The sequence below is a fragment of the Vitis riparia genome, chromosome 17 (genome assembly GCF_004353265.1).
Source record: "Vitis riparia cultivar Riparia Gloire de Montpellier isolate 1030 chromosome 17, EGFV_Vit.rip_1.0, whole genome shotgun sequence".
Classification (NCBI taxonomy): Eukaryota; Viridiplantae; Streptophyta; class Magnoliopsida; order Vitales; family Vitaceae; genus Vitis; species Vitis riparia.
Window position 1 is genome coordinate 15,844,783 of NC_048447.1, and position 72,089 is coordinate 15,916,871.

Consider the following 72,089-nt stretch of genomic DNA (forward strand, 5'->3'; position numbering starts at 1 on the left):
AGAATCTCGATCTTTTTTGTTAAGTGAAATATTTGAATTTAATGAAATATTGAGAAGTGTAAATAGCTGTTGTATTCATTTTTGGTTTAATTGATCATCGTCTTAAACTACTTTAATATAATGAGACTAAGTGAGTATTTGATAAATTAATTTAATAACTTAATTTAAGTCATTAAGTAAATTAAATATATTTGATAAAATAATTTAATGGTATGATTTAAATTCAGAAACAACTTTAAATAATAAGTAAAACCAATTAAATTATTCTTAAATCCATATTTTCATTTTACATTTTTATCTCATTTAACTTACTTGGAATTTTGTATTTTGATATCATTCATTTATATGATACTTTCCTTCTTTGTATTTGGTTTCATCATTGTAGGTTAATTTAATGATTTAGATTTTATTTTTTAATGTGTAATTTCAATAATAGAGATTGAGTGTTCAAGAGATACAAAATCTTTTTTGATCCACTGACTTTGTATTTTTAGTTTCGTGTCACGATCTTATTCATTTATATCCTACTTTCATTTTTTTTTTTTATTTATATCCTACTTTCATTTTTTTTTATTTGGTCCAATTTATGTAACTTCATCCGATAGCTAGATTTTCTATTTTGTATAATTTTAACGGTAAAGATTGAGAATTTAATAGTTACCGAACAATAATTGTTTTCTAAATCATTTGTTAATAAAAAATAATTTTTTGAAAACATGTTTTAATTATTTTTATTTATTTTTTAGGATTTTTTAAAAACAATTATACAAATGTGAAAAATAAGTGAAAATAAAATATTAAAAATAAAAATATTTAAAAATAAATAAAATAGATTAAAAATATTCCCAGTTCTTAAATAAGTTTTTATTTAAAAAAAATCATAAAATTGTTTTTAAAAATTGTACTAAAAAACTATTTTGAAAAACATACACCGAAATCAGCCTTGACTTTTTCCATAAAAAAAAATTTGTGTTTGGATGTAGCCTAGACAAGACAAAAACGAGGTTGGAATTGGGAAATTGGGAGACTTTTTTTATGCTTTTGTACACATTTGGGTATCTGTGCCCAAATATTGAAAACATACCATGAAAAATGTGACGTTGAAAAATCAAACCATACATTTGACTAAAAACAATTAATAAGATACATTTAACGTGACTCATGAATTAATAATATTCCATGGGCTACAACTCTTGTTTTATGGTCTAAAACCTTATGGCAAATTGTTTTTTCTAATAGTTTTCTGTTTTTAAAAATAAAAACATAAAAAACATATTTAACAACAAAAAAATGTTTTCAATTTTGGTTCTTAAGAATATAAAAAAAAAAAATATTTTTAGATAACATATTTTAATTGTTTTATATTGTTTTTAATTGTTTTGTAAAGATTGTTTTAAGAAAGTAATCATATAAATATGTAGAATGATTAAAAATAAAATATTAGCTATAAAAAATATTTTTGAAACATGTTTTAAAAATTTAAAAATAGGTTAAAAATATTTTATGTATCTAAACAAATTTTTGTTTTATAAAAATTAAAGAACAATTTTTAAAAATTATTCTAAAAAATTATTTTTCAAAATTGTTTTTGAAAACACTTATCAAATAAGCCTTAATTATATTAAGTTGTATAAAAAAGAAAAAAAAAACGATAAGAAAAATAATTTTATCATATTTGAATTAAAATTAGTTAGAATGTGGTATATATATATATATATATATATATATATTATTTAATATTTATATTCATCAGTTAAAATAAATTAAATGAGTTTGAAATAATTTATTAATTTTAAATCTATTTTTTCTTTTTTCTTTTTCTCTTATATTTTTCTTTAAATTTTTTAAAAACCAAACATAACCTTAACATACATCACATATTTTCATATAATTTATTTTTAAAATTAAATATCATTTTCAGGTATTTTATTTAAATTAAAAAAATAAAAAATTTAAACTTTCACTTTCCCAATCAAATTTCCTTTTTTTATTAATGAAGAGGTCAATTTTATAGGGGCCTAGAGAAGCTTTTGGTTATGTTCATTGAACTTGATTTGAGTGTTTACTTCTTCTTTTTTTAATCACATGATCTAGTAATTAAGTATATTTTTAATCAAAATTCTATTTCTTTTAACAGTTGAGAAGGTGACAACTGACATGAAACGAGAAGAACGGACAAAAAAAATTATTAGGATTTAAAACGTTGCCAGTCATGTGGTACTAACTACAAATTAAGTCAACAAAATAATAGTAATAATAATTTATTAATCTCTCTCTCTCTCTCTCTCTCTCTCTCTCTCTCTCTCTCTCTCTCTAAATTATTAGGATTTAAAATGTTAGCACAGTAATGCAGTACTCACTACTAACTAGTCAACAAAAAAATAATAATAATTGCAGACATTCATTATAATATATTAATCTCTCTCTCTCTCTCTCTCTCTCTCTCACACACTCTTTGATGGAAGACCGATTGAAAACACACACACACCCACTCTCTCTCTCTCTCTCTCACTCACACACACTTAGATGGAAGACCGATTGATTAGATGGTTGACTAACATTCCAATACATCTCGACTTGTTCAAAGTTATTATTATTAAAAGATTATTGACTATTTACTAAAGTTGGGTTTTGTATATTCTAAGCTTTTTTCGCATATTTATTTATCCTTTCACCTTTTTAATATATGAAACAAGACTTTCGGATTACGTTAAACTACTTCAATTTAAAAAAAATATATATATGAGTTATAAATATTTACTGTACATATATAAAGTAATAAAGCAGAGAGAAGTCAAAATTTGAGATTTTAACACTGAAACAATAAATCTAGGCTAAAGATGGTAATATAACGGATTTCTTCTGTTGTCCTACTTTACTTCTAATGAGACGAGTTTAAAATTTAAATAAATGGATTTGAAACATGTTTAAGATCTAATCTATATCACTTATAAAAGTACGAGATGTTTTACATCTTTTGTTTCTTAAAACTATCCTTATCAATTTTTTTTTTCAAAAATACCTTTGAACCCATAGTTTATGATAGGTATTTGTAAAAGTGAGTCCAAGCCTTAAATAAAAAAATTAAAAATTAAAAAAAAACCAACTTACCAATTTATCTTGAGCATCCTGTCATTATATCCAACTAATTACCATTTTTTCATCCACAACCCTTATTTTACATTGGTTGTGAATAATTAAAAAAAAAAAATCAATCTTTTCCATAGACAAATAGGGTTCTATTTTTTTTTTAATTTAAATTTGGGAATAGTAATGGGATTTTTAAGGGGAAAATGGGATTTTGGGTATGTTATCTGTTCTTTTTCTTTCTTTCTTTCTTTCTTTTCTTTTTTTTTTTTTTTTTTTTAAGATTTTTCATTTTTTTTAATTCATAAATTTCTTGCTCAAATTAAGTCATTTTTGTTATAATTTTTTTTTATTAAAAGGCTCTCATATAAAAAGAAAATAAGTATTTAAATTATATATAAAATAATTAAATTAAAAAAATTTATAAATTTAGTGTAAAAGAAATAAATGATGGGTTTAAATTAGGATTGATAAATATTATGCCAATGATTAAGGTGGTATTTATTTTTTTAAAATAAGAAAATTGGTTAAAAAATAATTTTATTATCATAAAATTTGGTGCCAAAAAATGTGATCTTATTTATATCTAATTCCATTTATTTTTAAAGTTTGATTTCATGTTTAATTCAATTATTTGATTTTTAATTTCTACTTAATTTCTATAAGAATCTTTAAAATAATAAATTCACATACTAATTTTTTTATCGAACTTTTTTTATATTCCCTTAGGTGTTTTGGCACATGTACACATATTAGTATAAAAAGAAGTCTGAAAATTTTATGGAAGTTAAAAATTTTTTGTATATATTTAATTATTATTGAAAACATTATATTAAAACGGTTGAAAATATTTAAAAATAAAAAATTATTTACACATGATAATAAAATTCTGCTGAACAATAACTTTTTAAAATAATTCTTAAAAAGCAATTTTTTTAGAACATTTTGCATTTGTTCTAACAAAATAACTTATTTTATATTAAGATAATCTAGGCTTGTAAAATATTTAAAATATGAAAATTAAAACAGTTGAAAAAAATTAAAATCATATTTGGTTGGTTTTGCAAAGTATTAAAGAAAGAAAAATAATACGAAAAAAAAAAAAGATTTTCTTATATTTAGTTTTATTGTTAAAAATATATAAAAAAATTTAAATATAATTATACTATTAAAAAATTTATATATTTTAAAATTATTTAATTTTTATATAAAAGAGTTAAATAAATAATTTTTTGTTAAAGTGATATACTTAAAAATAATTTATTAATTTTAAATCTGTTTTTCATTTCCATCATTTTTTTTCTCTAATTTTTCTCAATTGTTTTTTCCCGAAGCAAACATAGCTAAGAAATATGTTCTCCATCTTAAAGAAAAAAGAAAAAGAAATTGTTTTCGGAAAGACCTTGGGTTCTCCTTCCCCTGCTTCTTCCTTGTCCCTTCTTCTTCCTTCTTTCTACACATAATACAAGTACTGAGAGTGACGCGATGCCACCAGAATGAAGAGGCGAGACTCGACTAATGGCGTCATCTTCATCATTCCGGCGAGCATCATCACCAGCACTGTCATAAATGACAAACCCATATATATCATCATCTTCACAGCCACAACTTTAACCCACCAAACTCTCCCTCCCCCATGGCGCCTGATCACTGTCACCCTCAGCCGTCAATTCTCCTCCTCCTCCTCCACGGCTCCATCACTTCAAACCCACCACCAAACCCCAACTCCATTAGTCTCCTTAGTGGCCAACACAATAGCTTCTTTTCACTATCAAAACCCATTAATTTTTACATTTCATGTTCACTTCAATGATCATGAAAATAATTTCTTTCTTATCATCATATTAATCCAAACTTTCGGCTGTTAAAATATTATATAATAATCACATTGGAACCATTGAATGAAGTACAAGAATTAGGTTTAAAAAAAAGTGAGATTTAGGCTTGTTTGGCAACTATTCTTGAGAATAATTTTTGTTTTAGTAGTTTGAATTTTTTTTTTTCTGTTTTTTGTTCTAAATAATAGAAAACAAGGTCTTTTTTAGAAAACGTTTTTAGTTATTTTCTAATAATTATTTTATAAAAAAATTATATAAATATATAGAATAATTAAAAATAAAATATTAAATATAAAATTTATTTTTAAAATATATATAAAAATATTAAAAATAGATTAAAAATATTTTTAATTCTTAAACAGACTTTTGTTTTATAAAATATAAAATAACAGCTGTTTTCAAAGCTATTTTCAAAAAAAGTTATCAAATAAAGTGAACTAAAAATCTCAGACAAATCTTAAGTTATAAAATAATGTAATCTTTTTAGCTATGCGAGTAGTCGTGATTGGACGGCACTTTTGATTATGATATCAAAAATTACCCCTTCTTCTTCAACTTTAAAGGTTTGAAAGATACTATTTTTTAAAGCTGTATTCTTTATATTAATATTTGTTTTTTTTTAATCGAAATAAGGATGAGAACAAAAATACGTAATGAAAATAAAGATAAGATATATAGTGATGATAAGTCTTACAAAGAGTTATGGTTTTTTTATACAAGGAAACCTATCACCTTGCCTATGTGTGTTGGTAATGGAAGCTTTTAGCTCGCTGCAGATATCAAGAAAAAAGACAGGAAGATTTTATTAGAGGCTTTAATGTAGGTGGAAGAGGAGGAGACTCAACCTTTTATTTGTAAACAAACGACAGTCCTCTTCTCCAGGGCAAATGTGGAGGAGCAGCTCATATACTAGAAATGGGCGCTTATCTACTTAGAGCTAGAATCTGAGCTAAAAATTAACTTATACAAAAGTCATGAAATAATCTCCATAGGTGAGGTTGTGGGGTTAGAGAGATTGGCTTCCTGGGTTAGATGTCTACCTTTCACTTACCTTTGGCTTGTCCTTGGGTGCACTTTACAGTATTTCTGTTGTTTGGGATTCAGTGGAGGAAAGATGTACGAAAAGGTTAAGCGTGTGGAAGAAGCAGTATTTGTCAAAGGGGAGATAGCTAGGCTCTTGTGTATCAAGAGTGCTCTTTCGGGAACCTCCCAATTGAGAAAATCTAGAGTACTTTTTGGGAGAAAAATCCATCTGGTGAATTGCGCATGCCAGCTTGTAGGGACAAAAGGTAGGGAGGGTTGGGGATAAGAAGTCTAGATTATTTGAACACAAGTCACTTTTAGCATGCAAGTGACATGAGAAAGTGAGAGGTTGTAGAGGAGCTAGGACCATCCAAGTGGAAGAGGGTTAGTTAATTTCCAAGGGGAGACATATGGGTCAGGGATATATCAACCTTTAAAAGAAGATTTTCCCTTTTCTGTCCCACGTTTCTCTTCCATGGCCTATATGTGGGAGGTGGAAGAGGATAGTGTAGTGGCCGATGGGCCTTGCATTCCATAGGCATAGCCTATATGAACTGAAGACACCATCTACGTTCCCTACTGCTTGAGAGATATATGGGGAACAGGGGCTGCTATATATGAGGACTTGGGGAGAATCTAAATTCTTACCATAAACCTTCTTGTGAAGAGAAAACAGACGATCGATGGCGAAGAGGTGTAGCCTTTGCAAAGCTAGTAAGGAATGTATCTGTAAATCACATTTGATTCACTAGATGGCACTAGACAGCTTGGCTCCTGATTTTTTTTTTTTTTGGCTATAAAGGGTCTTTCCAAAGTTGACCAATAAGTGAAAGATAGTTTGGGGAATGACCCCTTTCCTTGATCGTGGTGCATTTGGAAGGAACCTTCCTTTGCTAAGGCTAAGGCTATTTGGTTCGCAGAAAGTAGTAAAGAAAGAAAAAAAAATTGGCTATATTTGACTCTCGAAATTTTTGAAAGGAAAATGTGAGGAAAAAATAATAAAAGGGAAAAGTGTAAGGAAAAAGAAAGTAAAAAGAAAAAAACAAATTTCAAAGACAGTAAATTATTTTTTATCTTTTTTCAAATTTATTTAACTTATTTTCTTTTATTATATAAAGATTAAATTAATTAAAAATACACAAAATTTTAATTAAATTATATTTTTTTTCATATTTTTTATAATGAAATAAAACATGAAAAAATCATTTAATATTTTTTTTTCTTATTAGTTTCTAAGAACCAAATATAATTTTTAAAAAAATATTTTTTTCATATTTAATTACATTATTAAAAATACCACATAAAATAAAATATAATTAAAATTAATAATAAATTTATATAATTTTAAATTCTTTAATTTTTACACCGATGAGTTAAACAAATGATATGAGTTTGATCATATAAAAATAATTTATTAATTTTAAATTTTTTTTATTTTCTTCCTTTTTATTTTTCCTTCATATTATTTTCTCATCGCAATCCCCTTACACTCCCTCATGAAATTTGAAGGAAAAAACAATAAAATAAAAAATATTTATTTTTTCAAACTCATTTCACTTATTTTATTTTATTTCTATAAAAATTAAATTTTTTATTTTAAAGTAATCTCACTTCGTATCCAAATTGAATAAGCGTAAACATTAAAACGTGTGGATCCAAGAACGTTTTGTGGGTTTTTCAACGAACCCACAATGAAAGGAATCTTGTGTGCCTTTTTAACTTTGTATATTGAAAGGAATCTTGACACAATGAACCCCCATTCAAATTTCAACAATTGGGAGTCCTTTCGTTTTCAACCGTTAAATCCTTCCCTTTCAATAATTCAAAATCCAATATTGCTTCATCATTTCTGACTTGAATCAAATCAATCAATCTTTTTCACGCCAACTCATCTATATCTATTAAATATCGTTAGTCATGGAAGAGATGCAGTCACAAGACTCACAACGGTAACATTTAGACATTTATAATCTTTCATCACGGTACCTTTTACAGTCGTAACTATATGATTTATCCGCTCCCATAACCTACAGTCACGATTCTTTGACCTTACCCGTCGTCTTTGACCGCGACTATAAAGTATAAACACAAACAAGATTTCTTCCATATGAATTTAACCAATGAATTCCCGCAATTCCAACGGTATTTTAAAACTGTAATTTGAAAATACGAGTTCACGTGGAAAATGATGCTACTTCTTATATTAAAATTATTAGTCAAGACAAGATGCTTGGCTGGATTCATATCATGAGAAGACCGAAGGCCGATCTTTCCTTACGTTTATAATATTTTACGTAATGATAAATATTTTATTTTAATCCTTCTATTGAGTGTCGGTCAGTGAAAAGGAGCAGCCAATCTCGACTAGATTAAAGTTTAAGGTTCCAACACATGATTAAATTATGGAAAAAGACTTGGAGATTTGTTTTGAATAAATATAATTAAAAAATTGTTGCATTTATCCATTAAAATATTTTTATTGGAGTTAAGTTCAATTTTGGATCTTTGACGACTATATTTTAAACTAGTTTTTTATTTTTTATTTTTAAAAAAATGAAAATAAGTTTGACAATCAAAAAACTATTTTATAATTTTTGTTTTAAAAAATAAAAAATATGTGTTTTTAGTTTAAATTGTTTTTATTTGTTTTCTTATAATTATTTTTTAAAATATATAAAATGATTAAAATAAAGTATTAAATATAAAAATTAATTTTAAAATATTAAAAATAGGTTAAAAATATTTTAAGTTTTTAAATAGACTTTTTTTTATAAAACATTTGACAATAAATTTTAAAAAACTATTTGTTAGCCTTAAGGTTATCCTAATTGTGTTTTAATAATAACAAATCATGGTTAAGTTGCTAATTAACTTGAATTATAAAAAATTTAAGTGTTAAGTTGGAAATTCATCAAAGGACCTAGATGCAATATCAAGACATTTAGAAGTCCTTTAATTATAAGAAACGTATGTAAGATGAATGCATAAGTATACTTAAGATTTTTATATCTTTTCATGTATCTTTAAAAACTTATTTATGCATTAAAGTTACATTTCCACCAAAACCTGAGTTTTATCGAATGAATTTTAGGTAAATTGGTTCAAAATTGGTATATTGATTTACCTAAAGATCTTGTCTAAGTATTAAAAGAGAAAAGAACATAAAAAAAAAATAAAAAAAAAAGTTTTCAGGCCAAAAAAAGGTGAATTGGTTGAGACAGAGGCCAATTGGCTCAATCGATTAGGGTACCGGTCAATTGGTTACACTTTCTCGGTTGAGATCCGATTGAGAGATGCAAAAAAACTTCTTTATTTTCCAGTAGTCTTTTTTTCTCGGCCAAATAATATGTCTTCCTGGTCAAGGTCCGATTGAGGCCTCATGGTCACCTGCCAGACATTTAATGCCCAATGGCTAGTGAACCGATCAACCCTCAATTCGACTGGTCGAGGTTGCTTTTTGGCATTTTAGCTCCCGAGATTAGAAACCTATAGATTGAGAAATTGAGAGCTCCACTTCATTTATGAGAGAGAAAACACTTGCATTTATTTGTTTACCTACTTGTTCTTGCCTCAAAAGCTCTCATTCTCTCATTGGTGCATTAAACCTCAATTTTCATATATTCCTTAATGCACCTTTGTGATTCTTATGAGCTTTTAAGTTATATTTGAACCCTTGTTGAGCTAGGTTGAGGGATTTAAGCTTATTATTTGAGTGTTAAAAGTTTTAAGTGAATAGAAACTTGAAGGGATTGTATAAGAGCCCTTTGGAATCGAAATCCAAGTATAAAGGTTATTAGAAACTTGGTTGAAACTTCAAATATAGTAGAACCCTTACTCGATTAGGAGATTTAAAGAGAGTGGACATAGGCAAGGAAGTGTCGAACCACTATAAAATATGAGTTTGCTTTCTCAAATTTTATCTTTTTATATTTGTATTCCTTTTGCTTAAATTTACTATGTTTGAAAAAGAATTTTTTAAACCCTAATTCATCTTCTTTTGGGTGTTTTCTCTATTAAGATTAACATTTATTTTCTCATTATTTTTCAAAACTATTTTTAAAAATGATTATCAAACAACCATTAAATTTTTGGTCAAAAAATTATAGAAGTAACCATTAATTTATCTCACAACTAATTTTCTGATATAACATTGTAAAAAAAAATATAAAAATAAGAAAAAAAAAAATAATCGATTAAAAGAGTAACATATTTTTTATATAAATGTCCTTAATTATTTTCATGGTTTTAAAAACCGGACCAGACCGACCGGTCATGGTTTCAGTCCGGTCCAGTCATTTAGGTCGAAAAGTGTTTAAACTGATGATCCAACCAGCAAACCGGATAAATCGGACGGTTTCCCTCGAACCATCCGGTTCAACTTTTTTTTTTTTCCATTTTAGTCATCCCCCGCCGGCAGGACCCCCACCCTCTACCCTGTTGGAATCCCCCTACCTAGCGTAAGAAAAGCCCCTTCCCCTATCGTCCCCCGCCGGCAAAACCCCTACCCCCCTGCAAAACCCCACCCCTCACCTCCTCGCATTGGAAGAAGAAATGAGAATTCAGAGTAATGGTCGAGTGCGGTGACTTACAGAGAAGATCAATGATAAGGCGTCCGTCGAAGAGACAACTAGTTGATATGCAGAAAAATGTATGACCATTGGGGAAGTTGACTAGGAAGCTGAGCCCGACGATGAGTCCGCCAATGTCAGAGTTGGAATTACCGAAAGAGAAGATAATGGGAGTGTGGTGGCATTGAGAAATAACCGGGTTTGGGAGAGAAATGAGAAGCCATGAAAGAAAAAAGAAAAAGAAATGGGGAGGAGGAAGAAGACGAGAGAGCAGGGGAGAGTGAGATTGAGAACTGAGAAGCCCTTGCTGGGAACTCTTGTCCCTTTCAGAGGCTTTGCCCTTTCCTCTTTTATCCTATTAACAGTTTAAATAAAATATGAAGGATTGACAATAAGAATTTATTAAGAATTAAATAAAAATAAAATTATAGTTTATTAGAATAAATTTAAGAATTTCTAAATATTTTTTTTAACAAATAAATAATTTTAAAAAATTTAAAACTCACATTCCATGTTCTTGCCATTTTTTTTTCTTTTTAAAATGGCATGTGAGTTTTTCTTTCATGATTAAAGAAAAATCAAGACAATTATGAGACTAATTTAATGATTTTTAAATAACATTTTAATTTTTAAATAATATATAAATTATTATTTTAATTTTTATAATTATTTTAATTTTTAATAATTTATAAATTATATATTTATAATATAACCGGTTCGACTAATGATCCGTGAACCGATAACTTTTATAGTTCAATGATCAGTCCGATTTTGAAAACATTGAGTATTTTAAATATTTATAATATTTTTAAAAATAATTATTTTTATAAAAAAATAATAAAAATATTTTTATCAGAAATTAAAAAAAAAATTCAACGGTTAAATTTTTAAAATTGGGTTGTAAACAATACTTTTAATCAAATAAAAAAAAATCATCCAAAAGGTACAAGGGACCATTTTAATTGTTTATTTTTCATTTTCCCTAGGAGATAAATACAGTGTCAAAATCATCATCATCATATTGAAGAAGACTTGTCTGTTTCAAGTTTCAGGATGTCTTTATTTCTTCTTTCATGCGCCTAAAGAAGATTGGATGGAGACATAGAAACCACCAAGAAATTTGGCCATTAGCCAGAGATCACCTTTTCCTCTTGGTGATTAGTGGCAATGGTGGGGGTTTATTATTCGTCAACAAATGGGCTTCTGTGTCCTCACATTACTACACCATCATTATACTACATCTATTTATTCTTAATTATGATTTTCAGTTTTAATTTGTTTTTGCATTGTTGCTTTTCTTTTTCTTTTTTTCTTTTTTTATTTTTTATTTTTTGGCTTATAGAAGTATTTTTTTAATTCTAACTTTGAGGCTTATATTTTAATCCATTTCCAAGGTTTTTTTGGAGGAATTTGGGGAGAAGAAAATAAGTTTTTTTTATTGGGAATTATTTTAAAAAATTGTTTTTCACTCTTTTTTTAAAAAAAAAAGCTTCTAAATATGAGTTCAATAATTTTTCACATAAAATCATTTTTTGATTTTGAAAATAAAATATTTTCTAATGTCATATTGTATTATTCTCCATTGAACACATGTATGTATATGGGGATTTACTTTTTAGAGTTCATGTATCGAAGAGGTCGAATGTAAGCTCCCTGAGGTCCAATCTCGGCTTAGTCCATTTTTTTGGTGCTCACATATTTTAATTATTTTGAATTGTTTTCTCTAATATTTTGGAGACTATTGTAAAAAAATAATTATACAAAATATGAAAAATGATTGGAAAATGAAATAACAGAAATAAATTTTATTTTTAAGAACTATTTATACCACAAAAAATAAATTGAAAATATTCTAAGTTCTCAAACTGAATTTTATTTTATAATTTTTAAAATTGTATTTTGAGAATTAATTTTGAAAATATTTTCCAACATACCATAAAAATTTAATTTATATTTTATATTTTAGTTTCCATTATTTTTTTATCATGAGAAAAAATAATTAAAAAGTTATCACATCTTATCTTTTTTTTCAATTTTAGAAGGATTTGGTGTGATAATATTTATTAAAATAAGCCTCTAAAGTTGAAATATTTTTTTTTACATACTTATGATTTAAAAAAAATCAAAGTATGTTGTAAAAAGAAATATTTTATATTAAATAGAAGTTGGAATTATTTTATATCTTTAAAAATAAAAAATAGAATAATCAGTTAAAGAAGCAAACTAATTAAATAAATCAAAAAAATGAAATATTTTCCCAGTTCTGTATCTGTGGCCAACGGAAACTGATTTTCTGCAACCAGTGCAGCTGCCAAGTGGGGCATGGGCCAAGTTGTCAGGCCTAATGAACTAGAATGGGAGACTACAGGCCCACTAAGGTTAGGATTTTTTCGAGTAGGATAAACTGATGATGTTCCTTTTGTTTGTACTGGGAAGAAAAAAACTAAAAAAAAAAAAAAAATCTTATTTATAAATTATTTTCTATTTTTTATATAACAAAAAATAGAATATACGAAAATTTTATTTTATTTTATTTTATAATTTATTTATTACGGATCTGTAAGAATTATATTTTAAGTACGAGTAAAGTGTGAGAGATAAAGAAATGGAAAAAAAAAGAAGAAAAAAAATTAGAGAAAAACAAAAAATATATTTAAGTTTAATAAATTTTTTCTTTCATTATTATGAAAATTTTTAAAAAATATGTGTTTAAATATTGCTTATCATATTTTATTTTTGTTTTAAGTTCCATTGATGCGGAAATGTAGCCCAACCCACTCAATTGAGTTGAGTTTCGGGTTAATTAGTGTTGGCCCGGTGTGAGATTGGGCTGGGTTGGTTTTAGAGAAACATGTTCAGGGCCCAATAATAATTTTGTCTACTAATAATCAAAGTATGATATCTGCTTTTTTATTCACAAATATCGTTATAATATGATTAATTTAATTTGCATATTTTATTATGTGATGTCTCATATTGGATATAGAATAAAGTTTTTGATACTATATAAATATGAGTTTCTCTTAACCGTACAGACGAATTTTAAAATTGTGAGGGCACATTTAAAGTATATAATATCTACATGATTAGGTAAATGGTGTTTGTCAATATCCCATCATATCACACACATTTTCCATCCACCTTCTTCCTTCTTCTTCTTCTCGACTTAATTTCTCCCCTTAACCTAAAAAAGAGTCTTATCTCGGGGAGCTTCACACTTTATCACTTTAATAAATTGGTTCAAGCTATTTGCAATATTGTATTTTAATGGGGACAATTCAAGAGAATTCTATTGCATCAATTTCTCAAGTTGTCACTTGAATCTCCTTAAAGATATGAGATTTCGATGTTTCACCTAATTATTCTCAGTACTATAATCTCCTCTACCGTTTGAAATTTTAGCAATAATAAGTTTCATAATTTATAAATAATATTATAAATGAATTAAGATTATAAATGTCATTTTGAATGATGAACTTCCTTATAATTTGGATAAAGTAATCCTCAATAAATTGATAACTTCAATTTAATAATGTTTTTAGTAATCCTTGGGGCCAACATGCAAAATTAATAATTAAATAAATTTATAAGATAATACATTAAAGTTATGTTTGGTTATAAGAAAGTGTTAGGGAAAGAAAAAAAATTGTAAAAAAAATTATTTTCTCATATTTGGTTTTACTATGAAAAATATGAAAAAAAGTTAAATATAATTAAAATTATTAAGAAATTTGTATATTTTTGAATTATTTAATTTATATATAGAAGAGTTACATTCATAATTTTTTTTTTGAAATAATATATAAAATTAATTTATTGATTTTAAATTTATTTTTTATTTTTCTTTACTTTTTATTTATTTCTATTTTTCTTCTTTATTTTATTTTCCTCGTATTTTCTTTCAAACAAACTTTCTGGCAATCAAACATACCCTAAGAAAAATTGGTGTAATTTCATATAAGACCCACTTACATAAACTAAAAATTTCCTAACATGCAATTAAATTCATATATTTTGTTTAGGAGGTCTTCTTAAAATTAATGTCTGAATTGGATCTCATATTTAACTTCTTGTAATGCAAGAAAAAGTTCAGATGTGACGTTCTCTTATTATAATAAGAAATTATCCAATGTCGTTATCACTAATCACTTTGATTGCTTTTCTTTCACAGATGGACTCTATAATAGAATTACTCAAGAGATTTGACTAATAAGGACTATCTTTTTATTTTTTGAAATTAATTACTTTATTAATTTATCGAGGTTTAAGGGAGGTGTTTTAATATTTTTAGATAGAAAAAGTAGAAAATTAGCCATATATTTTTTTATTTTAAAAATCTAACTAAAAATGTCTTTAACTATGAAGTTAACAATAAAATTAATAAATTAATAAATTAATAAAATAATAAATGGATTTATTTTCTATTACCATTAGTGAGAAGAAGATCATCCTTGTAAAATATGGTATAATTTTTTTTTTTTTTAATAATTAACGGGAATTATTGTTACCCTAAAAGACAATGTTATAGTTTTGAAAATTTTCCATTGGTGTTATATAATCCAACCTACCTTACCAAAATGTTGGTAATTACCTTGTCGGGGAGCTTTGATTTACATATATGACCCTCCAATACATTCTATTTACGGAAAAAACCCAAGGCCTGGCAGCACTCTCATCTCATTCTTACCGCTACAGGTCTCCATTTTCCTCTGATTTTCCTGCATTTCTTGAAGAGACCCATTTATTTTTGGCCAATTGGGTGTCTGTTTTTGTACGATCCGGATTGATCCGTGTAAACGTCGTTTCTGGGTTCTTGAATTCAGGTAACGCACTCAATACCCATTTGTGGATCTTCTTCAGTTTGTTGTTTTGCACTACTTTTGGTTGCTCAGAAACTGGTGGGAGCCCAACAAAAAGAAAAGAAACCCGATGAAATTGTGAATCCGATGTTTTTTGTTGGTTTGGTTTCTACAAATGCGGAAAACTCGCTAAGTAAAATTGGTTTTTCCATTCTTACCTGGGGATGCTTCAGTTTTCCTTTTTCCACCAAATTAAGATATAAGATTTTTATTGTATTTTATTGTTTTTTTTTAATAATTTATTTCATTTTTTTTAGTAACCGAATGGAGAGTGACAGCGATCGATCCTACGAAATCCTCTTAAGTGAAGTGTTGTTATCTGAAAATGATTTGTATTTTCCTGGGTTTTCTTTGTGAAGCATTGAACTTTTCACTACAAGAATTGAAAGGAGAAATCTGGGAAAATATTTAGTGGAAATAGTTGATGGAGATGATGGGATTCAATGGATGAAAGACGGGTTGAATTTAGCAGAGATGAGCCGCTCTCCTTCGTTTTCTTTGAAAACGGAATCCAACCCGAAGCTAGACCTGAAATCTTTGAGGCAGTGGGTTGTTGCATTTTGCATTATCAAGTTTGATCTTGAGCAGGGTCAGCTAATTGAAGAATGTTACCCACCTGGCTGTCTTACACAAGATGAGGAGCTTGAAGTTGCGTTTAGTTCATTCCCAGACTCTGTTTCCCAGCACCAGAATCGCTCAAGCATCCATGATTGTATCTTCTTTTTCCGGTTTCAAAGAAGGGAAAATTCTCAACGGGGGAAAGTGTCTTCATCTGAAATAACTGAGATTGAGGACAAGGAACAATCTCCAAAGTTGGTGGATCAAGTAAAGAGAATGAAAAATACCGGTGACTGTAAAGGTGCGAAATATTTGTATGGTTATGTGTTTAATAGACAGAGACATGATGAGAGACTAAAGCGAGGTGGGGATCAAAGATCCGTAGTGATATTGTCTCACAATCCTTACTCCAGTGTGTTTAGACCTTTGTTACAAATCATGGGTCCTCTGTATTTTGACATTGGAAAGAAAGCTCTAGAGCACATAGCTTCTTATGTTTCAATATGGCCTGCTCCAATACCTGGTAAGTTAATGGAACTTCCTATTGGTAATGCAATGCTTAAGGTGAACTTGCCGCCTGCTCATAGCTTGTCCTCAGACAGTGGAGTGCTGTTTGAAGAGTCTATCTCTTCAATGGCTCCTCTTCTTCCTACAAATCAATCAGTTCCACAGGGTCTTTTCCATGATTCAGATCTTTTTGGTATATTCAGGGGCCTACTCTTGCAACTTTGGGTGTTGTGGGAGTTGTTACTTATTGGTGAACCTATTCTTATTATAGCACCAACACCGCCCCAGTGTTGTGAGGCTGTTGCTGGTCTTGTTAGCCTGGTTGCACCACTGCTTTGTAGTGTTGACTTCAGGCCTTATTTCACCATTCATGACCCAGAATTTGCCCATTTAAACTCTCTTCAAGAGGGAGATATCTTTCCTCCAATGGTTTTGGGTGTGACAAACCTCTTTTTCCTCAAAGCTCTTCGTACTGTCCCCCATGTAGTTTCAGTTGGAAGCCCTTCTCCTAATTCAAACCGGCCTGTCCTTGCTGCTAGATCTTCTTCTGGGAGATTTTCAGCTAGGCCAGAAGGCTTTGGTCTTCAACAGCTTTCGCTAAGGAAGTTTTCCCCCTCTAATTTGTTGAGTGCTGTTAAGTTGAGGAGAGAGGGTCCCCTTTGTCTCATGACAGAACATAAGGAAGCCATTTGGACTACTTATGCTGCAACAACCAAGCCAGACACTTCTATTTTGAATAGGCTTATTGATGCAGGGATGTCACCAAGGGTTGAGGAGTCAATGTCGGTTGTTAATAACGAGATATTACGTCGCCATTTTTTGGAGCTTACTACAAACTTTTTGGCCCCTTTTGGACCATATTTTAGAGTTATCACTCCTTCTGAAGGATCTTCTCCATTTGTTGATCCTCCTCCTCTTACTCCTTTCAATGCCGATGAATTTCTTGGAAGCTTATCCGCAAGAGGCCCAGGGAAGTTTTTATCAAAGCGGATGAGATCTAACTGGCTGGACCTGTATAGGTAATAAATATTTACTGCCAATTACTTTAACTTACCACTACTTCCACCCTCTTTTTTCTGTCTTTTAACTTGTTTTCCTTGCATACACTATTCTTCATTCTGATTTTGCCTTCCATCATTATTCTGTTGCCTTCTAAAAATTGTTACGAGCTTTGGATGCTTTTCATTTCTATATAGGCGATTTTTGAGGGGCCACAACTTCATGCCATGGTTTCAAAGAAGGCGTGCTGTTGCCGAACAAGAACAACATAGACTATGGAGGCAGGCGAGAATGAATACTGACATACAACATTTTATATCTAAGATGTCTGAACTGGAAATTGTCGATTCTTTCAATGCCATTGAGAGACATCTTCTTGGAGAAATAAAGGTAATTGTTTTTGTTTTTGATATTGTGATATTTTCTATTTGTGTGTGTCATGCTAATGTTTTGAGTGTCTAAACAAATCCTTTCATACCTATATTACTTTAGGGTGTTTTTGAGTTCAAAGAGCAGTTCCAAGGAAGAAGGATAACATCTGCGATTAAAATGATACTTCTTATAAGTTTTTGGATCATGTTAAGAAAGCACTGACCTCTTTGTAGGAGATGTCAAAAAAGTGACTTTGTCTATGGGTCGAATGTTAATTTTATTTCAAGATTAGAAAAATTAGAATAAAAAGGAGAATAAATGATATAGCAAGAACGGGCAACTGGGGTTGAAAGCAGTGTTATCACTAAATATTTGGTCTGGTAGGAACTAGAAAAAAATTTGTGGCTAATGAGGAGTGTATATTTTTGTACTGCATATTATAGCAGCAGCAGCAACATGTGCTAATTTGCTAATATCTGGTTTGTTGCAAGCTCTCCTCCAATAGTTCCCCTTATGAGCCCAACAAACATTGTGCTTCCTAATATGTGGGAAGCTGTTTAGAAGTTGATTCTGCTTTTGAGATTGGGGTAAGGCTGGAGGAAGTGCATGACTCTGACTCTTCACATTGGATTTGTGGTTTTATAGGTTTTTGCTTTGTTTTTATTTTATTTTCTTTTATGTTTTAAAACTTTTGCTTCTTGAAGGAATTAGAACTTGCAGCGATAGTCCAACATTAGTCATTCTCAATCAGTATGTGGGGGTTCAGGTTCATGCTTTAGTTTCAGAGAATTTACACTCTCATATGGGATGCCGTTGTTGTTCTATTTTGAAGATCAAGTTAAGCCCTGCTTATATCTTGTTTAGTTCATTACTTTCTTGAGCCTGAATCCAAATTATTCGTGACTTGACGTCATCATGGTTACATTGATGATAATAAATAGAAAAAGGAAATTGGATTTTGTAATTACAATGTGGTTTGATACTTTTGAGAGTGCATTTATAGAGGATGCTTGCATATGGATTGAGATTGTTGGCGTGTACACTAGAGTTAGAGTATCAAAATTATTTTGTTGAGTATAGGCAAATATTGTTGATTCCAAAGCCCAGAGTTAGTGTGTCTCATTGCTAATGAAGCCATTGACTCCAAAATTCAGAGCTTGAGAGAAGGGTTCCTTTGCAAGTTGGATATTTGAAGGACCTATGATTATACGAATTGGTATTTCCTGGTGTTATTGATGGAGAGAGGATGGGTTTTAATCAAAGATGAGTACTTGGATTGAGTTTTGTGCTTCTATGGTCTTATATTTGGTATTAGTGAATGGAACACTTAAAAGTTCTTTCCATAAGTTTAGGGGCCTCATGTAAAGGGATTTGCTCCCATGTCATCTTTTTGCTTTGGTTATAATAGAGGTTTTAAGCTTCTTTATTTCTACAAAGGTGGAGAAGGTCTTCACCGAAGGTGTAAAGGTTGGGAGAAGGGGTGGTCAGAAGTTAAAGATCTCTCCTTTGTTTGCTGCTAATGACACTTTTTTATTATATAATGTTGATGGGGATGAGTCCTCCAAAATCTGCTCTAGAAAGGAAGAAAAGAACATTGTGCTGATTTAGGATCTTTAGAATCAAGTTTAGTAGTTGGTTATTTAAGTCTTGTTTAGAAATTATAAGTTTTCTTTAACAATTCCCTATTTTAGCAAGTTTTTATACTTTAAACTTTCCATTTTCCAAAGCTATTATATTTAGAAAACTTCTATTTGTAAAAGTTTATATTTTGTAAAATCTTCTATTCTCTAAAAACTTTTTATGTTCTAAATCTTTTAGCTTCTAAAGAACTTTTATTTTGTGAAAAGTTTCTATTTTTTCTTAAGTGCAAGGTTTAGTAGTTTTAGTAAAGAATTAGAAATTCTATTTAATAACCATATAGATTAGGTTTCTTTTTCCATAGTTTGTCAAGTGTTTAGGTTTTCTAAAACCGATAAATAAGGCTATTTAATGTAACTAAGAGATTTGTAGTCACAACCTATATAGATTTAGTGTTGGTTTGCAATGGACTCAAAGACATTTGATCTTTTTGTAAAGGTGGTGGGGGGAGAGGACGTTGAGAGGCATCATTGAGGAGAAAGGAAGACGCCTTTCGGCCTAGATTAGATTTAGGGATTTGAGTTTACACTGCTTGTTGGAAGGGGTGGAAACTTGTTGTAGAGATGAAGACTTAGTGAGGTGGAGTAAAGCTTAGGAGGAAGGTGGAAAGAAGTTCATGTTGGAGCGTTGTTTGAATGGGGCAAGAGATTTTTTATTTTGTTTAGTTGTGACTGAGGAGGTGAAAAGGTTTTCCCCGATCTTCCTTGAAGAAAGGGGTTTCCATGGGGGATATTTTGGCTTAGTGGAGAAGCTTTGTTTGTTAGGAGTTGCCCTTCTATAGAGTTCAAGGGAGTGGTCTCCCCTGTCGAGGCAAGGTGTAGTCCTAAAGGGGACTGTTATCAGGACTTCTGCAGATATGGTTAAGAAAGATCTGGGCATAGGGGGAGAAGTCGTTTGGCTTCAATTGGGGGAGACTGAGATGAAGTGTAGGGAGGATCAATTGAGGAGGTGTCTGGTAGGGTGGTCCAGAGAGGGCTTAGACTTGCTGCTGGATTTTTTTCTTGCTAAAAAGTGTGATGACAAATCTGTGGTCTTTGAAAGGAGGGTTGAAGATATCAGTCTTTGGGGGGGCCTTGATTTTGCTCTATTTTGAAGATAGCATCGAGGCAGAGAGGGTGCTTGCAAGAGGCTATAGAAGGCTCAGGGAGAAAGTTTTGCATTTGGCAAGGTGGACTCCCAAGGTTGGGTGTTTGCTGTTTGCTAAGGAAGTCTAGGTGAGGGTGTTAGGTCTCCCTTTGCATCTGTGGAGTCAGGAGGTGTTTAAGAAGCTAAGGGATTGTTGTGGGGGTTTTGTCGCTATGGATGAAGAAACTTCGCTTTTGTCTCATCTACAGTGGGGGAAGATCTTGGTTAAGTATGATGGGAGAACCATGGTTGACAAGGTGCAAGTGGTAGTAGGGTATTCCAATTTTTCCTTTCAGCTGTGGTGGGAAGCTCCACCTGATTTTTCGATGGTGGTTCTGAGATGTGGTAGCAATGGTCTTTGCAAGATGGAGGAATGGGGAGATGAGGAGGATAGTCCACATGTCGGCGTAGGAGTGGGGAAGGAAGGGCAACCCTGCTAGTTTGCAGGCATTGAAGTGTTGCAGCCTAGTGGCAAGAGTGTTCAGGAAAGAGAGACTGCAACTTCCTGTTTGTTTGATCAGGGAAGGGTGGTGGTGGGAGAACGTAGGAGGTGGTGAGATGGGTACAACTGGAGGAGGAAGGGTCCAATTTGGTTGACCCTGTATTAACGGAGCCTCTAGTGGGGCTGAGTCAGGGACTCAATGATTGGGCTGCTAGAGGTTGGGAAGGGGTTTGGAACCTAGACGCCTGGTTTGCTCTCAAGCCAAAGGCTTTAGTGGGTCTGTTCTTTAAAGGGCCATTTGGCTACAAGTTATGAAGAGGGGGGAGCTTTAAGAGTGGGCCTGGCCTAGGAAAACTTAAATTTAGCTGGGGTTGTGGTCTTAAAGGAGGGTTGTGGTTTTTTCTTTGGACTTGGCTGAGGGAGAGAAGGACTCACTAGGGCTTCTCAAAGAGGGTGGTTTTTCTACAAAGGATCAAGTGACTGAGCAAAGGTGTAGTGACAAAGTTGTGGTTGAGAGGCAAATATTGTTACCACAGAGTCAGTGCTGACCTGTTCCCACATGGCGATCACCGACGAAGCCCTTGTGGCAAAGGCGAATAGGTACCCTACCCTTTCTACTCTCTCTTTCATAGGGATTTTGGATGATGGGAGTTGGACGCTAAGGATGTTGCCAAGATGGTAGTTCTTTGGAGCTTTCAGGAAGTGTCACGAAAGGATCCTTCAAATAAGGACTGGGTGGTTAGGACCGAGCAGCTAGAGGCCTCTCACACCATGGAGCTTGCTTGCATTTTTGAGGGGGCGGATCTTGATAGTCTTGCCAATAAGCTTGTCAACTTTAGTAACCATGTAGGGATGCTAGTGACGGGGTTTGAAAAGGAGATCAACTCCTTTCTAAAGATTTTGGAGTTGAGAAAAGGAAGGAAAGGGCGTGGGGCTAAGGTCTCAAGTGAAAAGAGTAATTTTCCCTTGGCTTCCCATTTTGAGAGGGAAATTCATAAACTAGAGTGCTCCGTTAATTATAATAGCTCTCCGCACCCAATCAGGGGAAGGGAGAGGAGCACTGGGGATTCAACACTAGTATTGTGAGATTATTGTCTTGTTTTAGTGGTGGTTGAGAGTTTTGGGTTTGGCTGGTTTTTGTGGTGGAGGTCCTCCTCCCTATTCTTGGATTCTCCTTCAAACCAACTCTCTTGGGGTTGGGCTTTGTTTAGGTGGTTGGTGTGCTTTCTTTTTGGCCTTATTGTATACTCTATGTTTACTCTTTGTGCCTTTTTGCAAGTGCTTTTAGTATATTCTTCTAATTTACCTTTCAAAAAATAAATTTTTTTTGCAAACCTTGCACATTTCAATGGTGAAACTCCATTATTTTTCTTCTAGGTAAGACTCAAACCCACTTCTATGAATGCACCACATTGAACTGAAACCCAATCCCAATTAAATGGACCACATTAAAGTCTCCATGAATGCACCATAAGTCCTCCCACAACTATCCAACCACTAACAAATCCCTCCCAAAAATTCACTTTCCATGCTCTAATATAATGGAGTCTATTTAATAGAGAAAGCAAGCTCATTCTAGTGGTCAAGGTGGAGGATATGAACTTGTTGGCTTCTATTCTTGGTTATGGAGTAAGAACTTTGCTTTCCACCTATTTGGGTACTATATTTAAATTAGGATTAGTTTGGGATTTAGTGAAGGAAAGGTTTAGAAGATTGACTTGTTGGAAAAAGGCAATACTCCTATTGCGATTAGTAGAGAGGCAGGCTTATGTATATTAAGAGAATCATCTCCAATTTGCCAAATGTACGTCATGTCCTCTATTGTGATCCCTCGCACAGTGAGAATTAGAGTTTAATTTTTTATTAATCAAAAACAAATAGTTGGAAGGATTAGCTGTCCTTCAAGAATGTAGCAGTGATACAACAAGACAAAAGGTAGAAAGATAAAAATAACAAAACAAAAGAGTATTTCTTAAGGTGCCCCTCCAGCAAAAGTTGGACCCTGTTAGTTGGTAGAGCATATATTTTGATAAGAGGAAGGATGGGTTGCATTTATTTTTTAAGTTTTTGTTAGAAACAAAATGTGTTTAGATGTGGTTAAAAAGTATGTGAGAAGGATGAAGAATCCTTCCTAAATTTATACGAAAAAATTGATCAAAAGAAATAGGTGATTCAACCTTCTCCTATGCTAAAAAGGCCTACACATTGATATAGTACCATATGAGATTATACATTATATAGCAACTCAACATTCCTTGAGGGTTAACCCATCTACTTAAAAAATAAACTAAATCAATGCTCCTCTCCTTGCTATCCAAATTCTTTTGATCTAGACATTGAATACCAATCGAGTTGAACAATATCGAGAGAAGCACCCTTAAATATTGTGGTATAAGAGGCCTAGAAAGAGGAACATAAATCATTTAGATCCCATAGCGTCTCTGAAGTTCTCCAATTGTCCTAAAAATTCCTTGTTTCTCTTTTCCACCACCCAATCCAAATCAATGTAAGACAAGCAATTTTCCATAGAACTTTGCCTTTGATGGGACTCCCCATGCACATAATGCAACAATCAGGATTAAGGGCTTTGTAAGGTCTTCTCATTTGTAGCATATCGTTGATGTTGACCTTCTTGTTGGCTTCTAGTTAAGCAAAAGTTTTGACCATAAGTATAGGCTGAGTATTGAAAGTTTTTCTTTTTCTATATATTGGTTGGTTCTGGATGTTTTGTAGTTAGGAAGACTAACTTGTGGAGAGTCATTTTATGTAAATTTTAGTAAGAAGAGAGGGAATGGATTCTCCAGGGAAGGCAGAGGTACACTGTTGGCCTATGGAAAGCTATTCGAAGAGGCTAAGAAGCATTCTGTTCTAGAATGAGCTTCTCTGTGGGCAATGGTCTAAGAACAAAGTTTTGGTACAAGTTTGGTTTGGGTACAAACTCCCTTTCCACTGTGGTTTTTACCTTTTTGCAGAAATGTGTTGGTTGCTGAGTTGGCATGGATGGTCAAGGGCATTGGAATCCTGTAGTCTGGGGGGTTCTTGTGATTGTGAGTTTGGGTTAGTGGGGGCATATCTACAGTCTATCAAATCTGTGGTTATTTGTGATAACATTGTCAATAGGTGGTGTGGTGGTAGCCAAGAATGTTGGTTGAGGAGGTTTTGTAGTTAGGAAGAATAACTTGTGGAGTCATTTTAGGTAAATTTGAGTAAGAAGTGAGTGTATGGATGCCTAAGGAGGAAAGGAAGACGCACAGGGTTGGCCTGTGGAAAGCTATCAGAAGAGGTTATGAAGCATTCTGTTCTGGACTGAGCTTCTCTGTGGTCAATGGTCTAAGGACAAAGTTTTGGTAAGATGTTTGGTGAGGGAACAGAGTCCCTTTCCCAGTGTGGTTTTTTGCTTTTCCCAGAAATGTCTTGGTGTCTGACATTTGAGTTGGAATGGATGCTCAAGGACATTGGAGTCCTGTACTCTGAGGGGTTTGTGTGATTGTGAGTTGAGGTTGGTGGAGGCATTTCTACAGTCTATCCAGTCTCTGTGGTCATTTGTGACAGCAGTGTCCATTGGTGGTGAGATGGGTAGCCAAGAATGGTATTTTCTCTGTTAAATCCTTCTGCAGTTCTTAGGAGTTCTTGTGCCTTGATCATTTCCAGCTAAGGTGGTGTGGGTCTCAAGGCCTCCGTGGGAACCAATTTGGGAGGAAATCCTCATGGTGACTCAGTTTATAAGGTATGGTTGGACTTTCATCAATCAGTGCTGTACATGCAAATCTAGTGAAGAGTCAGCCAACCATATCCTTATCATCCTGAGCTGTCTCATAGTTGTGGTCCTTTTTGTTTTACTTGTTTGGGGTCTCTTGGGAACTTTGTCATAGTAGTATAAAGGAGATACTAATGAGTTGGTATGCCAGTTTCATGTGCAAAAGTCGTAAGGTGATTTGGAAATTAGCCCCTTTTTGCTATCTTAGTGCTTTTGGAAAGAGTGGAATGGTAGGATTTTTGCAGGCTTGGACTGCTTCCGATTGGAGGCACAGAACTTCCTTTAAATATTTGTCCACTTGATCTATGGATGCTTTGGAGGTTAATGATATTTCTTTCCTCAATTTATTGATTGCTTGGGAGGGCCTAGGGGTGATGTAGTGCCTATTATTTTGCTTTGTTGTATTTTTCCCTTTGGCACACTTTTTATACTTCATGTGTACTTGGGTTGTGGACCCTTTTCGCTAGGTTCTATTTTATAAATATCCCTGCATGATATATATATTACATATGGTAGATTACATGGGGATGAGTGTTGTTGGTCTTGGAAAAGGAGTATCAATCAGATTTGTTGATGTAATCAAGGATACGTATAATGGAGCAGTGGCTAGTATGGGAACAATTGTAGAGGAGATGAAGTGAATTTGCAAGCCAATAGAAGGCACAACTACAGAAATTAATAAACTTGCATCAAAGATCAACATTGGCTCTTATATTTTTGTATTTGCTGTATGAACCTATCAGCATGTTCAAAATGTACTATGGTGCATGTTGTTAACTGATGATATTTGTCTTGATTAACAAAACCAGACTGGTGGTCGGTTCCAAGTAAAAACTGTGGAAAGATATTTTAGAATCTGAAGCAGCTACTAGAAAACCTACAACTTTACCAAAGGTTTGAAATAAGGTAGTTTGATGATAGATGTAGAACCAACCTCAGGGGTGTGAAAAATGGGGGGAAAAACCCAAATAACAGACAAAACACCAAAAACTCAGTGAAAATAGGTTAAGCTATGGACCAGCAGACTCATAAATATTCGAGAACTCATTCCACACAAATGGAACAAGGGTGGAGCACTTGTTGCTGAAGATCTATTGGACAACTATGGTTAATCTTGTGGCTAGAGATGGCTGTGCAAGAGAGAACAAGAAAACAAGCTTTTGGGTCTGCTTACAGTAGCTAGATACAATCCTTTCAGATTTCCGGATGTCAGGTCCCTCTGGATGATGGAAGAGCAAATCTGAAATCTATTTGAGAAGACTCAAACCCATAAAAGCATGAGTTTTGGCAGCTGACAGATTGATGACATGGCTTTTTCAGTAGCTGGTGTCACCAAACTGAAAATTCTGACCTGGTGAGGTCCAAGATTGGAAGTTGAAAAGAGACCTCAGAAGCCAGAACTCCAATGACAAAGTTTGCAAGATGTGCTAACAATTTTTTAGGTCTATAATACTATGTTACACTGAGGAGAGTAGAAAAAATAAATCGTGTATGACCCTTTAATGAGGTTACATACGGTGAATGTACAGGATATATAGTAAGAATTTTTAGGCATACCTGCATATTATAGCACTCCCCAGTATTTGGTAGGCTTGAAATTTATCATGTTATATTTGCTTTATAAGCTCATTTCCAATTTATGTTTGATTTAACTGGGGAAACCATGACAATGTTTTTACTTTTTGTTTAAATGCAATCTTCAGCTGCTGCAATCAGAAAGGGGTAATCCAGACTCTGCAGCAACTTTCCAGAAACTGAAGGGTGATCTACAGGCAGTATTTAATTTGCTTCCCAAGGACATGCAGCAGCTTCTGCTTCTCAACCCACAAAAGGCAGCTCTTCTACAAGGAAGTCTTGAAGTGACGGAACTTCCCCCCGGGCACCAAACCACAGAAGTTGGGGTTGTTGCTTCCGCTTCTCCCAGATAACATTCAAGGCATAGTTAAGAATCAGACAGCATTTGGCAAAGTGGGTCTTCTAATGTTGTAAAGCCACGACATATTGCAATCATTTCACAGCATCATTCTGTCACTGGATTGGGAGAACTCTGTTCAGGGCATATTTGTTCACCTAGGTCAGACTCACTTCCTCTCATAATTCTCTTTTCTTTCTCAATCCTGTTCTTTTAACTTAATTAGATTTTCTTTATTTTACTTTTGTCATCTTTCTCTTCATAAACAGGGACAATAATCACAAGCATGCCCGCTTAACTCTCAACAAGAAGCCTTTAAAGTTTTTGTCTCCATGGGTCAAAGACAGATTGAGCGAGGTCATCCAGAACCAGTGGGGAGAGTTGGTGCTGTCTTTCTAGTTGAAGTAGAGGACTCATGTTTCAGTTCTGAAGGAGCTGTAAGCTGCTAGTCTGTAGAATAACTGGGCAGGAGCCCTGGAATTGTTATAATTCAATGTTGTTTCTGTTTTTGCAATGGGTTCCATCTTTCTTCACTGATGAGTGAGTTTCATCAGTAGCAAGCCTTTTATCCCCCACCCCACCCCACCTCAACCCAACAAAATACGAAAGAACAAATTAAAAATTATGGTGTCTTTGATGCATATGTTACCTATGGAGAGGGCCCAAAGCCAAAACCTAAGGAAAAAAAAAACGTTGGTAACATTGGGAGTTGTGTTATGTCTGTAAGATGTGTGTAGAAAAAGAGTAAATAGTTGTGTTGTAATGAACCACTTTTTCCTTTCAGTACAAATATTGTTGGATTTAGATCCAATAATGCTCATGGTTTTAAAATACAGAGCTCAAGAGCTTATGATTTTTTTCTTTTCTTGTGTGTGTGTGTGTATGACACAAGAAAAATCCAAGTGGTAAAAGCAGAGAAAAGGGACCACCATATGGTGACCTGATCCCCCACCGTATGAATGTCAAAATGATGGGGCTCAACCCTTGAAGCCTTGATGGCGACCCCCACGAATTTTTCTCATCTTTCAATCTCGGACTCATCTGTACTTTAAAATCAAATAAACTTGAAAATAAAGGTGGGTCATGAACTCTTATGACTCTGTCTCATCACATTATCGAGGGGACATCACATTTTAAAAGCAAATGATGATTGGTTTAAAGCAATTGCATATTTGTATGTATTATTAGTAGTTCATCTGTCACTCAAATCCCCCCTTTCTTTCAATGGCGGGTGTTATGACAGTTGACAGTTACTCACACTTTGTCATTTCTCATCCTCATTTCAAGAGATGACCCCCCTTTTCAACAAATTAATCTTCTCTATTGACCCCATAAAAGGTGTGTTTATTTGGGCTTATTTGAATTCTTTTCTAACGTCCAACTCATACCTACATTAGGGATGGAACTTGAAAGCCTTAAACAGAATTAACCTGACCAAATCAAGTTAATCTAACTTAATTCAACTTAATTCAATATATTCATTAGATCGGGACTGATTTGATTTTTAATTTCAACCGACAATCTCACAATACATTTGAAATTCCAAAATTCATAGTCTAATGAATGTATTTAAAAGTTCGCGTTTGTCAAACGGGTGATAATGAGTGTTTAATATATAATTATAATCGATCACATTAAAAAATATGATTTTTTTTATTTATTGATTTTTCAATTTTTCACCTGCACCCACAAAATAAACTTCTCTATCATACCTTAAAATTTCATAGTTGATATTTATATTCTATTTTTGTCTTTATATAAGCTTGAATTTTGGGAATATATAACTGAATTGATTAAAAAATAATATATGGAGTTGAAATATAGAAATGGGAGTTACTAGAAAAGGAAAGGCTAAGAAGCGCCGAAATTATAGGAGGCGTATTTTAGCAGGAAGGAGGAGAAATGGAGAAAGGGCCACGTCTTGGAGAGAGAATGAGCGTTTCACCCATTGGGAGACTGGACCCCACCCTGTCCTAGTAAAAATGTTTCTTCCACTCGCTCCTATAGGGCGTGATCAACACTCTCCACCTCTAAATGAAATGTGACGACACAATTTTAAAATACCATCCCAACAAGAAATAATTCAATTCAATTAACTTAAAAAAATTAATACCAAGTTGATAATTTTTGGAAAACAAAAAATATGTATTAGCTTACATAATGCGGTTCCTTTTATCATTTGCTTCAAAATAGGATTACAAGAATTGATTTTCATAATTGATTACTATCGAATTCTAAAAGCCCGAATTGTCCGCATTACTTCATTCTCATTTCATTGTTTTATGCATAAGAATATGTTGTTGGAAACAATGAGTTTAGTCTCATAATTAAAGGGTGGATGAGTTCATTATGTTCACAGAGGATGAATTAGAAAATCTACTTTTCAATTTTGAAACAAGTTTTACAAATTAATGTATTTATAAGAGGTTATGGTGGCTAACAAGATAATAGGAATTATATGGTTGTGGTCGAGATAGAAGGAGGCATTACAACTCTACTAATATATACGGAAATGGTGACAAAAATTCTTCTAAAGGAAGAGACAATACTTTAAGATCTGAAGATAAGTTTTTTATACAATGTTTTAAATATAAGAGGTATAGATATTACTGAGTCTTAATATTGAATAAAATTGTAAAGTGAACAAGTAAAACAAATAAACAATGTTAAGACAAATCAGAATTTGATATGACTTGGAATGCATGTACACTGAGCACAAATCATAAGGATGTTTGGTACCATGGTACAAGGTGCAATAATCATGTGTAGGTAAGAAAGAATTATTTTTCGAACTAAATGAATCAATCAAAAGAAAAGGTAATTTTGGAAATAAATCTAAAATTTCAATCATAGATATAATATTCGTTTTAAAGATGATATTGATAATATTATAGTAGATGTATTTTTGTCCAAGATCTTTTTTGAAATTTATTAATCATGAAACAATTAACAAAGAAGGTATATTATTAGTTGTTGTAATGGAGTTTGCATGCTCAATGACGAAAATAAAAAGATAATTGTAAAGGTATGGATGAAAGAATATAATGTTTCCTGTATTTCTCTAAATAGAAACTTTGTTGAGTTTAAAGACAATAGTATGATAGCAACTAGTTTTGGTCATATTAATTTTCATGGCTTAAAGTTATTGATGTAGAGAATATGATAATCGAATTACAAATGTTTGAAAGATGTCTTTTTAGAAAGCAATATAGAAATTCTTTTTCAACGAGAAAATCCAGAAGAGTGAGACAACCTTTGAAGTTGGTCATACAAGTATTACGGTCCTAATAAGGTAAAAACCTCTTAATCACGACAAATATATTTTAATATTTGTAGATGATTTGACAGGAAAAACTTAAAATTAATAATTACAAGAAAAATAGAAGGGTTTTGGCAAGTTTAAAGAATTCAAAGCTACTTGTGCAATGTTCTTGTCGAGCATGTTCTACCAAAGTCGTTCTTGGAAGAGCACCAAAGAAAGCATGGACCTAACATAGTCAAATGTTTCTTTCCTATGAGGTTTTAGGTATATTGTATTGTCCTAAATGCCAAAACAATGTAGAAAAAAGTTTGATAATAAAAACTAAAAGTGTATTTTTATTGACTATAATGATGTAACTAAATGTTACAAATTATATAATTTATAAACGAGGAAGTTGATTGTGAGTAAGAATGTTCGATTCTTAGAAAATGAAAATTGGGCATGGACTTAAAGAGAAGGTAAGGAAAAAACCAAGTGTGGAAGACAGTAGTAAGTATTAGAAATATGTCATAGTAAATATATTCATATATAATACACATTCTCCTAATAGAAGTTCTCCTTTACAAATAGAGATAGGATAAGAGTCTAAGAGTGCGTTTAGTGGTGTTTTCACTCGAAACATTTTTAATGGAAGTGTTTTCTTAAGAAGTATTTGTAAGAGAATCACATATCAAATGTTTCTCCAAAAAACACTATAAGTAATTTTTCAACATTAAAAGTGATTCTTCAAAATTTTATCAAATGTCTGATTTTTCTTCTAAAACACTTTTTAAATTAAAAATGTTTTTTAAAAATATTATCAAATGAACTCTAAATCATAAGGACACTCGAAGCGTTCTCATATTATGCTTATACATAAAAAAGATTACAAGGTAATAAAGGATAGTAAAATTATTTATGAGCGTGAAGTTAACTTTTCGTTTATTTGTTGATTTTAACCTAATTTCATATGAATGAGTAGCAAGTAATGAAAGGTGGATTCAATTAGAAGCCAAGTATGGATTGTTTTTAAGTTTTCACACCTATTGCCAGAGATTAGAAACTATATGCGTAATAGTTGTATTAGACCAAACATTATTTATGAAGTGAAAAATTATTAGTAGATTATGAAAAATTTATGTCAATTTCACTTGTAAGTAGCAAAGTGAATTTGAGATATATCATTATTGGTACTTGTGAGTTGTGATCAAGGATTAAAATATTAGAAATTGTAAAAATATTTATGGTTGAATTTTATGTAAATATCAAATAAAAATTTTAGACAAAAAATATATTAATTTGATAAAAATTGATCAAAACTCATAGAAATATAAAGAAAAATTCAATAAAAAAATGATAAAATAAGTAATAAAGCACCTATTAAAATAATTTTGTTGAAGAAAATATTATATAAATTACATTGATAAGAAATATATATTATCAAAGTATGACTCAATATTAATCTAGAGTAAATATTTGATTTTATTAAATGTTGATAGTTTTTACAATTATATTGTAATGGTTTCCATTGATACCAAAATAAAGACCGATATGATTTCATAACATTGGATGACAAAGGATTCATAAAATTGTAGAAGTGAATAATCAAAATCCTAGTAAAAGACTAAGGTGGTGTTTGTTTTTTTGGCTTTTTGCTGAAAGCAATTTAGTTTTAGAATTTAGGTTGTTTGTTTTTCTACTTTTTCATGACTTATTATAAACTTTTTACTAAATAGAAAAAGTCAAAATATGTGACTTTTTCTAAATAGAAAAAATAACATATTGGTTTTTTTTACTTTTTAATACTTAATAGAAATAAAATACTACAAAAACAAACAACTTAATATTTAACACTATTAATCATTAAGGTTCTATTTAGAATTAAATAAAAAAACAAACACCACCTAAGACTTTGATTTTCATAACAATGATTTTTTATTCCTATTTTGATTCTAAAAAACAATCCAAATACATGAATGAATAAGACATGGAATTGGTTTACCATTTTCATTCACTATTCCAACATTACTTAAGACAAGACACTAGGAGAGACAAGTAGCCATACAAATCAATAATGATCAACCAATCCAAGACCAAGACATTAGGAGTAACAAACAAGCAAACAAACTAAATTGTGATAATCACATTGATCCAAGATGACACTGAGAGCTACATGAAACCTAAAACCAATCATGATGATCACCTTGATCCAAGATGACACTAAGACTTACATGAAACCTAAAATCAATACACTTGGAGAGATAGGCATGGGAGAGGCAAAAGACATTGTAAAACTAAGATACTAGGAGAGATTGAAGACCTTATAAGACCATGACACTAAGAGAAATGGGTATAGAAAAATCAAACAATCGGAAAACCAAGACTATGGGAGCTACAAGACACCCAAAACCAAGATACTGAGAGATAAAGTTGCAAGATATTGGAAGAGACGGGCAGACAAGTAAACGGATTTGTAATATAGATGGAGGAGGGTTTGAACTTCAAATGTTTGGTTAATCAAAGCTTTGATGTTGAGTTATCAATTTTCTTTGAAAGTTTAAATTATTCAAATTTAGATGCTCTATTACAAAGAAATTATAAAACATCTACAATAACCTCCTTGTGATATCCTTCATTTGTGGCATAATGACATCCTCTGCTACAATCAAGCAACTATAGTCCCTCAAACTTATACGTGCCCTTGAATTAGGGCTTATCACGAACCAAAGTTGAATGAAAAAACTACCCGAAAGCTTTATCCTTTGTGAAGACATGATATTCATTGTCCTTGAAGTAGCTTCGTAAAAGTAAGAACACAATTTCAACTATATTTACTACACGAAAAGAATAATCCAAAGATCCATCTTGGACCCACTAAATTGAAACTCTTGCGGTTATCTAACAGCACTTGGATGGCGCGTGAGGCCGAATACAAAATTTTGAGAAAGGGGAATAAGAAAGCAAGGGATGAATGGTAGTTTAGAAAGATTCTCAGGGGCCACCTTGTCTTTTTGACCTTATTTCCACACTCTATGATTGCAGAGGGTGTCTCTCCGTTCAAACCAAATACCACAAAAAAAAAAAAAAAAAAAACCTCACTCCTCCATTTTCACAGCCAATATTTTTGTTGAACATGACAAATCACCCATCCCTTACGACACCGAGTGGTCCTATACGAAATTGATAGCTCTAATGCACCCTATCCTACACCCCACCCACATCTCTTATCCTACGCACACCCCCTCCCTCCCCCTTCCCTCTCCACACCCCACCATCCACAATTGTAAACCCATTTCAAAATCTGTTATTTTTTCCCTTTCAAGGCCAATTATATTCATCGGCTCTACTGCACACCATGTCAAGTGCAGTTCCAGTATGGAGCAGAGAGGAAGAGAAGGCTTTCGAGAATGCTATTGCCATGCACTGGACCGAAGACTGCAAGGAGGTGTGGGACAAGATTGCTTCCATGGTTCCTGGCAAGAGCGTTGATGAGCTGAAGCAACACTACCAATTTCTCGTTGAGGATGTGAATGCAATTGAGGCTGGTCACATCCCACTTCCCAACTATGCTGCCGATGAAGCCTCGTCTTCTTCTGTCAAGGACCATCATGCTCTTCCCTCTGCCACTTCTGATAAGCGATCCAATTGCGGTTTCGGAGGTGGGTTTTCAGGATTGGGTCATGACTCAGCTGTACAAGGAGGGAAAGGAGGATCTAGGTCGGAGCAGGAGCGGCGGAAAGGCATTCCATGGACAGAAGAGGAGCATAGGTATATCTGAAAAAGAAAAAATCTTGTGTTTGGCCCATCCCTTTTTACCTGAAAAATATAGATTCAAGTACACTGACTTTGAAATTAACTGTAAATTGGAATCGAAGCTTACTTTTTTGTTGGCTTTTCAGGCTGTTTCTACTGGGTCTGGACAAGTTTGGAAAAGGGGATTGGAGAAGCATTTCCAGGAACTTTGTAATCTCCAGGACTCCCACTCAAGTGGCGAGCCACGCACAGAAGTACTTTATTCGCCTGAATTCCATGAACAGAGATAGGAGGAGATCCAGCATCCATGACATTACAAGTGTGAACAATGGCGATGTCTCAACCCCTCAAGCTCCAATTACTGGCCAGCAGGGCAACGGCAACCCAGCAAGCTCAGCTGCAGCTGGTGTGGGACCACCCCTGAAGCACCATAGGGCTCAGCCAAGCATGCCAGCAGGTGCTCTGGGAATGTATGGAACACCTATGGGACATCCAGTGGCCGCTCCTCCAGGGCATATGGCATCAGCAGTTGGGACTCCTGTTATGCTTCCTCCTGGACCCCATGCACCTCCCTATGTTGTCCCAGTTGCCTACCCCATGGCACCGCCTCCAATGCACCAATAGGAGATGCCATTAATTCCCTGAAATTTCGGCCAATGGTTGCCAAAGGGAAAGCCTATATCCCTCAGGACAGCAACACAGGCTTCCTCCCTCTTGTACCAACTTTCATTCAAATCAACATCCATGTATATATATAAGAGTAGGGGTAAGGGTAGAGTTCTTTCTTGAACGCACCCTCCAATTCTTTGGCTACATGTTCACTACCAGAGGGTGTTGTATTTTTGATTTATAAGGTGAACTGGGCAATCCTTCTACAGTCTCCATGGGGAAAATAACATTAAAGGTGTAAGCACTTAGATTCTTCTGTTTGTTGTGAGAAACTTAACATTTGATTTTGCTTCCCTAGAATGGCAAAAGTACGCAACAAATTGCATAATATTTTCAGAGGCTTCTCCTACTATGTTTCTGTTGTTTATGGTGAAGGTCTGTCCATAGTCTGTAATCATTTCCAGAGATCTCACACAAACTACTAATTCAGTGACAGTAAGGATCTGCAGATATCGATCAATGACCATCTTAATGATAAAATGAGAATGCAACAATATCTCAACCAAAGAAATAAAAAGTTCTAAGAAAGTATGAACGATTTTTCTTCTTTTTATACATCTGGAGAATTTTTTTAAGCATAAAGTTTTTATTGAAGTAAATATTAAACTAAATATACTTAAAACTCCCAAGCCTCAACCTTCCAACACCCTTTTTTCCCTTTGTTATTGGTGGATTCAGCCAAGCCCAACCAAATTCAAGATGTTTTTTGGGTAAGCTACCTATGAGTGGGGACCGGATACCAACAAACCATCAACATGTATTAGAAATTCAGCCTTCCCTTTTTCTTCCCCCCTTCTGGTAGAAGGAAAAGGGGAGGGAATGTAAAACCATGATTACAATTAGACTTCATGAGAAAAAAGAAGTTATCCTGAAGCACTTGAATATAATTAAGCCATCATTTCATACAAAAAGGATATTACCCTGAAACTAGCTGGTATAAAAGGGTGCATAAAGGGAAAATTACAAGTAAAAGAAGCATATGCGTAAAAATCAGATCTATGAAGTCACCTAAATCCGCTTTGATTTGTAACGAAGATGGCCAGACAGAAGATGATATAACAAAGTTTTTCGCCCCCATTTCCATGGTTTTGGTGCCACAGCCCGCCGTCTCTTTTTAGTATGCTTTTCTGCAGTTACAGGTTAAAAAATAAAAATAAAAAAGATTTAATGAGAGGTCTGGATTATATTCATTCCCCAAGAATCATATGACAACATTGTAATTCTATGGAGTGTGATGTCTCCCAAATTCCAACAAGGATAATTTCTGCTTACAACAGTAAAATTTGTCTCATTTTAACATTCATTCACATAGCATAGCATAGATCGTCTAAAAATGGAAGATTGAGTTTCCGTGGTATAACCATGAGCTCAACAGGCTAAATTGAGCAAAACAATGTTCTAAGAGCATGTTTATTTCATTCCCTGGGAATGAAATCAACTCATTACACTTTTGGCATGTTTACTAAATTACAAGGAAATGGAATCGAAAAGAAATGGAATCAAAATGAGAAAGAAACGGAATCGGAATCAGGAATTCTATTAAAACATTTACATAACTATTTGGAAACGGAATGAGAATGAAAATGATTGATTTTGAGTTGTTTACCAACAATAAGGAATCAAAATGAAATGTACTTATAATGACTTTACACAAAAAAAAGATCTATTTTAATTATTATCTTAAATAATTCCTATTTTAATATTATATTAAGACTTTGTTTTTATTTTTTAAAATAACAATTCAAGGTTATTTTTCTAATAATTCATCTATCTTTATTAAATAATTTTAGTGACTTTAAAAATATTTAAATTTAACTTTAAATAATTAAATGTGCAAATATTTATGTTTTAAATCTAATTATAATTATTCTTTTTTAAATATTTTAATATATAAAAATGTGGCCCCATATGATACTTTTAGGAATCAAAATGACATTCCTCACAGTAAGCTAAGAAAACCTATTCCTAAAAAAAATGGAATGAGATTCTTAGTATTTTGTGGGCCCACTTCATATTTTGATTTTTGGAAGCAAGTAAATAAATGAAATGAAAGGAATGGTTATCACTCCCATTGAGATTCCATTCCCTTGGAATGAAATTAACATTCCCTTATTTACTTGGCTTCAAGAATAAAAAAAGAGTGCATCCCACACAAAGCAAACAAACCCATTCCCCGAAAAAGGAAGAATGGGATTCCTCAAGTAAAACTTAAGGAATGTCATTGTAATTCCTCAAAATATAGTGGGATTATACATTTAAATATCTAAAAATAAATAATTATCATTAGATTTAAACATAAATGTTTGAACATTTAGATATTTAAAGTCATCAAGTCATTTAATAATTAATATATTTAGATATTTTAAAGATCATTAAAGTTATCTAATAATTTAATATATTTAAATATTTTAACATCATTAAAATTATCTAATAAAGAGAAACGATTTATTAAAAAATAACCCTGATATGTTATATATATATATAAACAAAAAAAACAAAGTCATATTAACATAGCATCAAAATAAGAGTTATTTGAAAATAAATAAATATAGACCCTTTTTTTTTTGTTGTGTGTACAAGGTCATTATCCATACATTTTATTTTAATTCCATATTATTAGAAAATAGCTCAAAATCAATCATTTTCATTCTCATTTTGTTTCCCGACAATTACATAAAGACTCAATCAGATTCTTAATTCTGATTTAGTTTCCATATAACTTAATAAACAACCATAAATCCAAACCCTTCCTGGAAAACCCTAATCCAGATCATCTAGTTCTACAACATAAAATAAATTGAAAATTTTAAGAACTAACCAAAAAAAAAAAATCAACTAAAATGGTTATAGAAGAAGATACTACTTTATCGCAAAATTTGACTAATCTACTATAATTAGTACAACAAAAACTTATAAATTGTTTACAGTTGACACATGCCACCAGACTACTTCCATAAATATGGATCTCAAGACCCAAAGCCCTGACAGGTTGATGGTTTTTTCATTTTTTTTTTATCATCAGAATAATACACCGTATATTATGCACCACCACCCCCCCCCCCCCCCCCCCCCCCACATTAAAAAATAAACCCCCTTTGTTTCTTCTCATCATTTTCTTAGGTAAAATACATTCCCTATCGATCAAGGTTCAAGCACAACATAAAATGACTTATGATGCCAAACCATTGAGCCATATAATAACAAAATGAAATCTTGAACAATCATCCAACCTCCTTTATAAAGATGAGTTCTGACAGCTTTCTTCTCAAGATTGTAAACAATAACCCAGTGCTAATACTGTCTAAAAGATCTAAGTTGAATGGTAGAAAATCAAGTTTTTGCATAGAATTAAATGAACAAATTAGAGTTAATGAAACTTAGCCCATGTTACTAAGTAGGCTGGGAATCTTAACACTGATCCTTGGTAGTATAATCACCTTTCAAGAGATATTTCAGAACTCAGTCCTAGGGATTCTTCCATTGCACCAGCATCATCTACCTAGGTTCAAATATATGTTTTGGGCTCTAGCCAAGCCAGTCCTACCACATAAATTTTTTAGATGCTTAAATAATTATTTTGATGTTTCTTTTCCTTTTTCCTTCATCCTTGTAGGAAACACTCCATCCTCGTACGATTTTTGTCTAATAAATATTTTCTTTTTTACTATACTAACTGATAACAAGAGTAAAAGACAAACGCATGAGGGGAAAAAAATAGTAGAAACAAACGGACGCTCACTTCGGTTTTCAACTAAACATGATCCCCATTCTGACTCCAATTTTGTAAGGGTCGATGCCAGAGTAGGCCAGAAGTTCATCTGAATTTTCAGGACTTCCACAACAGTTCGCAAGCCAGACTTGGAAGGCAAGCAGTTATCCAATTCGCATTCAGGAGTTTCACCAAGCAGTACCTTTATGGAAAAGCCAAGTAACAAAAACAGCATATCAAATATAGGAAAACTTGCATAATTACGTAAAAGCGACACAAAAATGGTATATTATAATGGGACATTGGATGAACTCAATTTCCTTGAATGCATGTTGCAAGTTTATAGCAACATGCCAAACAACCAGCTGAGGTAATTAATTGATCAGAGTAAAACCAAAACACCAGTTTCCAGTTAACATGGACAAAGTTGCATCCCTCCAAAAACTTTTATCGAGTTGTAAACAATTAAGACTATAAACTTGAACCTAGCACTTATATGACACCCTCTATTCTTTCTTTTAGGAACACAGACAGGCAGATACTCACCAGCCCCACTTGTTAGAATTGGTAATAAAATAGTGATAAGAAATAAAATCGAAAATTTCCAAAAATTAAACTTAAGTGTGTGTAAACATATTATTATTATATATATATATATATATAAGTAAAATATCAATTGTTTTAATGGTGCCAAAAAAAGGTGCACAAAAATATACATTATGTGTACAAGGATGCCAAAAAGTCAAAATACAAGATGAGTACACAAAAAACAAACCACACCTCACTTAGAGCCTAACCACTTCACAAAATCCATCATGGACAAGGAACAATAACCTAAAGACAACAAAATATACATAAAGGATTGTTTAATTGTTTGGTCAACTTTTTCAATATTATCAAAAGTTTTCCTATTTCTCCCTCCAAATGGCCTAGAATAAGCACAAAGGGAACAGCTTTTCAAACTTTCTTTCTCTGTTTTCTAATGGACTGATGCTAGCTCAAAAAAGGCAAGTCTCACTAAAGAATGCATAGCTAACAAAACTTCAAAAAGGGCATAAATCAGCAACCACAAAATGACTGCTTTCGAACAATAAAGGATGATGCGGTCAACCATTTCTTCTTCTTCGCACATGCAACATTTGTTTAGGATTCTCCAACCCTTCCTTCTGAGTTGATCCAAAGTTGTATCTTACCACATATAGCTTCTCATGCAAAGAAACTAACCCTCGGTGGTACCCAAGAATTCCAAACTATACCAAAGAAAAACACCTCCACCCTCTCATATGATAGAGGGGAATAGAAAGACTTAATTGAGAAATTGTCACTCTTCATGTTTGACCAAATCAAATTATCTTCAATGTTCCTACTAATAGTCTACTCTTGCAAAAATCCCATTCCACCTCCTCTAATTCTGAATCATGAATCTGCCTTATAAACCTAGGGTTCCAACTATCCCTGCCCACACTTTAGGTACCCATTTGTCTTTTGCAAAGGCTATGAAGAGCTCCAGGGAGTGTCCCACAAGACCTATCCTTCCAAAATTTCAACCTACTCCCACTTCCCACCCTGAAGCCAGTTCTATCCTTGAAAGCCTCCCACTCATCCTTGATTGCCTTCCACACTACACTTCATACCCTTCCCTCACTCCTCTAGAGCAGCAACTTCCCTCTTCCTCCTCCTACTTCCTTAAAATCACAAGTTTTTAAGGAGGATCCCTTTCAATCAAGAATCTCCAACACCATTTTTTAATACAAGCCTTGTTAATAGTGGACAAGTGTCTAATACCCAAACCCTTACTCCTCTTATCCGTACAAACCATAGATCAATTCACTAGATGTGGCTTTGTCTCCAAGCACCCCCACCCCCACCCCCAGCCTAAAAAATAAAAAATAAATCCCTTTCACCTTTTTCAAAATGACAAAAGAGATATGAAGAAAATTGACAAGTTGGACAAAGCACTTTTTATGAGGGTTAACCTTCTTCCTTTTGATGGGTACTATCTTTTCCATGTAGTAAGCCTTTTCTGAAATCTTTCCTCCACCCCATCCCAAACCCAAGAAGACTTGAAGGGGCTCCTAACAGAAGGTCCAAATAATAAGTGGTGGACTCCGTGGGGAGATGAACATGTTAACCATTTGACAACTTGGCAATTCAATTGGTGATCCAGAGATCTGGCCCCTTGAGAATGTTGGTGTCCTGAATGTCATAACTATACTTAATTATTTTTTAATATTAATTTTTGCATGATTAGTTTAAACAACCAACTGCATTAGAACCACAACTCAAAATCTTGAGGCATGATTTGATCCATCACGCATATTCAAAAAATTCATGTCCTAATCATGCATAAAAAACAGATATTATGGTCTTCATCGCAACATTGCGTTAGTTCAATATGTGTAATCTATCATGCATCTAATCCTTAAGGCAATGAAGAAATCCAATATCTCTCCCAACCATACAACAAATTTAGTTTAATGGTACGATCCTTCATACTTGATTCACGTGAAAAAGATGAAATGTAGAGCTACTGCTTGCCATCTATGTTGAAAAAAAAAAATCATGCTTTTTAATTGGAAACAAACAATAAATACAAGGATAAGCAATTGAACAAGCCAGAAAAGAGAAAAGTTAAAGCAATGTATTTTCCAGGTAAAATTTCCCTACTGACAATAAGTTTCATGTTTGATGTATTCTGGACAAATACAAACCTTGATCACTGCAGTGGCAGATGATGATATTGAACGAAGATTATAGCTGCACTCAAGATACATTTTTGTCAAAAGCAAAGATTAAAATTAGTTGTGAAACCAATGGCCAAAATGTAAACTACGAACCCGCCCTCAAGAATAACAAGCAACTTTCCACCAGAGAGAACATTCAACATATCTGTCATCTTTGCAAAGCCAGCAGGTGTTACCTACAACAATTAGGTTCCTACATGTAAGCAACAATTTCACGTGGAACAAAACTCATAAAACTTGGAAGACCGACATCCAAAGGACAAGAATTCCATTGTTCAGTTGATTCAAGGTTAGTCAAGTCTACTTTTCCATGATAAATAAGGAGGTTGGTTCATTATTGGCTTGATATGTATTGTTTGTGGTTAAAGTTGTCCTATTTTGGTTAAGAGTTTAGGCGAGGGCATTGTCAAACCATGTTGGTAGTTGACAAGCAGTGGAATGATCAGGATTAGCATTGTGGAGGTCTTCTCACCCATTGCCAATTTTCAATGCCTAGGACCATGGTTACCCAAGAAAGCTGTAGCCTGAGGGATTTCATTTGAAGGAGAGTTGAAGCAGGGGATCAACTATCATATGATTAGGAAAAAAGGGCAGAGCTTAAGCCTTTTGTTCAAAGATGTAATAAAAAAAAAAGCTGAATACTATCGCCAACCATTTTAGATGCTTCACACCCATTTAACAAAATTCATTTGGCAGTTTAATTAGAAATACCAAGGAACCAAATGGTTTTCACAAAATTGCTTCCCTTGTTTCAATTGAAAAGATGATGAAGATAAAGATTTGTATAGCTAAGAAAGGATATCCTTACATCACAGCAACCAAGGGGATCACCCCTTGCAGCATCAAATCCTGCTGATATTATGGTGAAATCAGGAGCAAACTCAGAAGCTGCAACCAGATGTGATTTAAACACCATTAAAAGGAATTAAGACAACAATAAAAAGCAAACAACCATACCCACTATGAAATACATGATGTTAAATGAGATGAGAGTACGATAATTTCTGGTCCAAAATAAAAGCTTAGAAGTTCTGGGAAACAAAAGATTTAATGTGCATAACTTGCAAGAAATACAAGAAAGCCCAAATTATTAGTTCTTAAAAAGATAAGGAAAAGAACAAACAACAATTTGTTCATAACTTCAAGCATGAAGGAGTTCCTCAATAATTGACCAGTCTGCATCTTATCTCAGGCACAGGAAACCAATACATGGAACACAAATGCTTTGATGACAAACATCATTGACACAACCAATTTAAAAAACATATAAATAAATAATTAGATAAGAACAAGAAAAACAACAATTCAACACCAAGATAGCCTATTGCACATCTGAATTTGCAAAATCATTGACCTGTCAAGAGAAATAAAGTGTCACCTGTTTATAAAAGGGTTTCCTTGTTTGAGGAGCTCATTAGGGAACTTGCTTCCCCCTTGAGTTATTGATACTCTTTTCCATTTTCTTCTGTTTTAGATTGAAAAACAGTTCCGCCTTCAAGATATTTTCTTCTTTTCCCCTTTCTTTTTTTTCCTTGAATAACACTTATATTTTCCCTCCAAAAGGTATTGAAAAAAACATATCCAAAAAGTAATTTAAACCTCTGGCATATTTTTTTCACTTAAAAGAGTGTCATTTTCAACACAGAGGAACAGATTTCTACACCATGATCATGATATTAGCACTAACACTTATATGTTGAGTGAACAAAGGCCTAAGCAAAAAATAAAACTAAAAGATCCCTTCATGTAAAGGCAGCAAGAAAGTGATGTCAATTAAAATTCTAGCCTGTAAATCTCAAAGACAGATATATATATATATATATATATCAACAAAGGCACATCCTCAAGAAACTATTTAAAATAAAAACATCAATGATTACAGCAGCAATCATCATGCTTGCCTACCACAACTCACTCACCCACTATTTATATTAGTATTTTGTTACTTTATAAGACAAAAATAAGACCATAACAATATTCATTTTCTCTTGCCTATCACAACTCACCCACCCACCATTTATATCAGTATTTTGTTAATTTATAAGACAAAAATAAGACCATGATAATATTCATTTTCTCAATAAGATCATCTCCCTATCAAAGTGATAACTTCAATAACACTAAAATAAGTGAAAATTTGAAAATATAAAAATAAGAGATAGTAACCTATAGGAAGCACAACATGCTGGAATGCAAAAATATAATCATTGTCCCCAACTCCTCCACGACTCCATGGAATATTCACACAGTATCCTTCTGCACCCATACTGCCCACCTACAGAAATGAAATTATCAGTTGTTACCATCAGCAAAGCCTTCCTTTCAAACTGCTTGAAATTGGCACAAGAGGCCCAACTACAAATTTAAAAATAGTAAGGGAAACTGTGTAACTGCACCATAACATATATTTGGAATTGGTATTATATGCCCAAAATTATCTTAAAATAGTATAAACAAACCTGTTATTGCATATAGGACCATAGGCACTCAGCTAAAAGGGATATATATTTTTTTTATCACAAACAAAACATGGAACAAAATATGCATGAAGTATAGTGAAAGAGGAATATGAGAAGGCAGAGAAATAATCCCTACATACAAAAAACTGTTTAAAAAAAAAACGTATAATTGAACTCCTCCAGTATACTAAGGTGACCTATGCATTAGTATAGTACCACATAAGGATATACAATATAGAGCATCTCATCTCTCTAAGGGTTAACACATTTCCTTCTAATAGAAACCTAAACAATGCTCCTCTCCTTGCCATCCAAGCCTTCTTTATCTACACACCGACCACCAATCGAGCTGAACAACATTGAGAGGAGTGCCCTTAAAAGCTATGGTTCAAGAGGCTCATAAAGAGGAATAGAAATGAATTAGATGTTCTCAAAAATCCTAATGTTTCTTTTTCGCCACACAACCCAAATCAATGTGAGACAAGTGGTTTTTCAAAGAACCTTACCCTTACTGGTGCTCCTCAAACCTCTATATGAGATGGTTATCATGTCATGTATATTCTTAGAAGGAACCCAATCCAAGCTGACTAGTTTGTATAGTCCATGTTTAAAAGCAAAGCCCAAAAGTTAAAAGGACAATGTAAAAAAAGATGATCATCCGTTTCTCTACTCTCCATGCATGGATACATGAAAGCATAAATAGGAGCATAAATAAAGATTAGTGTGTGTGTGTGTGTTGAATTTTATTTTGATATGCAAATTATAAACAATCATAAAATATATATTGACCTCGTTATTCTAAAATTGGAAAAATTATGTTGATCTACATTTCAAATTGACCTGAATTTCAAGATGACCATCTAATCTACTGATTTTTCTTTTTTAGGTACATAGATAAGTTTAACCTCCCATATATTAATTAAAATTTTAAAATCCTTAGATCAAGCTCATATTAACCAAAAAAACATAACTACAATTACATATATCATAGCTGGTGCTGTAAGAAGAGGTCCCTCCCCTTTCAGATTCGAAAACATGTGGCTTAAAGTTGAAGGGTTTCAAGAGCTAATCCATAGCTGGTGGCAGGGAATAGAGGTGAGAGGCAGTGCTAGCTATAGGTTGGCTACAAAAATGAAAGAAGTCAAACAAAAGCTTAAAGTGTGGAATAGGGAAGTGTTTGGGAGATTGGAAGACAATAAAGCCGCTGCCCTTCAACTAGTGGACCACTGGACTTGGTGGAAAGTGAGAGAAGATTATCAAAGGAGGAAACAATTTCAAAAAAGGAAGCTAAGGAAAGTTATGCTAAGTGGGCTTCTTTGGAGGAAACTCACTGGAGGCAGCATTCAAGGGAATTATGGTTAAGGGAAGGGGACAGAAATACAGGCTATTTCCATCGCATGGCGGCTGCCCATCGTAGAATCAATCATATGGACAGAATTAAGATAAACGGGGTGTGGCTGACTGAGGAAAAGGATGTGAGAGAAGGGGTAGTTAATGCTTTTCAACACTTACTCACAGAAAATTCAGATTGGAAGGTGGATATAGAAATGTTGCAGTTAGAGCAAATTAGTCAGCAAGAGGCAGAGAATTTGGAGCACCCTTTCTCTGAGGATGAAATCCATAGTGCCCTGATGGAGATGAATGGGGACAAAGCCCCAGGACCGGACGGTTTTACTATGGCATTTTGGCAAAGTTGTTGGGCTCTAGTTAAAGAGGAGGTCTTGGATTTGTTTAAAGAGTTCTATGAGCAAAGTGCCTTCATCAAGAGCATCAACAATACATTTCTGGTATTGTTACCCAAGAAGGGGGGGGGCAGAGGATCTTGGGGATTTTAGGTCAATCAGTCTTTTGGGGGGGTTGTACAAATTATTGGCCAAGGTGTTGGCTAATAGACTCAAGAAAGTGATAGGGAAAGTGGTCTCCATTGAGCAGAATGCATTTGTAATGGGCAGGCAGATCCTTGATGCCTCTTTAATTGCAAATGAGGTAATTGATGCATGGCAAAAAAGGGAATAGAAAGGTCTCATCTGTAAGCTGGATATAGAGAAAGCCTACGACAGTTTAAATTGGCAGTTTTTTATGAAAGTCATGAGAAAAATGGGGTTCGGATCAAAGTGGTTGGGTTAGATGTGGAGTTGCATATCCACAACCAAATTTTCGGTGTTGGTGAAGGGAGTGTCAGCCGGTTTCTTCCCAAGTTCTAAGGGGTTGAGGCAAGGAGATCCCCTTCCTCCTTACCTCTTTGTAATGGGAATGGAAGTGTTGAGCAATCTCATTAGGAGGGCTATTGAAGGGGGATTTTTGTCAGGGTGTAGGATCCGAGGAGGAGGAAGACAGCCGGTGCATATATCCCATCTGTTATTTGCTGATGATACACTAGTTTTTTGTGAGGCTAGGGAAGAGCATCTAACTCATCTGAGTTGGATTTTGTTTTGGTTTGAAGCTGCTTCAGGGTTAAGGATCAATTTGGATAAAAGTGAAATAATCTCAGTTGGCGAGGTGGAAGAGATGGCAGCAGAATTGGGCTGCAAGGTGGGTTCTATGCCTTCTGTGTATTTGGGGCTGCCCTTGGGGGCTCCTAATAAGAATACCTCCATGTGGGATGGGGTGGAAGAGAAGATGAGGAGAAGACTTGCGCGTTGGAAACGCCAATATATTTCCAAAGGCGGGAGACTCATTCTCATAAAGAGCACGATGGCTAGTATGCCATTGTATCAAATGTCTCTTTTCCGTATGCCCAAGTCTGTTGCGCGGAGGTTAGAAAAATTGCAAAGGGATTTTCTTTGGGGAGGAGGAAATTTGGAAAGGAAAGTGTACCTAGTTAATTGGGAGGTTGTTTGTACTGAGAAGGAAAATGGGGAGCTTGGCTTAAGGAACCTAGTTCCGTTGAACAAAGCCTTGTTGGGTAAATGGATATGGAGGTTTGCTTGTGAAAAGGAAAATCTGTGGAAGCAAGTGCTTTTGGCGAAATATGGGCAAGAGGGTTTTGGTTGGATGACCAAAAAGGCTAATGGGACGTTTGGAGTAGGGGTTTGGAAGAAGATTTTAAAGGAAAAAGATTGGTGTTGGGAAAATATGGCTTTTACTATGGGGAATGGTACCAAAATCAGATTTTGGACTGATCTTTGGTGCGGTTGTACAGTGCTGTCTCAAAGGTTTCCTCACCTTTATGGATGGCTGCTCATAGAAATGGCACAATAGAAGAAATGTGGGATCAGAATGTCGGCCAAGGAGGTTGGGATTTAAGGTTTGTGAAGGGTTTCAATGATTGGGAGTTGGATATGGTAGGTAATTTGCTTCATATTTTGAGGGGCTACAAACCTACCTTAGAAGAAGATGCAGTTTTTTGGAAAGGGGGAAGAAACGGGCAGTTTAAAGTTAACATTTGGGTGGATAAAGTTCCAACAAAAATTTTGTTTTTTGCTTGGGAGACTACTTGGGGTAAGGTGCTTACGCTAGATGGGCTTCAGAAAAGAGGGTGGCAACTCCCTAACCGTTGCTTCTTGTGTGGCTGCGACAAGGAAACTGTAAATCACATCCTCATACACTGTATAGTGGCAAAAGTCCTGTGGGATATGATTTGTGCTTTGTTTGGTGTTCAGTGGGTCTTTCCAGAAACTGTAAAAGAGGTCTTATTGAGCTGGAGGGGCCCTTTTGTAGGGGAAAAAAGGAAAAAGATAAGGAAGTCTATACCGTTGTACATCTTTTGGACTCTTTGGAAGGAAAGAAATAGGCTAACTTTTAAGGAGGGCCGGGGGGGGGGGGGGGTGGGGGGGGGGGGGATAGCTATTCAGGAATTAAAAAATTCTTTTGTCTGTAATTTATGGTGTTGGGCGAGACTGTATAATGGAGAGAGTTCGCTGTCTCTTATAGGCTTCTTGGAATGGATAGCCTCCAGATAAGGGCTGGTGGGGTTTTTTTGCTTTCCTTTTGGTTTTGAGGCTTAGCTAGTTTGTATACTCCCTGTATACGTTGTGGCTTTCTGGCCTCTTTTCAATATATTCAGTGCTTATCTAAAAAAATATATCATTTATTAGAATTTATTCTATTTTTTTCATTTATTTATTTAGCTAAAAAATTCACACAAAACAAAGAAGAAAAGTACTCAACTAAACTATAATTTTTTTCCATAACAATTCCCTACTCTCAAATCCCAAATCCCAATGCCTTGTCTAAAGCAAGAGATTCATATCCAATACAGATCCCATATTTAGTGGCAAAGCTTGGAATTTACTTCATGTGGGGGACAATGTTTGACTATAGTAGAAAAGAAGAAATTGTTTGAATTAGGATTAAATTTAATTAATAATACTTCTATTTCATTGATACCTAGGCTCCAAAAAAATTGAACCATTATCAATACTAGCACTTCTAAATAGTCAGGAAAAGTAACAAGATATTTCAAAATACAAGCACTTATATGGTATTAAACAATTTCTTCAAAATATTGTTAAATTTTAAAAAAAAAAAAAAAAAATCAAATTGCCAAAATATACACAGCCACATGCCAAGGGAAAACAGCCATATACTAAAAAAATTAAGTTAAAAATTGATTAAAAAAAAGTTTTAAAAATTAGTAAGAAATTTTTGTAAAAATATTTCAATAAGCAATTATTTTTTGTAACTAAAAGGCCCTATTTAAGTATCATAATCTCATTCATTTGTAAATGCAAATTCCAAGCAAATCATTAAATTATAAGAATTATCAGATGATCAATATTAATACTGCAAATATCCTAAAACATTGTAAGGATTTTAGTCCAATAAGCTTGATAATCATCATTAGTCCACCATTATCTTAACATGGTACCAGGGTTTGGGTTTGTGGGAGGTCATGAGTTCAAGCTTCACCAAAGTTTATTTACCTATTTGTGAGCCAACATGCAAGCTTGTGAAATAAGATCCTAAGGCTTTATTCCAATTGACTTCATATACATTGGTGCCCAGCATTACCTCATACTTAAGGTTTTAGGTCAAATTAGTATAGGTAAACAAACATTAAGAATATAAACCCTTGAAGCCACCCATCCAAAAACCTACAGGCACCCTTGCAGTCAATAATACAAAGGTTGTTTGATTTTAAATATTCTTTCTTGTGCACATTGCGGCATCCTTATCATATAGACAATCATACAAAAACCATCTGGCTGGCTTGAGCCACAAGCAGTTGCTTTAATTATTAAAAAGGTGGTAAAGGAATCAAGTACCTCGTGTGATGCCCCAGTACCAGGATAGAAGTTTCCCCCTTCATGTCTATGCAAGGATATATACAAAACCTAAAAAATAGATCCAACCCATCAACACCTGAAAAATCTTTTGATAGGGAATAAACAATTCATTTGATAGAGAATCAATAAAAAACAAGGATGAGTTATCAGAGTGGAGAACAATATATATGTAGATATATAAAGAGTAGAATAAAACAAAGAGACAATGAGGGGAAAAAATCCAATAAGCAGACAGGTCAGATATTACATTACAAAAAACCACACCAGAAGTATCATAGAGAAATACAAAAAAAGAGTTACGCCAGGAGAATCAGAAAGAATGCAACAAAAGAGGTCAGTATTGTCTAATACAACAAATGCTTATATTATTTTTATCATATCACCCCACAACCAGAATTTTGAAAGAAATTTGATTAAAGAAACAGAAATTTATCATATCACAGCCCAACTACTTAACTGGCACCATCCCTACCTTCAGCAAATCATTTCACCAGAACAAGTAGCGCTTAGAAAAGGGTTTGCATGGGAGATTTAGACTTTTATCATTAAGAGACTCACCGATTTGTTCTGCTCAAATATCTCTTGTGTGCCATTTCCGTGATGTACATCCTGCAATCATTAAAAAATGAAACTAAAAAAAGAACTTCTATAATTCAAAAGCATTGTAAACATCCACTACTAACTCAATCAACATCAATCAAAGCAATCAGTGCACCGTCATGATGAAAATAACATATGTAGCATGTGTGGTGTGTATTTAAGTTAAAGGAGTCATTGACATTACCCAATCAACAATTAGCACCCTCTTAGCCCCTGAAACCTGTGAAGCTAGTGCAGCAACCGCCGCATTATTGTGGAGGCAGAACCCCATGGCCTGACTAACACCAGCATGATGACCAGGAGGGCGAACCTGAGTCAATTAGGAAAGAAAAATTCGAAAAACTATATATCACTAAATTTCCCCATGTACTATTGACAACATCTGGGAATGACTTAAAAGAAAGTGCAAAATTTCTCATACCAAAGCAAAACCATTTTTGGCACGTCCAGAAAAAATTGCAGAAGCAAGATCAGCACATAAACCAGCTGCAAGCCGAGCAGCAAGTGCTGAATGCTCATTAGCATACGTATCAGGAGTGAAATAACTGCCAGTCAATGGAATTAACCATTTAGAAAACCTAGCTCATCTCAGAAACAACACTAATGCAACAGCTGATATAACAAATCTCATGGTACCGCATAATTTGTTCAAAGGAAAAAGGAAAGATTAGAAGTGTAATCCAACTAGTTTGTTTTGAACAGCTGAAAATAATCCCAACTATATAGCATGGTAGAAGAAAACTCAAGAATGGAGATAGGAATAAGATAGTAAAAAACAAGACCATTCTGGAAGGAGAAAAAAACATATATAGACAAAAATTACTGAGACAAATAAGAAAAACAGTAAAGAAATCTTGGCACAATTAGTAAAAAAAATCATTATTTAGAAAGGAAAATTTTGACATAAAGAGTTCTATCCCCAACCATTTTCCCATAAAATCATATTTTTCATTTGAAGTTCAAATGCAGAAGAAGAAAAATAAATAAACCTGTTACGAATGTGTGTGTGTGTGTGTGAGAGAGAGAGAGAGAGAGATCAACTTAAGAGAGGCAATGGAAAACAAATAATGAGAAAAGGCCAACTTAACACACCTCGAAAGAATACGGCTTGTAAGTTCTACAGTTTCAACATGCTCCAAAGAATGGACCTAAAGACTCCAAAATGAAAATGGCAACAATTATGGAAAGAAAACCAAAGGAAAAAAATATATTTAATAGGTAAAACAAAGAGTAAATAAAAAGAAACACCAAAAAAGCGATCCCAAGTATATAGGAAGTATACAAAAGCCGCCAATAGGCTCAACCAAGAGGAGGGAGAGAACAAAAAACATCATTGTGCCCTCACTTGGAACCTAGCCAATCAATAAAGCTAAAAAGAGACATAGAGCTCACATCTATAATCACCCTAGACCAAGACCACAAATAACAACCAAAAGAGTTTCTCATCCTTCGGACCAAAGGCTCCGCATTATCAAAAGCTAGCAAGTTTCTTTCCTTCCAAATAATCCAAAAGATATATAAGGGGACAGCTTTCCAAGACTTTTTGTGGTCTTCACCCAAGAAGGATTCATGTCACCCAAGAATTGTCTTTTTAACCAAAGAGGGAAGAACCCATAACACTCCAAAGAGTAAAAAGTAACTGCCATAGAATCCTTGTCTTGTACAGTGAACAAGAATGTGATCAATAGTTACTTCTTCAGAACGGCAAAGAAAACATTTGTTTGCTATATAAACCTCATTTGTTTGCATATGTTGCTTACCATCTGCAGTTCTTCTCGAGTAATCTCTCTTGCCAAAATTGGGTAGCATTTTCCAGGAAATATACCTGCAAAGGTTGAAATTTTCCAAACCAGTCAAACATGTCTTGGGAGGGATTGGCAGCAAATGCCAAAAAGGTACTTCACCACTAGTTCATTGTGCGGTAAAAGTTGATTGCCATATAACAATTACTGGAAAGAGATCATAATACAAGACAAGACCCAAGCATTTATGAAAAGAGATAGCAACAAAGGTTAAACAGCACCTGCAGTAGCAAGGCTAGCAGCAATAGCTCGAAGACGGTCTGGCCTTTCTGGGTGTGGGTGTGACTTCATTTCAACCTACGCTAACATTGGAACCACCAAAAATATGGATGTTAAGTTTTCTATGGCAGAAAAGGTAGCAGCAAAAAGCAACCTCCTGCACTAGCATCACAAGACAGTATGCAAGATGCAGCCAGAGTAAAAAATTTACAAGAGGATCTAAACAAATATTCAGCTCCTAATAATGATAAATTGAGCCATTTTTCAAAACTTGTAATAGTTTCACCATTTAAAGTTTATGCACTATAACAAGACATGGCAACAGAACCAAACTCATAATGCCCCCAGTAATGGTGGCATTGGAATTTGCAATTAAGAAGAAGTTTGAAAGTTAAGTCTGCCAAGGAATTCCTTTTCCCTAGGTTTTTTTTTTTTTTTTTTTTGTTCCTGAAGATAGCCAAATGAGAGGTGTGTATGTGCGCGTGTGCATGAGCTATATAAAGATAAATAAAGATAATAAGGAAAAAAACACCTAGCAAAAGAAGGGAAGAAATCCTAGCACACGAAGTATACAAGGAGTAACACAAGCCATTGGAGACAGAAAGTATAACACAACAGGCTGTCAGGCAGTAATGTACTTAAACCCTAACGATGCCATGAAGAAAATCTACAAGCCAAATTATCAAACCCCAAATGACCCTTTGACAATGCAAACAGAGAGTTGAAAATAACATCTTTTAACTCCAAAATGCAACACTTCAAACCTTCAAAAATCCTACAAATCTGCTTTTTCCACATGCTAAAACACACACGGTGGGACCAACCCCACACCATTCACCTGCCAATACCAACAAAACTGTCACAGTAAGACAAAGTATTGGTTGAACACAAGACACTCAGAACAAAATAGAAACCAAACAAAACAAACTAAATGAAAATGCAATAGAAGTTAACATAGTTAATCCCCCTCTGGCTTATGTAAACACCAACTATCAACTAAAAACCAGTCCCTTCTCATGAGCTGATTGATTGTGAGAATTGTCTCAACATCACTGCCCAAACAAAGAGATTAATCTTAGAAGTGCCACAACCCCACACCTCAATACAGGAATGTCCCAAAATCATCCAAGAACAAAAGTTACCAGAAAAAATTCACAATAAGTAACCTTCTTAGAAATCCTCCACATCACACCCACTAGGAGCAGATACTGAATAGATCAATTACAAAAACAATTCCACCAACTCCTACTCCAAATTTAGGATTCAGATGACCTTGACCAACATCCTCATGCAATACATCTATCACACTACAAATTTTATTCCTACGCGCACAAAAAAATATGATGAGCAGTGCCCAAGAAAGAAGAGATGCACCAAAGCAAATATGTAGCATACAAAGGGCATCAAAACATGGGGGAAAAAAAGGAGTAAGAAACCAAAAAAAACACCTGAACCCAACCAATCAATCAGATCTAACATAGACATAAAGGTCCCATCCTAGCCCAAAGCGAAAGAGTACATCTGACTGTTTGCAACTCCCATTTTTGTCAGAACCCACAACTTCCAAACTACTTCGAATGGAATTCCCTGCTAATAGACTTCAAATAAGAATAGAAAGCTTTGACCAAAAATTTCATGTCCCTAAATTGCTACCACATCAACCTATCTTCTACATTCCTTATTGTTGACTTCTCTAAGAAAAAAACCCCCAACCCTTTCCAACTCCTAGTCATGGACCTGTCTTTAGAAACCAGGTTTCTAATGCCCTTCCCCACCTAATTCTTCCCACATATTCATGGCCCAAGCATCCTTTAAATTGGCCATCGCAAACCAAGAGGGGAAGGAGACACAAGGATGATTTATCATACCAAATATCCTTCCAAAACTTCACACTTCTATAGTTATACCGTCTTCTACTTTTAAAGTCTTCCCAACCTTTCCATATTCCTTTCAAATACCCATCCCTCATTCACGAAAAGAACCACAAGAGCCTTTCTAAAGAAAATCTCTGACCGCATTTGTCAAGTAAAGCCCCTGCAAGCAATAAACCATCTCACAAACCATATTCCTGCTTCACTGCGTTAGGACTAGCAAAAATGAGCTTCTTCCCAGCTCCCGTGGGAAAAAAGATCAGAAAAGCAGATTAAAAAACAAATAGGCATCATAGCATAACTTAATTTTAAGGGCATTGCTTATTGAAATACAAGTATGACAATATAAGTCCTAACCTTTCCTAAGAGCTTTGAAAGGCTCATCTCATAAGCCTCTTTCCAGCCTTAGAACAACAAACCCGCCATTTTTGCAAACTTGCCAAAAAATTGTATCATTTTTGGAAAACCAAACCCAAAAAGGGAAAACACACACATAAAAAAAAGCGGAAAAAAAAAATCATATTGTATCGTTTTGAGCCTAATCCATTACACCCAAGGGTATAAAATAAATTGGCAAATTAGAACAGATACTTCACATGAAAAAAAAAAAAACTCCTATTTCAACACAAGTAACAAATCATTTTTATTTGATAGGTAATGACAAAAGTAACAAATGATATGCCAAGTATTCGAATTATTTCAATCCCTTCATCACTCTCAATATTATATTTGATAAATTAAGAAAAAAAGAATTCACCTACTTTCCCTAAGCTCCTTGACAGTTGTATGGACCTCCCCTATGATTGCAAAAATCATACCTAACTTTTCTAAGGTTCACACGACATCAATGGCACCCCTTTCATTAGATGGTTGTTTAAAAAGTAAAGTCAAAGTTATCAAGGCTTTAAGGAGCCTAAGATAGGATGATCGGCTTTCTCCATTTATTTTACCATTATGGCAAACATGTTGAGCATATTGATATTGAGAACAGAGGATTGCGGTATTTTTTTTAGGGCTTTGTAGTGGGCAGAAATAGAATGAGGATGACTCATTTACTGTTTGTTGATTGCACCATATGTTCAAATGAGTTACAAAAGTCATATGCTAATTTTGTTGCATTCGACCACATTTCATGAATGAAGATAGATTTAAATAAGAGTACTCTATTGGGTATCAACATGAGTTAGATGCATTCCTTGACTTGGGTACCACAACAGAATGTAAGGTTTATTGGTCCTTGTCTTATCTAGTTCTTCCATTGGTGTTTGGTGGTGGCAGAAGATACCCTGGAGTTGTTTCTTTTTGGGACCCATTTATGGATAGAATTTCCTGACAGTTGAAGCACTGGGAAAGGGCTCACTTTTCCTAGTTGGTAGAATAACTCTAATCTAATCATGCTTAACCGCCATCCCCTCTTATTGTCTGTCTATTATTTAAGACTCTAGCCAATTTGGATAATAAGATTAAAAGATTAAAGTGAGAGTTTTTGAGCTTAGATGTTGGGAAAAGGAGGAGAGAACATCTCACAGGTTGGGATCAAGTGTGCAAGCTAAAGAGTGATGGGGTTTGGGTATAGGAAAGATAGCCTTGAAGAATAGAGCCGTCTTGGAAAGTGGCTATGAAAGTAAGGGAGAACAATGTTTAATGGCATAAGATCATATTCAATAACTATGAACACAGTCTAAAGGATGGGATGTCAATATTGTTGTTAGCTGGTCTCATTATTGTCCTTGGAAGGATACTTTGACAATTTTGGATCCAGGAGATGGGTGAGAGAGAGAGAGCGAGAGAAGGCGAGAGAGAGGTAGTAGGTGAGTGCAATGGTGAGGAGGGGGAGGAGGGGCCGACGCCGCGAAGCAGAAGGAAGGAGTGCAGCTTCATAGTGGAATCCAAGGCGTTCGAGATTATCGGCGAAGATAGAAAAGGAAAAATCCAGGTTATCATTGTTGAGAAGAAGGGAGGGGTTTCGTCATGGGTGCGATTGGGAGCGTACAGTCTAGGGTTTTTCCTGGAAGGCCTGAATCTCTGCATAAAGGATGAGAAAGAAGCAAGATGGGGAAGGGAATGGAAGGAGCAGGGCCGAATGTATTCCATGTCGCGAGGAAAAAACGAAACGGGGGGATTTATTCGGCTAGGGGTCTCTGATCTAGAGAAGAAATGGTTCTGCATCTTCATCCTGAGAGGCAGAAGGGATAAAAGGGGATGGATGATCATGGCGGAGAAGCTTAACCAAATGGTAGGCTCTTTTGGTAGCAGACCAGAAACCCAGGAAGGAAAGGACATGGGTAAGACTGTTAGGGGGAGATAGTATGCATCAATAGCAAAACGAGCACTGTCGGGTAACCCAAACGCAATCGCAGTGAAGGTGAAAAGGGAGGAATCAATAGAACTGCTAAAGAAATTGGAACATTGTGTTGTGGTGAGTAGAAAGACAACTCAGGGGGAGATGATGACCTTGAGAAGGTGGGACAGCGTTGGGCAAAATCGTGGGAGCTTAAGGGTAGCTTAGGGCTGGCTAGGTTGGATAAGGGAAGGATTTTGCTGGACTTTGAAGACTTGGAAGAGGCCCGTCGTGTTGTATCCTCAGAAAATCGCAGGATGGATGGGATTCAGTTAGGGCTGGATTTTTGGAGTCCTAGGAGCGGATGTTGGACAGAGGAGGAAGAAGACAGAGGAAATTTGGGTGAGATTATTTGGGCTCCCTGTTTCGCTTTGGAGCCTAGAGGTCTTGAAGAAGGTGGGGGACGAATGTGGCGGCTTTATCACAGTCGACGACCAAACGAGAACGATGGGCGAGCTCCAGTGGGCTAAAATATTGGTGAAAGGGAGAGGCGAAGCTAGACCGAGTGTCCTGGAAGTTGAAGTGGAGGAGGAGGTCTATGTTGTATCTTTATGGTGGGAATGTCGTCCGGTGATAAGGAGGAGTTGCAGACAAAGTGAAGGTCGTCACAGCAGTGAGGATAGGGGTAAGGAGATCTCACGCGCGGAGAAGCGAGTGAGGAAGGGGTGGGTGAGTGTGGGTCTCGAGACCCTGCACCCGTCAGATGATGGACGGGTGAGCAGGGGATTGGATCGGGTCGGGTTGTATCTCAAAGCCCGACATCCAGGTCTTGGGCTCCAACTAGTGCATCGCACCTCTTAAGCCCATCTGTGAACCCAAAGCAGCCAAGAGGGGGTGGTGGGCCTGGTCTGAAGAGCGGAGTTATGGGCTTGAAGATGAAAGGTGTGGCTACTAGCCCAGAAGCAGGCCCGTCGCATAGGCGTGATGAAGTGGGCTGCTCTTCTGTAGGCCCAGAGTCACCAAAAGCCCAGTTGTCAAACAAAGATTCTGATTTAGTTATAAAGCAAAGGGAAGGCCCAACCTCCTCAGCAGCCCAAGATCAAAATAACCCTCAGAAGAAGGATTCTCTGTCGACGGGACCAGTTCCAGGTAATCCTCATGTGCCAGAGCCTTTTGTTGCACGGGAGACTGAGGATTTGAGGAAATTATATGGAGTGGCTGGGATATCAGAGACGGATAAGGCGCTTAAAGAGGAGGCAATGAGGTATGGAATGGGATTGTGCTCTTGGGGGAAAAGGGTTTTGGGGACTTCTCATCTCAATTCTTTTACTTTTGATCGGACTCCCAGGGGGGAGTTTTTCGATCATTCTGGGGACTGGAATGAGGATGATCGGGATGATAATACAATGTGGTTAACGGTGTATGAGGGCTGTAATGAAGGAAGAAATGGAGGTAAGGAACTGGGAGCAAATATAAGTAACAGTGATAAGGGCAGGGGGATTTTTGGGATAGGAGATATTTGTGATGCCCAAACAGAGAGAGGTGAGCAGGAGGGCAAATGGGAGGAGAGTGGTTTGGCGAAATTCAGCCAATTCCTGGGTTTCTCCACGGAGGGGTTGGAGAAGGAAATCCTGAATTTCCTGACCAAAATCAGAAAAAGAAGGGAGAAAATCCATAATAAAGAGTTACTGGAAAAATCTAAGTTTGAAAGGGAGTTAAAAAGACTGGAATGCTCCATTAATTATGAGGGAGGAATTAAACAGAAAGGCTCGGTACAGGGCAAAGGGCGCCAGATTGTGATCGCCCAATGAAGATGAAAATTCTGAGCTGGAATGTGAGGGGAGCAAATGATAGCTCTAAAAGAAAAGTTATTAAGACGTTCATAAGGAACCAGAGGGTGGACGTAATCTGTATTCAGGAGACAAAAATTCAAGCTATGTCGGACAACATTGCGAGAAGTTTAGGATCCGGAAGATTCCTAGCTTGGAAAGCTGTGAATGCGGAAGGGGCTTCGGGAGGAATTCTGATATGCTGGGATACAAGGACTTTGGATATTCTAGATTGGGAAGAGGGTCAGTTTACGCTATCTTGCAGATTTCGGAACGTAGAGAATGGGGCTATATGGATTTTTACGGGAGTGTATGGATTGTTTTCCAAAGTGGAAAGGGATGCATTATGGGATGAGCTTGGGGCGATCAGAGGGCTGTGGGAAGACCCTTGGTGTATAGGGGGGGATTTTAATATTACTCTGTTTCCGCGGGAAAGGAGTAGCCAGAGGGGAATAAATTCAGCAATGAGGAAATTTGCTGAAATTGTAGATGAGCTGGGGCTGGTGGATCTTCCCCTTCAGGGGGGTGAATTCACTTGGAATGGGGGACAAAACAATCAGGAATGGGTAAGATTGGACAGGTTCCTAGTATCCTCTAGTTGGATAGACCAATTCAATGGGATTAATCAGTGTAGGCTGCCCCGTCCGGTATCCGATCATTTTCCAATTACGTTAGTGGGGGGGGGGATAAGACGGGGCCCGACTGTGGACCCTGCATTTCGTGCTCATGCGTTTTCACTCGATGGCGAGCCCGATTTTTATTTGAAAATTTGATTTTTATTTGATTAAGAAAACTGACTTGGAGTCGCCACTTATTTTTGTTTTATTTTTAAAAGGGTAAACAAAATAAGAAAGAAAAACCCTAAGTGTGACTCCTTATTTTGGAAAAAGTGGTCTGTGAAAAACCGGATCGGGTTCGGGGGTCAGGTTACTTGTCGGGAAGGTACGGTAAAGATCGTAGCACCCCTCTAAGTCCCTAAAGTCGGGTCTCTACTAATAAAACGAAGCAATCATGGCAAATGATGAGTAAATCAGTGGATACTCAAAGTGATCATGCACATGTGAGAATCAAAGCATGCATATAGAAAGACCAGAATGGGAAGAGATGCGTACCTGGGCGATGAGCCACAATGCGCTATCAAGAAGTGAGGTTAGTGCACAATTAAGGAATAATTTCTAGCATGTCATAGAGCAGAATAAAATCAATCATGCATGGCAATTTAATCGATCAAGCAATCAATCAATCAATCAGAAATCACATATGTGGGGCCCCCACCAAAGCCCGTTTATTTTTGCATGAATTAATTCCATAAATTCCATTATTCGGAATTACGGAATTTAAATTCATGTTTATTTTTAAGACATTTTAAAAGATCATGAAAGATTTGAAAATTGCTTGCCGAATAGAAAGTGGAAGCAAATTTTATTAAAATTGATATTTTGAGGCATAATAAAACTAAAACTAAGGATGAAGATTTGAAAAAGTTAAAATTATTTGAAAATCGAGAAATTGGAAACTATTTGAAAACGGGAAATTTGGAAATTATTTTAAAATTGAAGATAAAGAAATAAATAGATAAATAAATAAAGAAATAAAGGACACGCGGCCCAAAAGGTGGTCATGTATAGTTGCTTATAAATTGGGCAGCCAATGTTTCTCATACTCTCAGCGTCGAGATGTTCCTTGATGTGGTTGCCCCATGTGTCATCCTTGGCCGTGATAATGCATGTGTTTTCATCCCAATTAAAGTCACTTTGATCAAGAAGTGCCTTCATAGTGACATATTGCATCCTCAAGACATCATACCGGTTCTTCAGTTGCTCCTTATCCCATTTCAATACTGGTCAACCATCTAGTCTGTAAGTATCTCAATGAAAGATGCTGTCCACTTAGCCCTCAGCTGTTGCTTTAAAAGTTTCATGTAATTCTCTAATTGATATATTGTCCGAGCATATTTCCCCTTTCAGCTTAGTAAAATCAGGCTTCAGACTAGTACAAACGGCCGAAGCTGATGATCCACTATCCATTGGTCCACCTGGAGGGTTTGAGCATTCCCCGACACTACCAGATTGATCAACGTGAGTGTCATTTGAACTCGGCGCTGAAGAAGAACAACTTCTTGCAACGGAATTTTAGAGTGGAGCTTCTTTTCAATAGCAGGCAATTTATCATGCTCATCAGAAAACTGGCTGTCTACATTCATATACGCAGAAGAATGATCAGGAGATCCACAGGCTAAGCGGAGGCTCTCTTTCTGATTAACCTTTTGCAACATCTCCCTGCTTGGAATTGCCGTCTTTCATGACTGTGCTTTGCCAAAGGCACAGCCTGGGTACTAGCATCTTCATAGACAACAAGATTATCCTCCTCAAAATCACCATTAAGTGATAATTCTCCCTTTTCTTTTTCAATTTTGGATGGTCCAACAGATTCTCTGATGAAGCATCAAAACCAGGTTTGTGTTCAGGACCTCCCTCAATAGCAACATTGCCAGGCCTTGAAGGGGTTGAGACATGCCATCTCTATCGGTTGGCTTAGAGCTTTCTGGACGAGGGATGGCCAGGGTGCCAATCAGCTTCTTTGTGGCAGTGTCTCAAAGTTTGATCGATGCACTACTCCCACCTGCAACTGCTGAAATAGAACCCCTGAGATCAAACTGCATTTGCCACACTTCCGATGGAGGAGCTTCCAGAGTGGCGATTGTAACATTGGTATCGACATCCAAACGCGAAGGAATCTGTCTAACGAAACTGAAGCGGCAACGGTGCCAGATGGGTGAGCAGCAACGGCGACAATACCGGGCAGTGGCCTGTGTTGTTTGGAATTAGTACAGGTAATGGAGCAAAAGCAAAGATGCTTGATGCATTTCTTGCGAGATCTTTTGAAGCTCAAATGACACGTTCTTTCTCAAAAGCAGACAGCTCCAGAGGCTACCACTGGGACACTTCAAACTTTAATGACATAGTTGATAGCTGCTTCTTGGATTCCTCAGCATCTTGTTGAGCACTTCCTCATCATCTCGATCTTCAGGCTTCTTTGCATCAGGATCTGGTATCTCCTTCGAGAAAATGTCCCAAACAGAGCACAGACTACTAGTCTATTTCTCAACGTTGTCAATGAGGCTGCTGTAGGTAGCTTCCAGAATGCTTGTTTCCCTTGTATAACCTTCACGAATTGCATTTATCCCAGCCTCAGCAACAACAGTAGGGGTATCAAAATCAGGTTCTCCTGCTGCTAACTGTATAACTGGAACTCCAGTTGGATATCCAGACGGCCGAAGTCCGCCTGAGACATGCCCTCGACCTTGTACGCCCGGTCAGAACTGGTCTTCTCAACAAACAAAGCCATGGCTGCTGCTGATACCAAACAAGTTTCAAACAAACTCGCTCCCTCTGGATCTCACACAAGTAAGAGAGAGATGTGGGCTATGGAGTAGCTTCCCTGAATAGGGCAATCACCCTTTCTGAGCAAAATGTTCAAGCGATTCTATGAGCAATGCAACGACATCTTCACAGGTTCACAAAATGTGCCCATATAAAAAAACCAAGAGCAGTACTAGCCAAGACTCTTCTTCTTGGGAATAGAGAGTAAACAACAATGAAGCAATGACCAAAACAGAGTATAAAATGAATCCCAAAAAAAAAAAACAATGACCCGAGTCCCGTCTTATGTTGAAGGCATAGGGCTTATGTATAGGTGGAAAAAGCAGCCAGATAGAAACGAGATTCAAACCATATGGGAACGAGATTCAAGGATATCGCTCAAACACACAAAGAAGAGCAAAAGAAGTATTCTCATTCTAAATCAAACTTCACATGAAGAACAGGGAGCAGATACATCACAATATAGTCACAACAATAAAAAGAAACATCAATGGCAATCAAAATGAGGTCTAGCAAACGTACCTGAGAACGTTCCCTTTATTTCCTCTGTTTCAGCTCTGGATATCCTAGCCAAAACTCCTCCTAGTTTTCCCTCTGAACTCTCCTCAAGCTCTTAGAAAAACTCCCCCTCCTTCAGCAAAAGCAGCTTCACCCTTCCCAAAGGTCTCCCCCTCTGAATATCTCCAGCCTCCGCCTCTCTCCGCTCTCTCAACCTCCTCTAAAAATCTCCAGGTAGCCTCTCCCTCAATCCCCTGCCTCCCTCTCTAACAGAAAAGCTGCCATATCCCTCCACAAACACGTCCAAAAAGCAACCCTTTCACTGCAGCTGCCAGACGCTCCTCCATAACGGCCTGAGGATCTTCGAATATCCTATTGACAAGTGTCCTATTCTGATTGCTTCTACCAGCTCCCTCTCAATGGTCAGGTGTGTTACCTGGTGACCAGTCTTCAAGCTCCACGTGGCTCCCTGAAATTCGGACATTTGGCAAAACAGGTTGTATGAAATGCACCCCATCATGGGGGTCTACACCGACTCCATTCAGATTTGAAAATATGTGGCTGAAGGTAGAGGGCTTCAATGATCTAGTTCACAACTGGTGGCAAGGAATTGAGGTTAGGGGCAGTGCTAGTTACAGATTGGCTACTAAGATGAAGGAAATCAAACAAAAATTGAAAGTTTGGAATAGAGAAGTCTTTGGACAGCTGGAGAGCAACAAATCCTTAGCCTTGCAGCAGGTGGAATTCTGGGATAGGGAGGAAAGTGAAAGAATTCTGACTGTGGAGGAAACAGAGCTCAAGAAAGAGGCAAAGGATAATTATAGAAAATGGGTGATTATGGAGGAAACGCATTGGAGACAGCTCTCTAGGGAAATATGGCTGAAGGAGGGGGATAGAAACACGGGTTTCTTTCATTGCATGGCAAGCGCTCACCGTAGAAATAACTCTTTGGAGAGAATAAAGATAAATGGAGTGTGGCTGATGGAGGAGAAGGAAATCAGGGAAGGAATAGCTAATGAGTTTCAAAGTTTGCTTTCAGAAGATACGGGGTGGAAGGCGGACATAGGGAATATTCAGTTTGATCAGATCAACCTACAAGAGGATGAGAACTTGGAGAGGCCCTTTACAGAAGATGAAATCCATGTGGCTTTGATGGAGATGAATGGGGATAAAGCCCCCGATTCGGACGGCTTTACTATGGCATTTTGGCAAAGTTGTTGGGAGTTCATTAAAGAGGAGATTTTAGAAATGTTCAAAGACTTCTATGATCACAGCTCTTTCCTTAAGAGCCTCAACAATACTTTCTTGGTATTGATTCCCAAGAAATGTGGGGCTGAGGATCTTAGAGATTTCAGACCTATCAGTCTCTTGGGGGGGCTTTACAAGTTGTTGGCTAAAGTGCTAGCTAATAGACTGAAGAAAGTAGTAGGTAAGGTGGTTTCCATTTCTCAGAATGCCTTTGTGAGGGGAAGACAAATACTTGATGCCTCTTTAATTGCAAATGAAGTGATAGACACGTGGCAGAAACAAAAAGGAAAGGGTATTATATGCAAATTGGATATAGAGAAAGCCTACGACAGCATCAACTGGAAGTTCTTGTTGAAGGTGTTACAAAAGATGGGCTTTGGGTCTAAGTGGGTGGGGTGGATGTGGAGTTGTATATCCTCAGCTAAATTCTCAGTGTTGGTCAATGGAGTGCCTGCAGGTTTCTTCCCTAGCACTAAAGGGCTTAGACAAGGGGATCCTTTGTCTCCTTACCTTTTCATTATGGGGATGGAAGTGCTAGATGTTCTTATCAGGAGAGCTGTGGAGGGGGGGTTTTTATCAGGATGCAACATCAGGGGTGGAAGTGGTCCTCCAATGAACATTTCTCACTTGTTTTTTGCTGACGACACAATTATATTCTGTGAGGCCAGAAAGGATCATCTAACTCACTTAAGTTGGATTTTATTCTGGTTTGAGGCGACTTCAGGGCTAAGGATTAATTTAGCCAAGAGTGAAATCATTCCAGTTGGAGAGGTGATGGAGATGGAGGAGTTGGCTGTTGAGCTAGGCTGCAGGGTGGGGTCTTTACCCTCTCAGTACTTGGGTCTTCCTTTAGGGGCTCCAAACAGAGCGCCTTATATATGGGATGGGGTGGAGGAGAGAGTAAGGAGGAGACTAGCTCTTTGGAAACGGCAATATATTTCTAAAGGAGAAAGAGTCACCTTAATAAAAAGCACTTTGGCTAGCATGCCAATCTATCAAATGTCTATTTTCAGAATGCCTAAGATAGTGGTTAGAAGGATTGAGAAACTACAAAGGGATTTTTTGTGGGGAGGGGGACATATGGAGGGAAAAGTTCATCTGGTTAATTGGGAGGTGGTATGTACAGACAAGGATAAAGGTGGGCTAGGACTTAGGAAGCTAGCTTTGTTGAACAAAGCTTTACTTGGTAAGTGGATATGGAGGTATGCCTGTGACAAAGATAATCTGTGGAGACAAGTGATTAAGGTGAAGTATGGGCAGGAGGGTCTTGATTGGAGGCCCAAAAAGGCAAATGGGGCGGTTGGAGTAGGGGTTTGGAAGGAGATTTGGAAAGAATCAGAGTGGTGTTGGGATAACATGACATTCCGAGTAGGGAAAGGCAACATGATCAGATTTTGGACAGATGTGTGGTGTTCAGAAGCTTCATTGTCTCAGTGTTTCCCTCATCTCTTTGGTATGGTTGTGCAAAGGAATTCAACGGTTGAGGAAATGTGGGATCAAAATTTGGGTCAAGGAAATTGGAACCTTCACTTTGTGAGGGATTTCAATGATTGGGAGCTGGAGTTGGTTGGGGACTTTCTCCACATTTTGAGGGGTTTCAAACCCTCCTTGGAGGAAGACTCAGTTCTGTGGAGGAAAGGAAAAAGTGATCAGTTTAGGGTCAAGGAAGCTTATAGTTTGTTGGCGAAGTCTGATGATATAGGTTTTCCTTCAAGAAGTATTTGGGTGGCAAGGGTGCCAACTAAGGTTGCTTTTTTTGCCTGGGAGGCGACATGGGGGAAGGTGCTAACTTTGGATAAACTTCAAAGAAGAGGATTTCAACTGCCAAACCGTTGCTTCTTGTGTGGCTGTGAGGAAGAAAGTGTAAATCATATCCTGATACATTGTACAGTGGTTAGAGCCTTATGGGATATTGTTTTTGGTTTAGTTGATGTGAAATGGGTTTTTCCAGAAACTGTAAAGGAGGTTTTAGCTAGTTGGAGGGGATCGTTTGTGGGAAAGAAAAGGAAAAAGATATGGGATGCCATTCCGTTGTGTATTTTTTGGACGGTGTGGAAGGAGAGGAATAGATTAGCTTTTAGGGGGGGGATATTGAATGTTCAAAAGTTAAAGAATTTTTTTGTTTGTAATTTGTGGAGTTGGGCCAAATTGTATGTAGGTGAGGAGGCGTTCTCCCTTATAGGCTTTTTAGAGTGGATAGCTTCCACTTAGAGGGAGGTGATTCTTTGTCTTTGTTTTTTTGAGGCATAAGTTGCCTTGTATACTTCCTGTATGCTTTGCAGCGTTTTGCCTTTTTAATGCATATCCTTTACTTATCAAAAAAAAAAAAAAAAATGTGTACTCCAAAGAAAGGCGGCCTGGTGTTGCTTTAAATGATCCAATCATTGACTTTGAAACAGGTTTTGAAGGAGAACCAGATTTTGATGACTTAGATTTGCCTATTGCACTTAGAAAAGGGACTCAGTCTTGCATTGCTCACCCTCTTTCTCAGTTTATGTCTTTACAAAAACTCTCACCCCAATTCCGTGCCTTCATCACTGAATTAGCTATTGACTGATCAGCCTTTATGACCGTTATTTAGTAGGGAAATAATGGCTGGTATTTGGCCTCTTAATAGGAAAGTCAATAGTTGTATATAGCAATTTAAATTAGGAAGTTAGAATTAAAATTCCCATGATTTTTGGGATAGACTTCTAGGAGTTAATTTGTTTCCTTTTTTTTACTGCATAGCCGTCTATAAGATGTACAATTTTTCCTCAAATCGATATATGATTATTCTCACATATGCCTACATGGTATCAAAGCTTTAGGTGTTTTTTGGAATAATAGTTCGGATTAAAGAAGTTCTGCAACTGCTGGTATTTTTCTGTTAGTGACAACGAAACACCCCGATTTGAAAAACAACCCTAAATTCTTTTGTATCCAACCTTGTTAGAAAGCTTTAAGGTGAGTAACTAGCAGGTATGTGAAGAATTGATGGCTGATTTTGAGGTAAAAAATAATTTCAGCAAGTATGTGACAGAACTTGAGAATAGGTAGTGAGGCAGATAGGCATATGTTGCTCACTTTGAAGAAATCAGCCCAAAGAAGAATGGATCAAACAACTCCAAGATTGGCCAATTCAAAAAAGATGAGATAAATCAGCTTAGAAGCTTTCTTGCATCTTTCTTGCATCATTTGATAATCCTAGTGCCTCGTGCTCCCTTGCACGCTCAGAAAATTGTTTTCCAAGTGCTTGGGTCATTGACTCTAGTGCTACTTACCCTATGAAAAACTCTTTCCATGGGTTCTCTTCATCCATGTTTTGGAAATAGGAAGATTAAAGTTGCTAATGGTACATTGGCCACAATGGCTAGTTAAGGCACAATATATTTGTCACCCACTCTATCATTAAAATCAATATTACATGTCCCAAGATTATCTGCTAACCTTCTATGGGTCCATCAAATTACCAAAGATTTAAAATGTGAAGTAACATTCTTCCCGACTCATTTTGTATTTTAGGGTCAAGCTATGGGTAAAGATGATTAGGCGTGCTAAAGAACAGGAGGAACTCTACCTTCTTGAAGCTTGTTGTGGAAATAGTAATAGGTTACCATTCTCCTACCTATCTGAATTTCATCAAATAAGGAATAGATTTGGCCATGTCACCTTACATAGGGACATCCACCCTTTTTTTTCCTGAAAAAAATGTTTCCTCCCCCTGTTTGAAAACTTAAATGTTAGTTCATTCCATTGTGAAGTCTGTGAGTTGGCTAAACACCATCAAACCTCATTTCCATTGAATATTAAAAAAGTCTTTTTATCCATTTACTTTGATTTTCATACTTATGTATGAAGTCCTTCTAGAATTCTAAATATTTCGGGTACTAGATGGTTTGTATCATTCATAGATGCTTGCGCTAGGGTCACTTGGCTTTATCTTGACTTACCCATGACCTCTTCTATGCCCCTTCACCCACTTGGTATCTTTGAGCCACCATTGGAAGAAAAAATACCTGACAATACTATCACTGCACCATTGCAAGTCTATTCAAGGAAGTCATCTCACCCTAAGCACCAATAGGTCTAATCAGTGGATCCCATAATAGGTACTGAATTCTTTCCCTCTCCTAATCCTTCACCACACAGTGACCATCTTGTGGAAGAGCATGTGGATGAACTTGTTTGTAACAATCTAAATTTGCCTATTGCCATTAGAGAAGGCACCCGAACATGAGCCCAATACCCTATGTCTAACTTTGTCTCCTTTGATAAATTGTCACCCTCGCATAAAGCCTTACTTACACCTAAGTCCCTTAGAAATCCTAAAAACAGTTCAAGAGGCACTTAGGGATGAGAATTGGAGAAATACCATGAGTGAGGAAATGAGAGCACTTGAGAAAAATCAAACACGGGAGGTTGTAAGACTTCCTAAAGGGAAAAGACTAGTTGGATGTAAGTGGGTATTCATTGAGAAGTACAAAGCTGATGGGACTTTGAAAAGATACAAAGCTAGATTAGTAGCTAAAGGGTATACTTAGACTTATGAAGTGGGATCACCAAGAAACCTTTGCACCAGTGGCAAAGATGAACATTGTTAGAGTCTTATTATCTTTGGCTACTAACTTTGGTTGGTCTTTGCAGCAATTTGATGTTAAAAATGTCTTCTTACATGGTGATTTAGAAGAGGAAGTTTACATGGAGGCTCTCCACTAGGATTTGATGGCAACTTCAGCGGTGATTCTATGTGTAGACCAAAGAAGGTGCTATATGGGCATAAGCAATCTTATAGGGCATGGTGTGAGAGATTTGCTAAAGTTATGCTGAGAATGAAGTACCGACAAAGTCAATGAGATTATACTCTCTTTATCAAGCACTCAACATCTGGAAAGGTCAGGTTTTAATCATTTATGTGGATGATATAGTTGTGACTAGGGATGATTTAGAAGAAATTAAATGGCTTAACAAATATCATGTAGCTGAAATCGATATTAAAGATCTAGGGAGGCTGAGGTACTTCTTGGGTATTGAGGTCACTCATTTGAATAAGGGCATCTTTATTTCACAACAAAAAAATGTCCTTGATCTCCTAAAGGAAACCAGGATGTTGGGGTGTAAGCCAACCAATGCTCCCATTGAACAGAATCATAGGCTTGTGGATGACAAGGATGAGGCAACAGTTGATTGAGGTATGTACCAAAGACTAGTGGGAACATTGATTTACTTGTCACACACTAGGGTTGATATAGCCTATGCTGTGAGTGTGATCATCCAGTTCATGCATTCACCAAAAAATAGCCATCTAGAGGCAATCTACAGGATTCTCAAATATTTGACACTCACTTTGGAGAAGGCATTCTATTTAAGAGGAATATGGAACCTAAATTTGGAAGAATACACTGATGCATTTTAGGCGTAATCAAATGTAAAACAAAGATCTACCTTAGGTTACTGCACATGGCTAGGAGGAAACCTAGTTACTTGGAAAAGCAAAAGGCAAGGTGTTGTGGCCAAGTCAAGTGTAAAGGTAGAATTCAAGGCTATGGCACAAGGAATATGTGGACTTTGATTAAAATCATTCTTGATGATCTCAAGATTAAATGGGAAGGAAAAATGAAGTTGTACTATGATAACAAGTTGGCTTTTAACATTGCCCCTAATTCCATCTAACATGATCGAACAAAGCATGTAGAGATTGATAGACACTTCATTAAAGAGAATCTAGATAATGACCTGATTTGTACTCTTTATGTTTCAATAGAAAGATAGTTGGTGGATATTTTGACTAGGGACTCTTATGTCAGATTTTTCAGATGATTACTAGCAAGCTAGGAATAGAAAACATCTATTCACCAACTTGAGGAGGGAGCTTGACTAGTTAGCCTTTATGACCCTTATTTAATAGGGAATAATGGCTGATATTTAGCCTCTTAATAGGAAAGTCAATAATTGTATATAAAAATTGAAATTAGGAAAGTTAGAATTAGAATTCCCATGATTTTTGGGACAAATTTCTAGGAGTTAATTTGTTTCCTTTTTTCATTGTGCAGCTGTCTATAAGATGTACAATTTTTCCTCAAATCAATGTACAATTATTCTCACATAGGCCTATATTAGCCAACCATGAAATTCCAAAAATGTTCAAGCGGCCATGAGCATAGAACCATGGAAGGAAGCTATGAAAAACAAAATGAGGACCTTGGAAAAAAACAATGTGTGGGAGATGGTGAGTCTACCAAAGGGGAAAAGAACAGTTGGGTGCTAATGGATTTTCATTATTAAATGTAGAATTGATGGTATATTGGAGAAGTACAAGGCAAGATTTGTAACAAAGGGAAACACTCAAACATACGGGGTTGACTACTTAGATATAAATTGAAAATTTTAGAGAAAAAAATTGTTCCTCTATATCTTTGAAGTTTAGGATTACAACATATATATAGGACTACTCTTGAGTATATACAAAAGGAAGAAAATAAAAGATGCAATTGTGCAAATAATTAATACCTCAAATCAGAAAAAAATAAAATAAAAACTAAATTAGAAACATTGACATAGCTGATTCTCTCCCCTAATTTACCCCACTAAATAAAATCTCACATATTTTATGATTTTCCACACCCCCACCCCCCTCCTCAAGGTGGTTTGAAGATGTTTAATAGTCCCAGCTTGTTTACTAGAACTTCAAGCGGCTGCTTTTAAAGGCCTTTAGTTAGGATATTTGCTAGCTATTTTTCTGTAGGAACATATGGCATAAAGACTAGTACCCCCTCAAGTTTTTCCTTAATGAAATGATGATCTACTTCAACATGCTTAGTTCTATCATATTGAATTGGATTGTGGCCTATGTTCATCATTGCCTTATTGTCACAATATAATTTCATAGGTTTCTCATAAGGAATCCTCAATTCCTCTAATATCCTCTTCAACCAAACGAGTTCACAAATTCCACGAGCAATGACCCGAAACTTAGCTTCTACACTACTTCAAGCAACAACATTTTGTTTCTTGCTGCTCCAAGTTACGAAGTTCCTTCCAACAAAGGTATAATAACCTAAATTTTATCTTCTATTCTTGTTATCTCCTGCCTAATCAACATCAATATATGCCTCAATCTGCATATGCCCCTTTTTCTCGAACAACAATCCTTTCCTTGGGCTTCCTTTAAGATACATCAGAATTTGATATACGACTTCAAAACATTCTTCAGTACAAGTTTCTAAACTGGATGACCATACTAACTGCAAACACTATATCAGGACATGTATGTGATAAATATATCAGTTTACCCACCAAATGTTGATAGCGTCCTTTATCCACACTTGAGTTTAACTCTATTTGCCCCAATTTCCTATTAGGATCAATTGGTGTATTAGCTGGTTTACAACCTGTTGAAATTTGGCATTCAAAGTTAGGGTTTTTAATTTAGGAAAGTATTTTAGGAATAAAAAAGGAGAGATCATTTAGGATGATTCAGTTTCCTAATTTTACGAGAGAATCAAGCTAGATTGATTTTTTCTTATTCAGTCATTTGTGTATATATATGTGTATGGTGTGTACCTAAAGTATCAATAAAGGAATTCAGAAATTCTTCATGGTATCAGAGCCAATTTTCTGAAACCCTAATCCCTTCTGGCCACCTCTTATTCAGGCCATCATTCATTCCGGCCAAATCTCTCTGGCCATCTCTCAATCCGACCATCTCTCATTCCGGTCATCAGTCCCTGTTCTCAGAGCCAAGGGAGAAAACGCTTTCCGGTAGATTGAATCGTCGTCAGAAAAACATTCACCGCCGGCGAACTTTTCCGGCGACGGTTTTTTTTTCACACCGCAAGGAGCGTCTGGAGGAGATCTACAACTTTTCCCAAAACACCGGAGCCAGAAAACCATCCACGCGCCGCCCACGCGCGTTTTTCCGGTCGGTGACTGCATCTCACGCGCCGGCGCGTGAGGGCGCGTGAGCCACTTTCCTGCGACGCGCTTCCTACTTCAAGCTCGCCTGACGCCGACCAGCCACCCTACGTACCTGTTTCTGCCATCCAAGCCCTGCACGTGCCTCTTTTGGGGTCTTTTTGCCTCCGCGAGCCCTCCGATCAGCTTTTCCGACGTCCTCCGGCTATTTTTCCTCAACTCCAATCCCTGCACGTGCCTTGGGAAGTGTTCTTCTACCTTTCTGGTCCATGACGAAATACGGAATGGCATCATCACAAGTATCCAGCGTCACGTCACCAAAATTAGGAGGCAAATCTGAAATTCCAAACCTTGGTGGCAGTGATTCCTCTCCTATTCTCATCACAGGACACAAATTAAATGGCCATAACTACTTACAGTGGTCACAATCTGTGTTGCTGTTCATTTGCGGTAAAGGAAAGGATGAGTACCTCACTGGAGAAGCAGTCATGCTAGAAACTACAGAACCGGGTTTCAGGAAGTGGAAGATTGAAAACAGCATGATCATGTCATGACTTATCAATTCCATGAACAATGACATAGGTGAAAATTTCTTGTTGTTTAGGACTGCAAAGGACATATGGGATGCAGCCAAAGAAACTTACTCAAGTTCTGAAAATATTTCAGAACTTTTTCAGGTTGAATCAACCCTACATGACTTCCGCCAAGGAGAGCAGACAGTTACTCAGTATTACAACACACTCACAAGGTATTGGCAGCACCTTGACTTATTCGAGACTCACTCATGAAAATGTCCTGATGATGCAGCAACATACAGGAAAATTGTGGAACAAAAGAGACTGTTCAAGTTTTTCCTAGGACTAAACAGGGAATTGGATGATGTTAGAGGCCGAATCATGGGCATTAAACCCCTGCCAAGTCTCAGGGAGGCTTTTTCAGAGGTTAGGCGTGAAGAAAGTAGAAAGAAAGTGATGATGGGATCCAAAGAGGAACCTGCCCCAACATTGGATGCCTCTGCCCTTGCGGCTCGGTCATTTAATAGTAGTGGTGGAGATCGTCAGAAACGGGATAGGCCTTGGTGTGATTATTGTAAGAAACCAGGCCATTATAAGAGACTTGCTGGAAGCTTCATGGCAAACCGGCTGATTGGAAACCAAAGCCACGGTCTGACAGAGATGGCAGAGCACACGTGGCTGCCAACTCTGAGAGCACATCTGTTCCCGAGCCGAGTCCATTCAACAAAGAGCAGATGGAGATGCTACAGAAACTATTAAGCCAAGTTGGCAGTGGCAGTACTACCGGTGTAGCCTTCACTGCTAATCGAGGAGGAATGAAGTCGTGGATAGTGGACACAGGTGCTTCTGATCACATGACAGGAGATGCTACCATTCTTCAAAATTACAAGCCAAGTAATGGTCATTCATCCGTCCATATTGCTGATGGTTCAAAGTCAAAAGTTGTCGGGACAGGTTCTATAAAACTTACTAAAGACTTATATCTTGACTCTGTTCTCCATGTTCCAAACTTGGATTGTAATCTTTTGTCCATTAGCAAATTGGCCCGTGATCTCCAATGTGTTACTAAATTTTATCCAAATTTGTGTGTTTTTCAGGACTTGAAATCGGGGAAGATGATTGGCAGTGCTGAACTGTGTTCCGGGCTCTACCTCCTCTCATGTGGCCAATTCTCAAACCAAGTCTCTCAAGCAAGTTGCGTACAGTCTCAGAGTATGTTAGAGTCTTTCAATTCTGTGTCAAATTCTAAGGTCAATAAAGATAGTGAGATTATAATGTTACACTATCGCCTTGGTCATCCTAGCTTTGTTTACCTTGCAAAATTGTTTCCCAAATTATTTATCAATAAAAATCCAGCATCCTATCACTGTGAAATTTGTCAGTTTGCAAAGCATACTCGAACAGTCTATCCTCAAATCCCATACAAACCTTCGACTGTTTTCTCTCTAGTACATAGTGATGT

At 35.7% G+C, this 72,089-nt stretch overlaps 3 protein-coding genes across 4 annotated transcripts; 2 read left to right on the forward strand and 1 right to left on the reverse strand.

Moving 5' to 3' along the window:
* Window positions 1–15,160: 15,160 nt before the first annotated feature.
* On the forward strand, window positions 15,161–27,496 carry LOC117904644 (protein DENND6A). Of its 2 annotated transcripts, none has more exons than XM_034817342.1 (5): window positions 15,161–15,339; window positions 15,633–17,459; window positions 17,637–17,829; window positions 26,477–26,847; window positions 26,955–27,496. In XM_034817342.1, exons 2-4 carry the CDS (start codon window positions 15,823–15,825, stop codon window positions 26,699–26,701), a joined length of 2,055 nt encoding a protein of 684 aa, XP_034673233.1. In that variant the 5' UTR covers window positions 15,161–15,339; window positions 15,633–15,822; the 3' UTR covers window positions 26,702–26,847; window positions 26,955–27,496. The 2 variants fall into 2 exon arrangements, with proteins under 2 accessions (XP_034673233.1, XP_034673234.1); XM_034817343.1 differs by having other exon boundaries at window positions 15,735–17,459.
* Window positions 27,497–33,082: 5,586 nt separating this feature from the next.
* On the forward strand, window positions 33,083–34,678 carry LOC117904446 (transcription factor MYBS1). The gene is made up of 2 exons (XM_034817044.1): window positions 33,083–33,694; window positions 33,826–34,678. The coding sequence occupies exons 1-2, from the start codon at window positions 33,282–33,284 to the stop codon at window positions 34,301–34,303; spliced, it is 891 nt and encodes a 296-aa protein (XP_034672935.1). The 5' UTR covers window positions 33,083–33,281; the 3' UTR covers window positions 34,304–34,678.
* Window positions 34,679–35,085: 407 nt separating this feature from the next.
* On the reverse strand, window positions 35,086–51,244 carry LOC117904445 (histone deacetylase 15). The gene is made up of 13 exons (XM_034817043.1): window positions 51,112–51,244; window positions 50,849–50,913; window positions 50,181–50,236; window positions 49,510–49,633; window positions 49,273–49,398; window positions 49,047–49,097; window positions 48,468–48,536; window positions 42,968–43,076; window positions 41,610–41,689; window positions 40,895–40,977; window positions 40,769–40,814; window positions 38,088–38,259; window positions 35,086–35,475 (listed from the first exon to the last, which is right to left on the reverse strand). The coding sequence occupies exons 1-13, from the start codon at window positions 51,179–51,181 to the stop codon at window positions 35,357–35,359; spliced, it is 1,170 nt and encodes a 389-aa protein (XP_034672934.1). The 5' UTR covers window positions 51,182–51,244; the 3' UTR covers window positions 35,086–35,356.
* Window positions 51,245–72,089: the final 20,845 nt, after the last annotated feature.

Coding starts and splice junctions, on each gene's coding strand:
- LOC117904446 (XM_034817044.1), top strand. CDS start 33,282: ATGTCAAGTGCAGTTCCAGTATGGAGCAGAGAGGAAGAGAAGGCTTTC. Junction 33,695..33,825: donor TGGACAGAAGAGGAGCATAG/GTATATCTGAAA, acceptor TTGGCTTTTCAG/GCTGTTTCTACTGGGTCTGG.
- LOC117904644 (XM_034817342.1), top strand. CDS start 15,823: ATGAAAGACGGGTTGAATTTAGCAGAGATGAGCCGCTCTCCTTCGTTT. Junction 17,460..17,636: donor AACTGGCTGGACCTGTATAG/GTAATAAATATT, acceptor ATTTCTATATAG/GCGATTTTTGAGGGGCCACA. Junction 17,830..26,476: donor ATCTTCTTGGAGAAATAAAG/GTAATTGTTTTT, acceptor TGCAATCTTCAG/CTGCTGCAATCAGAAAGGGG.
- LOC117904445 (XM_034817043.1), bottom strand. CDS start 51,181: ATGAAGTCACACCCACACCCAGAAAGGCCAGACCGTCTTCGAGCTATT. Junction 48,537..49,046: donor TATTTGAGCAGAACAAATCG/GTGAGTCTCTTA, acceptor TCTATTTTTTAG/GTTTTGTATATATCCTTGCA. Junction 40,815..40,894: donor CTTGTTATTCTTGAGGGCGG/GTTCGTAGTTTA, acceptor TCTTGAGTGCAG/CTATAATCTTCGTTCAATAT.